The sequence below is a fragment of the Coturnix japonica genome, chromosome Z, assembly GCF_001577835.2.
Source record: "Coturnix japonica isolate 7356 chromosome Z, Coturnix japonica 2.1, whole genome shotgun sequence".
NCBI classification, from domain to species: domain Eukaryota; kingdom Metazoa; phylum Chordata; class Aves; order Galliformes; family Phasianidae; genus Coturnix; species Coturnix japonica.
The window spans coordinates 63392469-63464557 of NC_029547.1; the positions used below are offsets into that span (position 1 = coordinate 63392469).

Here is a 72089-nt window from a genome sequence, read left to right on the forward strand (position 1 = left end):
AGTCACCATAAATTAACCACAATCATACAAAGAATTTACCGTAGAAGAATTAATATCTGAAGCCCACAGACTCACAGCTTACAAGACACCACAATGCATTGTGCCTCACTGTTACATTGTTCTGCTATGCATTCCTATTTTCTGTTTCTTTTTTTTTTTCTTTCTTTATCTTCTTTTTTCTTTTCCTTCTTTTACTTCTTTTTCTTATTGTCTTTTTTCTTTTTCTTTTTTCTTTTTTTCTGCCTTCCCTTCCCCTTTCCCTTCCTTTCCCTTCCCTTCCTTCTTCCCTTCCCTTCCTTTCCCTTCCCTTCCCTTTCCCTTCCCTTCCCTTCCCTATCCCTTCCCTTCCCTTCCCTTTTCGCCTAACCTGTCAGGGTGAGGTTCATTTTTCTTCAACATTTTTGTTCCATGTGCTGTTCCTGCAGCACCTGAGTCTGATTTATCAGTGCTATGTGTCTGCTGGATTCCCCCAGCCCTCACTGGCCTGTGTGTGGCTGAGACAGCAGCTTCAACTGTCAAAAGCTTCCAGGCTCCCACAGCTCTGCATCTGCCACCCCAACACCTCACACTGCGGTGGACCCTGCTCAGTGAAGTGTTCAGTCCAGCTTCAGCTGCTGCTTTGGAAAACTAGCCTAGGAATATATAACTAAGTACGGGGGTGGCAGGACAGCAAATGACAAGAAGTCTGAAGTCAACATTTTGTTAGCTGGCCATGAAAGGCACATTTTGGTTATTTTGAGGCTGTTAGCTTTGACGAAAGCAGTCATAATCATCAGCAAGAATGTCACATGCCTTGGTGTTGGTACTTAAACTGAGTTGAACCAGAGTGGAAATTGCAGTGCTTAAATTCAATGAATGAAACTGCTTGAGCTGCTGAATAACAAAGCACACCTGCCATTTGAATATCATAGGATCACAGAATGGCTGGGGCTGGAAAGGACCTCAGAGATCCATGCAGTTCCAACACCTTTGCCATGGGCTCAGCTGCCACCTGATAGATGAAGATGCCCAGGAGCATATCCAGCCTGGCCTTGAATGCTTCTAGGGATAGGGTAGTCACAGCTTCTCTGTGCAGCTGTGCCAGCACTCAGCACGCTCTGAGTGAAGAAAATTCTTCCTAGCATCTAACCTAATCTTTCAGTTTAAACCCATTTCCCTCTGTCTTATCACTGTCTACCTGTTTGAAAAGTCAGTCTCTCTCCTACTTGTAAGCACCCTTCAAGTACTCAAGATTGCAATGAGGTCTCCCTGGAGCCTTCTCTCCAAGCTAAACAATCCATCTCTCTAAAACTTTCATCACAGGAGAGGTGCTCCAGCCCTCAATATGCTTGTTTGAAAAGTGCTGTTTTTGACAGCTTCTTTCACGACTCTCAGAAACAAAAACACTCCGTATTGAAATTCAAAGAATCCCAGAATCACAGAATGACCCGGGTTGGAAGGGACCTCAAGGATCTGTAGTTTCCCAACCCCCCTGGCCTGGCAGTGGCCACCCAAACATAACAACCGTTTACTTAGATTCAGGTTGCCAGGGCTCCCGTCCAACGTCGGGCCTTAACACCTCGCAAGGACGGGGGCATCCACAACCTCCCTTGGGGCAGGCCTGTTGCCAGGGCCTAAAACCACTTTCCCTTAGTAGTAAAGAACTTTCCCCTACCAACCCAACCTAAATCTTCCCTCTTTTAACTTAAAACCCGTGTCCTGCTGTTGTCAGCCCTTTCGAAGAGTTTACTCCCCTCCTGGGTGTAGGGGAAAGGAAATCGTATTGAAAGGCTGCAATGAGGTCACCCCGCAACTTCTCTTTTCACCAGGTTCTGAACAAACCCAACTTTCCCTCAGCCTGCTCCTCATAGGGGAGGTGCTCCAGCCCCCTGATTCTCTGGGAGACTTAAGATTCTCTGGGATTAGATTCTCTGGGAGACTTTAAGAGTCTGAGTGCTCCACTGGTAGCAGCAAGAAATAAGAGTTGCTACAGGCTTGGGGCTGAGTGTCTGGATGACTGTGAAGAGGAAAGGGACCAGGGGGTGTTGTTTTGATGCTCGGGATGAACATGAGTGGTGCCCCCAGGTGGCCAAGATGGCCGCTGTCAGCAGTGGGGAGAGACGAGACGCGACCCGACCCGTCCATAGCCAGGACCAACAGCGCCCCCTCCCGGCCGCCACCCACGCAGCATCGAGCATGGAGGACCGAAAGGCGGAGCGTCGTATCCCCGCTCCCTTGATTGGCTGAGATTTCAGCTCTCGTTCTCTCTGCTCAGCGGCGCCCCCTGGCGGCAGGAGGTGGAGGCATGGAGCGGGACAGCGGCGCCGCCGCCGGGCCGTCAGCGGGGGAGGAAGGCGAGGGCTGCGCCGGGCTGTGGGAGCTGCCGGTGGAGCGCTGCGAGAGGCGGCCGGAGTGCAGCCAATGCAGGTGAGTGGGACGGCTGGCCTGGGTTAGAGGAGGGAGCAATGCACGGTGGGCGTGCGGCCCTCCCTTGCCTTGCGTTGTAGTGCCCGGCCCCCGCCCCGCCCCTTCGGCGTGGCCTGGAGCTGAGCGCTGCTTCCGCCTGGCTGGTGTTTGATAGTATGCCGAAACAAAATAAGCCATCCCTGCACTTGGAGCTGGTACACAGCGGGTGATGCTTCCGTGTGATGCTTTGGAAGGTGTTGTTAGTGAATAGCGTGAGTTGCTAGCGGTTAATGTGTTGTGATATCTGAAGGATCAGGTAAAATGATGCGCTGCGCTAGTTCGGAGTTCTTTTAGCCTGTAGATTTCGTGCGTTTGGAGAATGCTTTTTGCATGTTCTTGGCAACACAGGAGCTCCAGGCGTTTGTTTTCACTGCTCTGAGTTTATTGCGATTTCTCACTCCCTGAAAGCATTGATTTCTTATCACTTAAATAACTAAACTTACGTATTTTCCCATGCTTCATGACTTGTAAGAAGTGCCAGCTATTCCGCAGCGTAAGGTGTTTTTGAAGTCATACCATGCATGTCCTGTTCAGTTTGTATTGAAAAAGAAAGCAAAGAAAGAAATACACAGGGGTAGGTGACAGTCTTGAACAGATTTCATTATTCCAGGTTGTTGTGTGGTATTTCTTGAAGGGCATTTGTTTTAAGTAACTATTAAAAACTCCTAAATGAGAGCAGTATACTGTGGTTTTCATGCCATGGGGTGTATACACAGAATATGCTCTGCCCTGCTTCATTCTCTTTGGGTCCTTTGGTTAGTGCTGCCCATGTACATGCTGCCCACTATTGAAGTTTAGGGTTTTTTTTATTCAGCTTGTATTAGTTTACTGTATCTGCAGGAATTCTTCACGCTGTTGTTTCTTTGGCCTGTATTAGCAGTAATGAGTTTGTGCCAGTGCTGTTGTTGAAATAAAAATGTTACTGACTTTAATGCTACTTCCTTCTGCATGGCTAGTTTCAAAGGCACTCGTTCATTTGCTCTGTAATATTCTAAACAGACTAATGAGTAGTGACCTTTTTAGGCCACTTACTTTGTGCTTGACCGACTTGGTTAACATCCATTTTGATGGGCTGGCATTTAATGAGAAAATAAAGAAAGCCAAGTGTCAGGCTGGCCATATTCTTTGTTGATATGGATGACTAAGGGCTGAGGGAGGAGCACAGTACAAAGACAGAGACCGTGCAAGCAGTGGATAATCTTGTTAATAAAGCAACTCTAGTGCCTTTGATTTCCCAATTCTCCGTAATTATATCAGCTGTGACTTTGCCTTCAGGGCGATAGATTATTGAAAGAGAAGTCAAAGATGTTTTAACAGTGATCAAATTTCTTCAACTTAATCATCAGGAATCTACAACCATAAGTGGTTCCTTACAAGAATTGGTATTGATTTTAGTATATGTAACACAAAGCAGAAATAACCTTACACATATATGTGTATATATATTTTTTTCCTTTTTATGTAGTAATGCCTATGTAAGTAGATGAGAGCTGAAAGCTGTTATCTGTGTTACTGAAGAAAAACTTGGCTTAGGCACAGCCAAGTGTGTAATTTTTCTTGCTTGTTATGGAGGAGAGTTTGCCATAGGTGAATTTCACTGGAGATAAGAAATATCTCTTGAAATAGAAAAAGGTATTTACTTTTGCAGGAAAGCAAGCTCTGGCAAATCAAGCTACTTATAGCATTCAATTGCTGCGATGTCTGAAGTCCTTTGGCTGGTGTCAAATTGAGATTTTTCTTCTGTTCCATTCAACCTTCTCCTTCCCTCCCTGGGACTTATCAACTTTCATTTTTGCAAAGCTGGGCTCTCCTGCTCAGCTTCAGATATATTTGCTTAACCTGGCACTTTACTTTCTGTTGATTAGAGATTGATATGCCTACAGTCTCTCTTTTTTTTTTTTTTCTTTTTTTTTTCGCCTGCCTGTTCACTTATACACTACACTTTTCTTCTCTTTCAGTATAAGGAAGGTGGTCGTTGCTGTCTTTTCTCCTTTCAGTTACTGTATTTCTATATTTAATTCCATCATCTGTTCTCTCCTTACAGTGCGCTTGTTTGTCACTTCCTATTCTTTAAAGTCAAATCATGTCTGCATTATATTCAGTTTTCCCTTGCCCATTTTATTGCTTTAAATGGATCATAGGTTTGCATCACAGTCTCTGCTGAAATGTTTTTTGTCATATCTGTGATGTTTTTTGCTTAGAACAAATCATCCTTCATGGACGTCAGCCCGGAACTTGGCTATGTTGTTATTGCAAGTATAACTTCCCTTTGGCTTCGACTACTTTTTCCTCTGTCTTTCTACATAACATTTCTGAAATATACTGATTATGTCTCTAATTTCTCTCAAGTTTCCTTTAAAATTATTTTCCTCAGTTTCTAAAGCTATTAAGCTTCTACGTCAGTACGAAGACCCACAGACTGTCTGTAACAGATGGTTTTGGTTCACTTGTCTTCCCATGAACATCCAGAAATAGATGGAGTCTTGTGTTCTGTGGCTTCTTTGACTCATCAGTAGTAGATTGTATATAATTTATACTCTAAAGTGTATAAAGAATGTATGCTGTAAAGTATTTTTCTTATGGTGTTACTAAAATTGTCATTTTCCCTTATGCTTCTGTTTAGTTTCAGCACTTCAACAGTTCTTCTTATTTCCAACGTCTGGGTTAGTGAAGTTGAATAATTGTGCACTGTGGGGAGAATAAATGGACCAAATTGGAATGAATGGGAAATGTTCAGAAATGATGTATTCAGGTGCTCACATAAGGAAGTGGAAAGAAAACATTCCTTATCTTAAATAAAGCACCAACAGGTTTGTTGCTTTCAGGTCTTAGAGGTTCGATGGATAATGAGAGTTATCCTCAGGTAATCTGGAGAATAGTAACACAAGTGAGACATCTCTCAACAGAGACCTATCTGGTGGAAGCTGTGGTGTTTAATACTGCAGGTATTTGCAAATAGATGTTCTCTGGATAGTGGGTATCTGCAGCTTAACAGACTGAGTTCCAATACTGTTTCTAAGAATGGCTGGATTGACACACGAGAGGGAAGGGATGCCATCTGGAGTCTGGACAGGCTTAAGAGGTGGGCCCATAACAACCTCAAGAAGTTCATAGGGCCAAGTGCAAGGTCCTGCACCTGGATGGGGGCAGTTCCAGGCTCAGATACAGGTTGGGTGGAAAATGGCTTGAGAGCGGCTCTGAGGAGAAGGATTTGGAAGTGTTGGTTGATGAAAGACTCAACATCTGGCAATCTTCAGTTTTGTAATGTGTGGAATTTTGTTTTCTTGGTGGTGAAGTACACTTAATGGGACTACTCTCAAAATGCTTAAGTTTTTCCTTAGTGTCTGTTAGAAATTGATTTAGGAGCTTGATGACTTGTCCTTACTAGGATTTCTCACTAGGTGGAGGTTTTAGTCTGTAAAATCATTACAGTTTACATGTATTTTGCTATTTTTAATGTAAATGCATGTTGATTGTATTCAGTAGTAGGGAATTTCTTCATTAAAATGCCAAAGAAATGAGCAATTAAATCCAGATGTGCTGTTTCTCTCGGAGACTTACATATAATTTCTCTTAAATGTTGAATCTAAGTATCTTAAGTTGATTTGAAAACACAGATATCTGAAGAGAATTTTAAGCATCTTCTAGAAAGTTATCTGTAAGTTGATTAAAAAAAGATGACAACAACTCACAAGCAAAAAGGAAAGGACCAAAGCTGTCAAGCACAGCTCACTTTTTTCTGTGTATGGCCCCTTCATGTGTTAGGAAACTTAATCAGAGATTCTGGATGGTATGTTTGCATTTTAAACTCAGGCAGTTTCCAAGGACCTAAATATCTATATAGGCCAGTCTGAAAGTAATGCCTTGTGCTTATATCCATGGAAACTACGACATTGACAAAGAGCACAGTATTATTGTTTGATAGAGCAAATTCTCAGCTACAAAACACTATTTTTCAACACGGTGTCACCACCATTAGGTGGTGGGAAGCTGGTGCAGATGACCTTCAGAGGTCCCTGCAGTCTGAATTACTTTGAGTCTGTTTATAGCTTTGTATGGTTATGCTCTGTGTGAGCTCATACCTGTGACCTCTCAGAATGGGCAGTGCTAATTTTCTCAGCATTAAATCATACTGCTATAGTGCAAATTGTTCCCATCAGTGTTTCCATGAGGTACCTGGCTGCTGTCAGTCTTTCTTCTTGTTAGCTTTTATGAGCACGCTTGCTAAACATGCTACGTTAATTATACAAGTTGTTTCCAAACTGTGGAAGAAAGGTTAATTTTTGTGTTGGACTTCTAACTTTTTAAATCAAAATGAAATATTACTGGATATGCTTTGATTCTGTAATCAGGTACTTAAAATCAAATGTTTAATTGGCTGTGTACATAAAAAAACAACATCTTATGGTATCCCTGAAAGCTTTAGAGTAAATTAATGATGTCTAATATAAATGAAATGCTGAGTATTCAGCAAAAACCTCACCAACTTAGTGAAATCTAATAACTGTTTACTTTTTAATAACAGGTGTATAATCTTAAAATACATTATTTGTTGTGTTACACCAGGAAACTGGCTTTTTAAAATAAAGTTTATGAAGAAGCCTGCGTCTTCAAGATTGAGGTGAAAGTATGTTAAACAGAAGTGCCTGCTGTTTTGAAAAAGGACACTAGAGTGTAGTATAGCATTTGGAGTTCTCCTGCAGCTCTGAGCTGTCAGGAAGTTCTGAGCAGGACATTCTTGTGTGCTGCCTTTTTCATGTCATGCCAGGACTCTGAGTTGTGGAGTTGTTCTCAAGCTCTCTGACGACAAACAAAGCCCAGTTTTTCTACCATTTATAACTGAAGTGAATAGTTGTACTGAAATTGAAGATTTTTTTAATTAATATTTAATCACCTACTAGAATTGGCTATAAAGCTGTTAACTGTTGTTGTTTTTCCAAGCATATATACACTTAAGGATAAATTGCAGACAATGGTGTGTTTTCTTTGTAATATGAATATTTACTGTTTAAAGAAGTAAGTTTGCTTATTAGAAGGCATCCACTTTTTTGTTTGTGTTATCTGTAGTTTGGAACAGGCTTTCTGTTATGTGTTCATGTATTTTACCCGAATAATTAACCCAAATAATTTTAATTAACTTAATTATATGTAACTTAATATATGTAACTTAATTTCATAGCTTTTTTTTTTTTTTTTTTGTTATTTGTGAGGGGAAAAAGACATAAGTAGTTTTAAGTGACGAGATATTGCATTGTGGAGTGGAAAACATAAATACTTAGCTCTTCTTTTAGCTGATGTCCAAATGATGTGTGTGTTCTGAGCCTGCTTTCACTTGAGGGCAATAGCGGAATTCACCCCTGAGGTTACTTGGTGTGAGAGTGACCTTTTCATTTAACTCTGCTTTTACATCTGCTTTGTTTCAAGCTAGGACTCAGGCATGGTTTGCTGTCTACAGACAGAGTAAATACATGCCAATAGCGTTTGTCATTAATGTCTGTCCCTAAAATATTGTATTAAATAAGGTAATGTTACATAGGTGGACCTGAATTTCAAATATGAAAAGAGCTATTACATATGTGGTGATTAAGTTATTACAGAAGTCAGTTGTGGTCATCACAGCTGATGCTTTTGGAACAAGAGAATGTTGTAGAACCACCCTTTGGAAGAAAGCTGAATATCTTTGTAAAAGATGTGGGAAAACCAGAAATATTTGCTGGAAATGTTTACTCTTGCATAGATCCTTGCAAGGTTTCACTTAATGAGAAGTTGTAATAATCTCTTTTTGATCAAAGAAGCAACCACAGAATAATAATAGGTGACACCTACAGCTCAGTCAGGGTGCTCAGAGCCTGGTCCAGCCTGACCTTGAGTGTCACCAGGGATGGAGCATCCACCACCTCTCTGGGCAATCTGTTCCACTGGTTCACTACCCTTAACATAAAAAAAAAAAACAAAAACCACAAAAAAAAAAAACCAAACAAAAAACCACAACTGTTTTCTTATATACTTTCTTCTCAGGTTGCACTGAAAGTGATGCATCCTATTTATTTCCATGGAAACTACAAGAGATTCAAAGAACACAATAACAGTATTTGATGGAGCAAATTCCCAGCTACTAAACATTATTTTTCTATGTGGTTACCACCATTAGCTCTGCATTTCCTCCCACTAGGAAGAAGAGCCAGATTCATAAGCATCTGTACCAGTAGAGATGACCCACTTGTAAAGGTGATAACAGAGGATGGTTTAAAGGTGGCTAATATAAAGATATTGACCAAGATGGTGATAAATAGTCAAAGGTTATTAGTAAAGAAAACTCACCAATGTTGATGCCTGGACCAGATAGCTGAAGCAGTCTCCACTGGGGAGCAATCTCCAAGAGATGCTGCCTCAGTGGTGGTCAGCCCTTAAATGAGGTCTCAGAGGGGGTGGAGTCGAAGTCCACCCCTTCTGGGAGCACAGCTAGATTACTCTCACCTGTGCTCCCACAGCTGACCCAACACTTGCCTCAGCTAATTAATCAATAGGCAAGGTTCAAGCTGTGTTTTCCCATACACTCCGCCCCTTCACAGCGTGAACCAATGATTGGGTGAGTTTTCCCTATTACAGAGATCCAACGCGATGCTTATACAATTTTCCCATCACCATAAATGTTGATATAATTTGAGTGATGATTTGATGGGTGTTCATAATCTTCCGTGGGCCAGTGCTTGATAGATGTCACTGGAGACAAGCCATCTTAAGGTGCAAGTCTATCTGCATTTCATCAGTCCAAACAAATCGTCCTGCGATGGTCCTAGAGGCTTAGAGTCTTAGGGAGAGTAATACAAATGTTTCAAGGGTACTAGGAGGGGAAGGTCTGCCCTCCAAGGCAAGATACAGGCCGTATTCTTATCTTGGGTCAATACTTCTGCTTGTACCGGATTATGCCCCGGCCTCCGATACCATACCCTCTGGCCAGATATCTGTGGCTGTATAACTATATCTGGCACCAGAGGAGGAGTCTTAATTTGCCATAAGGACATGATAGGTGTCCCTTTAGCAATGAAGATCGGAGTATTGACCACAATGTCAGTAGGCCATGTACCTATCACCGAGGGGGTTACTGAACCTCCCACCTCCAATAATCTCCCCCAAGGTGCAAGTAGGCCACACCACTTGGGTCCTACCTGCACCTTCCAGGGCCAATTTATCTTATGGATTCCTGGTTCTAGATTCTCAGGGGCAGGGAGCAGAAGATTATTTTCATTACCAACCTGCGGTTTTACCTGATTATCAGTACCCGTAATTTGGATCCTAAGAGGGGAGGCCCATATAGTCTGCAGCATTTTTAGGGCACTGGGTCTGCCATCTCGAGGTCTTTCATTCAGGTCCCGCAGGGTTTCATATAGTCTTTTTGTCCACCCCTGCAGGGACTGGGAGTCTGTCTTCAGGGCAGTCTTGAGGATACCATTGTAACGTTCAATAAGGCCTGCCCCTGTTGGATTATATGGTAGGTGGAATCACCATTCAATGTTGTTTTCTTCTGCCCAGCGCTGTATCATTGCACCAGTAAAATGAGTCCCTTGGTCACTCTCAATAACTTGAGGTGTCCCATAGGTAGACATCAATTTAGTAAGTGCCTTGATGGTATACGCCTGATTTGCTTTTGGCACTGGATAGGCTTGCAGCAGTCCACTTACAGTGTCGATGCAGGTCACCCCCTCAGATCGAGGGAGGGGCCCAATGTAATCAACCTGCCATCTTTGAAGAGGACTGTATCCTCTAGCAATGTGGGATGTTGTTTTGGGCAACGATCTTGGTCTCATCTTTGAGCAAGCGTCGCAATCCTGACATGCTTGGACGATATCAGATAATTGTACAGGCAGCCCTCATGCTTTAGCGGCTGCCCACATTATCTTTTGTCCAGCATGTCATAGTTTCTGGTGTAACCAACGGGCAGTATTTTCGGATTGTGAGTTCTCAATCCATCGGATTCGGGCCAGTGTGTCAGCTTCATCATTTCCTGGTGACTGCAGGGGTTGATGACCGGAGACATGGTAGACACATACTGTCCTGCGTTTGACTGCATTCCATATATCTAACCACATGTCTTTACCCCAAATTGGTCAGGCGTGGATAGTCCATTCTTGAGTAGCCCACTGCGTAATCCAAAGAGTGAGCCCCCGATACACAGCCCAACTATCTGTACAGATGTTCAGGACACCGTCACCAGGTTCTTTAGTTATAACCATCCACACAGCTCGCAATTCTGCCCATTGGCTGCTCTGACCATCCCCCTCATCAAACCAGATTGTCTCAGTAGAGGGATGGTATGCTATCGCTCGCCACTTACTCGGGTTGCCTTTGCTCGATCCATCCGTATACCAGGCATCTTCAGGAATAGGATATCTTCCTTCCTGAATGGGACTCTTCTCTGGTGGAGCAACCATCGGTTCTTTTGGTGCATCACTGTGATATGTCACTGGGCCTAGGATTTTCTGTAGTTCTTCTTTAAGTGGAGATGAAGACAGACTACTTCTCTGGCTCAGATAGGCGACCCATCGTGCTACCGTTTGTGCTTGGGCCACCCCTGTCTTAGGAAGGTGGGTCAAATCCCTTACCCACCCCTGGATTGGTAATGTAGTTTTTACTATGACTTTTGCTGTCTGCGTTATTGGCTCTACTGCTTGCAACGCCAAATAGGCAGCCAATAACTGTTTCTCAATCATGCTATATCTTTGCTCTGCTCCATGCCAAACCTGTGACCAAAACCTCATAGGGGTTCAAACAGAACTCTGGCATTGCCACAGGCCCCAGCCAAAACCATCCTGAGTAACATGAACATCTAATTCGGCTGGGAGGGTAGGATCAAATATACCCAGTGCCTGAGCTTGTTTAACTGCCAGTTTTGCCTGTTGAAAAGCATCCTGTTCTACCTTCCCCCAATCCCATGATTGACCCTTCTTAGTGAGTTTGTACAATGGCCTCAATAGCTGCGCCAAATGAGGTATAAAGGAGCGCCAATACCCCAATATACCTAAGAATTCTTGCAGCTGCTTAGATGTCGTAGGGACTGGAAATGCCTGAACCTTATCTACTACCGCACTGGGTAGTACTTTGGTTTTCCCCGACCAAACTACTCCCAGGAATTTCACAGATAACCCTGGACCTTGCACCTTCTGTGGGTTTATAGCCCACCCTCTTTTCTGCAGATAAGTTGTCAACAAATCTGCTGCTTGTCCTACTGCCTCTAATGAGTCAGATGTTAACAGGAGGTCATCAATATAATGATATAAATTGACATTATCTGGCTTTTCCCAATTAGCCAGGTCACGCGCCACTAAATTATGACAATAGGTGGGAGAATGCACGTACCCTTGCGGTAGGACCTGGAAAGTCCACTGCCTGCCCTCCCATGTAAAAGCAAACTGGTCTTGTGATTCTTCATTGATTGGAATGCTGAAGAATGCATTTGCTAAATCCAGGACACAGTGGTATGTTTTAATTTCTCTGCTTAGTGTGTCCATTAGGGAGGCAATATTGGGTACAGCCGCATGAATGGGCGGCATGACCTTATTCAGTTCTCTATAATCTACTGTCATCCTCCATGTTCCATCCGGTTTTCGCACTGGCCATATTGGGGAGTTATATGGGCTATGTGCAGGCCTTATAATACCCACTCTTTCTAATTCCTGCACCGTCTTTGTTATTTCATCCTGCCCACCCGGGAGTCTGTACTGTTTCACATTAGTAATCCGGCGTGGCTTCGGCAAACAAATAGGCTCATGTTTTGCATGGCCTCTCAATATTGTCTGGATTGCCCGGATACTAATGCATCTCTGCCGCAATCGGAACTCTCCCACTGTTGTATGGAGAGCCAGACCCCACAGGATATCAATTCCTAATATATACTCTGGAATTGGGGCAATGGATACCTTGTACTCCCGTGGTGGAAGACGCCCGACCCCCAGTTTTACCCAGGTTTGGGTGACTGGAATGGTTTGTCCCCCAGATCTGCTACTAGCGGAGCAGCTTGTTGGACTACTGCCTCTGCGGATACTACTGGATTAAGTATGGAAACCAAGGTTCCATACATATGAGAGGGTGCTTACTGTAAAATTAGGTCCCTCATTCCCGCAGAAAATTTAACCATATCAGGGCTATCGAATGTGTCTTCGTAGATAGCCTCTCTCATACCTAATTCGCGTATATAATTTTGAAGGTCTTCCATAGAAGACCACATCCCTGTGTTTACTGGCATGTCAGTTTTATTTGTCCACACCATGCGGCAAGCAGCCATTATCCATTCTACAATTGAATGGTTTTCTTCAGGGAACTGAGTCCCAGCATACAGTCTCTGCCGAAGGGCAGGATGTACTGTTATTGTGGCCAACTTAGATACTTCGGGGCCACTAACCAGTACACTATCTGCCCCTGAATCCCATAACCGTAATAACCAAGCCGGAACACTTTCCCTTGGCCTTTGCCTAAATCGTTGCACTAGGTCCATGAGTTCAGTAGGCGTATATGGACGGGCTGTTACATGTAGGTAAGACTCGGCAGGGGGCCATTGATCTGGTGGCCGGTCCTGGATCTTTTTTGTCTTTTGAGTCACCACAGGACGGACTTCTAATAAGTCCACCTTAGGTGGTTCCTCCAGATCAGCTTTGGTGACTTTATCCTGATCTGTTGTTTTAGGATCTTGTTCATCATTCATTGTAATATATCTAATTTGGGGATTTGGTGAAAAAAATGATGGATTTTTCCCCGTTAATAAACTGAGCTCACTTTCTAGCTTTTCAATTTGAGCCTTTAATAATTGATTTTCATGCTCAATATCATTTGATCTCATTTTGGCCTGATTTAAAGCAGTTAGTAAGGACCAAGCTACTATAGACGCAGCCATTTGTCTTTCTTTAGTAGTAAGTATGTTGAAAATATTCAGTTAAACAAAATGGGGACATGTTGTCCACCACCCATAAGGGACCCCATTGTTCAATAATTGTTGCTAATTGGTAATATGGGGATCCCTTGAATCCTGGTATTTGTCCAGGAAGGATCTTTCCTAAAGGAGTGGCCTTCTCCCCCTTGAACCAGCTAAACATATTCCATAGTGTGCCCCGGTGGCGCAGTGGTAGGAATGAATGCTGCTTTGCAAACACTGGGGCCCAGATTCAAATCCCCCCTGTGGCACAAGTGGGGGAAGTGCCGCTCTGCTACACAGAGGCTCAAATCCCAGGGGTTGGACTCGATGATCTCTAAGGTCCCTTCCAACCTGCAAGAGACTATTATCTATTATTATTATAAGAAGGATATTCTCATCTCCTGCCTGGCTCGCCAAATGTAAAGGTAGCTAATATAATGTTGACCAAGATAGTGATAAATAGTCAAAGGTTATTAGTAAAGAAAACTCACCAGTGTCGATCCCTGGACCAGATAGCTGAAGCAGTCTCCACTGGGGAGCAATCTCCAAGAGATGCTGCCTCAGTGGTGGTCAGCCCTTAAATGAGGTCTCAGAGGGGGTGGAGTCGAAGTCCACCCCTTCTGGGAGCACAGCTAGATTACTCTCACCTGTGCTCCCACAGCTGACCCAAAACTTGCCTCAGCTAATTAATCAGTGGTTCAAGCTGTGATTTCCCATACACCCACTGGTGCTGCACTACTGCTGAAACACACCACACACTGCCACACTGTGCTCACATCCACTGTTTGTTGTTGTTGTCTATAAATGTTCAGCAAGTGCTGATGAATGGCAGAGTTCCTTTTTTTCCACCCTGAGGAATGAGAACACCTTTGCTTCATAGGCACATCCATGTCAGATGCAAATTTATCAGACTGCCCCTCTGCTGCCATCTGTTGCATGGCAAAAAAAATGTAATGAAATATTGTCAGGAAGGTTCAACTTCTACTGCCAAACCACCAATGTTATGTTGGCCTCTGATGTGATGGGTCAACATAATAAAACAGGAGACACTATTTTTGGATCAGCCCTTGTATATGGTTAAAAATCAATATATATTGGGCTGATCCCATTAGAAACAATGCTACCAAAAAAAGAAGTGCCTGAGACTGAAAACTCTGGATGATGCATCAAACTATTTCCAAGGTAAGAAGAAAAATGCTTATTAAATAAAAGAAAAAAGAAAAAAAGATTCTCAAATAGAGTTTCTTATGGTTGCCATCTCAGACCTTTCTTTAATTTCTCTGCTCTGATTTTAATTGAAGATGCACAGACTCTGAACTTTGTACAGGCAGGATTTTACAAACTCCAACTATGGAATATTAACTACACTTCCTAAAGATGTGTACATGAAAAAGGAAGGAAGCTGTGAGCACTGAAACTGAAGCTGTTGTCTTTTCTACTTAGCTTCAACACAGCGTTATTTACTGGGCAGGTCTGCTTTAACCTGGCCATCCATTGCCTTAATTTCTTCACTAGATCTGAACATAAATAGGTGATCTTAAAGACATCTACTGCAGCAGGTCAAGAAGCCGCTAAGCTATAAAACAATACAGAGAAGCAAAGCTGGTTGTAACACAAAGTGCCTGCTGTTTGATTTCCCTGCCTGAGGACATCAGGCTGAAAAATCTAGCTTGAGTGGCACCACTACTGCCAGGCTAGACTGGCATATGATCTGAGTTCTTTTTACTTCTATGACATGTACAGCGTAAAATCTCTGTCCCTGAAGCTCCATGATGAATGTTTATATTGATTAGACTTCTCCACGTACTGATATGGCAATTGTGCTTGTGCAGTGTTATCCCTGTGATAACAGGGAAGAAATCCTAGCATTTAAAAATTGTACCTCTTTCTTCTTTTTTAGTGAGGAGTTTACCCTTATACTGCAGTAGGACCTCTGGCAGTGGAAAGTAAGACCTGGGTTAGTGTTCCATGTATCTGCCCTTGACAGAGCTATGGGAACAAACTTGTTTATGTCCCTCTTCTCATGTGCTTGTCTCTGCTTTTGAGAGTTTAACTCTCCATTTTCAGCCTCCAAAAATTTGAGGATACCCATATTAGTATCCTTTTGTTCCTAGCTGTTGTTCACAGGGTGCATTGAGGCATCTCTGCTTCCTTCATCCTGTAAATGCTTTTGCTTTCATTAGTTGGTGTTCACCAGGTTACATCCATGGATACATACATCCCTGCTGATCTTCTGTGCATTATATGTACTAAGTCAGCTCTCACCCTCATGTTTTTTTTCTTGTAGTAACTTCATCCTTAGTATTTCTTCTTATGAATTCAGAAATGATGTCCCGCTTAAACAGGCAGCATATTAAAAAATAAAGACAAAAACAAAGTACTGTAATACTCCAGATAAGAGATCTTACAGTCATTCCGCTCACAATAACCATTTTAATTGTAATTGAAGGGTTTCTTAATTGTGGAAAGCCTAATTCAAAGGTATTTTTCAGTACTGTCTTCTCAAGTTGTTATCAAGATGGCAACTACAGATACAAGTCAGCAGCATGCACAATTATCTTGATTTTTAACGTGACTATTTCGTGAATCAAGTGTAATGAACAACATGGCAGCTGAAGACCAGTTATATTTACTACTCCTCACATAAGCCTTGAAGAAGATTTTGAAGACCGTGTTGAGAACCATTGAAACATGGAGATATGAGGCACTTGGTGACGTTGATTAGTGGGCATGGTGGTAATGGGTTAAATGGTCTTAGAAGTCTTTACCAACCTTAATGATGCTGTGATTCTGCGGTATTCACTTTTAGGCTTCCTTTGCCCAGAAACTTGTAATCACAGTGTACAGTTCACTGTCTTGATTCAGTTTTGCTGGGAAAATAGACCACATTATTTTGAAGCTGAACATCATAACTGAGATGTGAAAAATGAAACGGGAGCTATGAGAGCTCAGTGCGTGATTCTCTGTTGTATATGAAGACAGAGAATAATTTTTGAGTCCTGCCAGTATGTCTGGTTGCTCTGTCATGAGTTTTTCAACTAGAAATGCTGAAAAACAGGTAGAAGGATGTTGGATAGCTTTGAGTTGTAGTGAAATTGCTTACAGGTGAATATTACCATAAAAATTATTCTCCTTCGAATTCTTCTCCCTACCCCTGGGCTTTTCCATAATATTCTCAATACTGCTGTTTTGCCTGGAGTCTGGTGCAGATTGCTTTCATTTTCAGAAATGGATGAAAACTTATAGTTGTCATTAACTGAGTCCCCTGGTGCTCTGCCCCTGCTCTTCTGTAACATCAGTGATATACATCGCACAAGACATAGCACACGTTTTCAACAGAAGAAAAACACAAAAAGCCTTTTCTTCCTAGGTGGCCTTTATGAGAGTAAAGATAGCTTTTGTGGTAGTGGAACAGGACTTCTCCTGTTCACTACTGTTTCCTAAATTATTACTAGAGTAGACTCATAATGTAAGATTTCATGTAGGGATAAAGTATGTGTTGTTTCTTTTTTCTTTTTTTTTTTTTTGTCTCAGTACAATAGCCATTACATACCACGTTGAATGTACAGAAATAAGTCTTTGTGCTCCTGCAGTGGGGTTTAAAAGTGTCCTACCCATGCAACATAATTAGGCACCTAATTGAGTACTTAGAAGTGAAGTAATGTATATACATATGTATGCCATTAAGTTATATTGGAAAGTATTCTGTTTGTAATTGTTTGTGCCTTGCTGCCTACAAATCAAATTATAGGTAGGGTTGGTTCTGTGATGATTTAAGAATGCTTGCTTTTGGGGTAATTTCCTTTACTTTTTTACAACGTTAATAATGCTAAGAAAACAACCCATGAAGAACATGAGCCAGCCACAGAAAATACAAGGAGCGTATATCAGAAAAAGGGAAACTTGGAGAACTGAAAATAAGTAAATTATATCTGGCCAACTTTGTAATAGTAAACACCCTGGGGTCAGAAACCATCAGAAACCATTTCTGCCTGCTTATAAAAGCTAGGGAACAAGGCAGTTCTTTGTATCAAAGTCACCTGTTGACTGTTTTGGTACCTTTATGTACTAGATTTTCTCATCTTAATCTCTCCTCAAAAGAAAATACAGTTGTGGGGAGAATTCTCTTGCTAATGACACCGGCCTTTCGGTGGTTTCATTTCAGTAATGGAGGAGAATCAAGGAACGATTGGATGTTGTGTTGAGAAAGCAGGCAGTTTTTTTGGATCATTATTTTGGAAGATCATATGGGAATAATTCCATTTTGTCTTTTTTTTTCTTTTGGTCATGAGCTTTTTGGTGTAAATATTTTAAAACACTTATTTTGATCAGTAGCAGTTGCTTCCCCTCCTCCCTCACTCCCGGTTCAGATTTTGGCTATTGTTAGATAGCTTTTAACTGGTTCCCCTTGGCAAGGGAAAGTAATTTCTCTATGGCAGTAGGGCTAGAAGAAGGCAGGGGTCTTAAATTAACACAAGCTGCAAGCTGTTAAAGACCAATTTATCCACTGTTATTGCCTTTTTTACTGTGTTGCCATTTACAGGTAAGAGCTAATGTTTTATTTTAAGATGGTCTGAGTAAAGAACAGTTATGCTGGCTTAGATCACTTAGCTTGCTTAATGGGGTGCTATTGCGGGCAAGCACTGCAGTGGCAGTGGGGCTGGCAATTGGCTTGGTCTGGACCTAAGAATTAACTTCAGTACATCACATCTGCTACAGTGTCTGCTTACATTGTCTCATATATGATCAACATCAAAACTGTTAATGACAAAGTAAGACGGAGGCTGCAGGTCGAGTTGTATTTGGAGCTGCTTGGATTCAGCTGAAAATCACAACTTTATTTTCTTAATCTTGGAGTGTTTGTTTTGCAGGCAAAGTGAATTGTGAGTGATGATAATCACATCAGCATTAAGGAAGTCCATTGTTTTTCTAAGTTCCTGAATAACATCCAGTAATTGCACTGTCTATGCTATAACAACTTCAGTGATTCTGAGAAGCTTTAAGCGTAATTCCTTGCTTCTGTTTATTCTTGACTATCCAGTGTATTATTTTAATGCCAAATGATACATAGGTTAATTTATGTAAATACAGTTCTCCTGGTAGTGATTTTAACAATGCATGCCATGCACCAGAAAACATCAAATTGTTGTATTAGTTTTTTCAGACGTTAATTAGAAAAGTGTGGTGGTGTTTGTTTTCATACGTCTTGTCTGCTATGCGTTTCAGAATGAATGAAATCATGGTGTTTCTTGTGAGTATACTTTAAAACGCTCTATCATAAATAGTCTCTCAACTATATTAATTATATATTCTGTTACAGCATTCCGTCACTGAAACACTAACTTGGTATAAAATGCAGTAACAGGTTTGTATAATTGGAGCATGGTTGCTCCTTCTGAAGATCATGAAAGGATTATGAAAGCGCTTTAATGCTAACCAGACCACAGGAGAGGTCTGAACAACATCTTCAAAATTCAGTTTGAATGAAAACTTCCCTTTCTTTCTATTTTGAAAGCAACAGAGATCTCAAACAGAAGTTTTTATCATGTTTCAATGTACTGTTTCATAAGGGGGAGTCCATACTGACCATTATGGGACACGTTTATGCCACTGCTGATTAATTTTATTGTTTTCCCCCCCTGTTCTGTCATGTAGCCGCCCTCAGAAGGTGTGTTTGTGTCCATTCCTGCCGATACATCCTCTAAAAATCTCCACCTGCTTGTATATAATTCAGCATCCAGCAGAGGTAAGACCATTGTAAGGGTTCAGCTACAATCTTAATGCAGTAAATGTTCTGCGAGAGGAAGCAACCATATTTTTAATGCATAGTAAGTTTTCCTTTAAAATCAGAGAGTGGAATACAAGTTAATCTGAATTTTTGTGTCTTCTGAATAACTCTGTTATAAATATGAATTAAGCAGCACATCTTGGTGGTGACTCAAAGTATTTAGCCAATGGAAATTTATGGCTTAGTTTCAAAATAGTCTGTTTCTGTGTTTCTTGTTTTTTGTTTTTTGGTTTTTTTTTTGGTCTCACTTATTGAAGAGAAGCACATGAAAGAACTACTGACGGAGCAGCTTTCTTTGCAGTTGCATTGTTTCCTGGTAAAGGTACTTTTGTTTTTCAAAGACTCTGTATGGCTTTGAAGTGTGTCCCCCATTGGACTTGACACAATGCATCCTTTTATGTTTTTGCCTATTTCATGCCTTCAAAGGTTTAACGGGCTCTTGCTTTTTTGATTTAGCTATTAGAGGCGTTTATATGGATGCTTTATTTTTCTGTTAATAATGCAGTATTTTGGTGGATCGCAAGTTTTAGAAGATGAACCACGGTTACATAGATCTGGATAGGCAGTCTTTTTACAAAATAGACTGTGGCATTCAGAACCTGTATTCATATGATCCAGCTGTACTTACAGTAGCTCAGTCTGCAGGCAGAGTCCTTGCTTGAAGGAACTTCAGCAGAATATAAATGACCAAATTATAGAAAAGCGTCTAGAGAAATAAGTGTTTAGTCCCTAAGTGGGAAAGCTATGATTTTTAACTGTCTGTTTTCTGTAAAAATACTTTTATGTGTTACTTTTTATCTTGAAAATACTTAAGTGTGTGTCACCTTAAGTCATTTGCTGGAAAAAAAAAAAGAAGTTGCAAAATGTACCGGAGAGCTTTGAACTGATGCCTAAATTGTATTGCATTTAATGTGCTGAAAAGTACTAGAAGTTTACACATTCTTTTTAGATCCCCTGATCATCCTTCTAAAATGCTATCTGCATTTTTTATTAGTTAGTTTTAATTAACAGCTTTCTGTTACAAGAGGATGCAACTTTTGCACAGGTATATGGAAACAAGTGGCAAAACACATAAACACAGGTTGATGGAAACAAGTGGCTAAAGCAGTGCTGTCCAAGTAACACAGACAGTCCATCAGTGGAAAAATTTAACTATCTTGAATGTACTTGGTTTGAGGAGACAAATCTAAACAAAAGCTGAAAAGCTAGGAATATGGCTTGATGGCCTTAGTTGATCATAGCTGATTCTTTTGACATCAGAATGGTGGAGGCATACCCGCTGAAGGGTAGGTTCCCTTTGCTGTAGATGCTTCTGATCAAAACTCAGTCAGACTTGAAGGCAGATAAGCCTTCTGAATGTACTAGCAGCATCTGATCCTTCAGGCTGCCATGTCATTAGAGAAGTACATTTCAAAAGTATCTCATTAAACTAACCAAACAGAGAATGTATTTTTCCTGCTGTGCATCTGTGATGACTTTTCATCCTCCACCTGTTTTGTTATTTATTGTTTTTTGCAGTTTGCAGTGCAGTAAGTAGCCCACCAACTGTGGAGTGATTATTGCATTGTGACTTATATTTGGGCAAGAGGGTAAGGCATGAAAGTGGGAGCAGGATTTCCTGCTCCTTCACAGTCCTTCAATCCAGAAGGCATGCTGTTGGATACATTCATACTAATGTTAGGTGCTGTGAAAGAGAATAGTCTCTTGATGCATAGCAACAAGGATTCTCTAAGATCCCGGGTTATGAATCTTAACATCCAGCATTCATCTTTGTATAATAGATCCATGAATTAATTCATATGTCATTTGTGAAGATAATTCAGCATTGCATGTCTAGGTGCAACTGTTTTCTGGATAGTGTTAGTGCATTACTTTTAATAATGAGAGTAATTAAAAATAAAGTAGGTACAAACAGAGGATCCTAACCCTATCAGCAGGAATAGCGGAACAGTGAATAATTTATTTGCCTAGCATGATTTCTAGTCTTTTCCTCTTTCCACATACATATGAATATAAATAAATACAAGTAGGTAAAATGCTTTTCTCATCTTTATTCTCTCCCCTGCCTCCATTTGCAGACTTGAAGGTTAGTGGCATAGTTAGGTGTGTACAAACCACTGTGCAGCTCTTTCTTACCACTGATTTACTGTTGATGGAGTGATCTCCAGAGGAGCATAGGTCATTCTATACTTTTTGAGCTTGGATGGTTGTTGTAACTCAGGACAGAGCCCTTAGAGCACAGCAAAAATGTCTGCCTAGGTTGTTCTGTTGCTCTGCCTTCTTTCTTTCCAGAACTGAATTTCCATTTTTCTGCACCTGTGAACAAAACCTGTATTTAATAAGCTTATATATGGGTCTAATAATATTCTTTATTGAATGGCAAGAATCAAGTACATCAAATATAGTTTGCTAATTGTTTTACAAGTTCAGGAGAAAATGAAGTAATGTGTATTTACTGGCTCAAATAAATGTTTTTATTAGTTAGAACTTGCTGTTCATGGTAGAACAACCCTTCAGTGTTACCAAAAGTATGATGAATTCCCATAAAAGGAAAAAAAACCCATTCTTAAAGCAACTTCTCCAAACCTATTTGTATATATATATATACTTCAGTGGTTAAAAAATGATTAAGCAAAGAACTGTGCATGACGGTTATGATGCCAAGAAGAACAAGGAGAGAACGACTATTCTCTATCAAAGCAGGAAATGGAAATAGTTGATATGCCAACAGGCTGTGTGTGAAATAGCTAAATGCAGACATTTTTGTGAAGAAAATTCTAAACAAATGGAACCTATTTTAGAGGAACTTTTGCCTAGATGTTCTTGAGCTCCTTTTCTCAAATTTTTTATTGTTATCTTCCTATAAACATAGATTGGAAAACTGCAACTTTTTTGCTGTTGTTGGAGAATGTATTTATTTGGTAAAAGGTAATTCAGAAATAACATGACATTGAAGAGAACAATTGAATGACTTTCCTATAACTGATAAGCTTTTTAAATTATTTCTTATTAGTGACAAATAATCAGTTTTCTTCCAGTTCCCTTATTGCTGCTTTTCCCGTTTGTATGAATTGGGGTGTTTTTTTGATGATGATGAAATCAACACAAATGATCTTATACTGCCAATGATGACTTATTCAGCTTTGTCAAACTGATGGAGTTTGAAGGATATTTCTCCCTCACTTTTCTTGGACTTCATTCACCAAATACTTTGATCTTCATCTATCCCTAGGACACATCACACTGCTACTGCAGTGTTGCATATAGCAGGACAACTTATTCCTTTAACTCTGTGATGTTTTATTTATACTTCACAGAATGAGTAAGTATGGAGCAGAAAAAGCAAAATTAGTGAAGGTCTTAGGCAACAGTGATGAAAAGATTCACTGAATTAATTTAAGAGCAGTCTGATGATATAAGTGCTATAGGTGGATTCACATTGATACTTGTGGAGAGTAAGAGCCACAGAAATCATGGAGCTGAGCTAGTCAGGGCATTACTTGTTACTGAAACTTTATTTTCATCTCTCTGGTTTTTTCCATTAAATTCAAGATATACCTTTGCTCCTTCTTCTTTGCCTGGAAACAGAAATCGACACTTTCTCTCTAATGTTACTTTTACTGAAAATGTCCTAAATATCGTTGTTCAGTTTGCAATACTTCTTGTCCAGATGTTGAGTTACATTGCACATAGAAACAATTTTCTCTGTTAAGTATGTAGATGGTTTGCTGCTCCTGTCATTTCTTCCCTCTTCCTCTGTCTTGTGAAGCAGGCATTCTCTGGTCCAGCACAGCACCCTTGCATGCTCTTTGAGATCTGGAGAGCCCCTCTTCCCCTCCCAGCCATGGCAATCTTATCCTTAACTGCAACAGATGCCTTCTCTGCACTGCCCAATTGGCAGGAGATAGAGCACTCACAGCAGCTTCAGTGTTGTGCTATTGTGCTTTTTCAAAGTGATAACAGAGTGGAGGTATTTATGTTTTACTCTGTTTGACACACCTTGTGCTCATATTTTTATTGCTTGTCTGGGGAAACCAAGCCCTCCTCTTATTTTCCAGGATAGAGAAATCAATGCTCCAACCTGTTACGTTAATGGTAGTGCTGTTTTTGTTTACATTTTGTTGTTATTTTATATATCATTACTGATAATGTAGCTCAAACTCTTGCTAATGGTCGTAGTTTAGGACAAGATTAAATCTCTTACGCTTGGTAAAAATAATATATATGTATGAAACTGATTTTTTGGTGTGTGTACAGTGAAAGAACTTGAAACTAGATGGAAATATTAACAATTCATAGAAGCCCTACTTGATTTTACTCAAAAGATACTTCTCCTTTTTACAGGAAAGTCGGGTATTGAGGACAGTGCCTTTGTTAGCAGCTTGTCTCCCTCCAGACAAATGTAAAATTTTGGTTGGTCGGCGTTTTAGTGAAGACAGGTGAGCAGGATTGCTTATACATCTTTTCTGTGTTGCTGTAAATTATAAAGATATTTCTTTGGGTATCTTTATTATTAGCAAGCAGTGTTCTTCATTTTTGTTTCTAGCGTGTACATTCACCTTTGGTGCCTTTGATTTCCATCAAAGCGTGGTATGATGGTCTGAAACATTTAATATATCTTCCTCTACTTTGTAGCTTTTACTGTATCAGTATTTATCATGATTCTGTAGTGCAATATGTTATCTCTCATACTTTCTACTTTCCTTACTTTTTCAGTTTTCTCTTTATTTGAACCATGTCACCAGTATTTCAAACAGTAAGATGGTATGTTCTTTCCTTGCTCTTTCAGTAAATTACAATGCATTCAGATTGTCAAGTTACTTCCTTCAGCTGTGGTGCTCTGGGTGGGGGGGGCTCAAGCCTTCACTCTGCTACTTTTAGAAAGCTTTTTGCAATTCATTTCTGACTTGTTACTCAGTTTATCTTCCGTGTTTCTTTCCATATTTGCTTTGTTTGACAAACCACTTGATGCTATTCAAATAGAATTAACATTTTGTACTTACGTGTGCGAAACTGTACTTAAGAAGTCAGCCCAGAGGTAAAAGATTCTTAGAGAATGTATTTTCTTCAGATGCTCTTTTTTTTTTTTTCCTCTTATAATTAATTGTGTGAAGTTATACCTCTCAGATCCACTTTTTGAATTTTTATTTATTCATTTATTTATTTATTTACTTATACTCTGAGATTTTGGACAATATTGGTCTCCTAGGTAATTCTTTCATCTTCGTTAGATGGAGCTAAGTCTTAGGAACCAGTTCTTGGAACAAATGCTAATGACATTTAGTACGTACATTTTTAATAAGTGCAAACAAAAATCATGAATAATGATGAAGGAAATTAATTCTAAAATTGATTTTAATCTTTGGAGAAAACTGGTAGAGTTCGCTGAGCAAAAACATCAGAAGGTGATTCAGAGTGCTGCTCCCACGCCTTTGTGCTGCCCGTATAGTGAGTAAAGCACATTAGAAATATATTACCTTTCTATTAGTCTTCTATGATAATAACAATAGTAATTATCTGAGAAGTTCCAGGCCACAGGGAAATCGTTCTCTCTTCCCATTAAACCTGAAAATGAAGCAGCTTTTCATTCTGTTGTGCGCAGAGTGGAATACCATCAATGCAGTCTTGTTTCCAGTGAATATCCTTGGAAATTTTTTTTAGAAGTGATGATTACAGTTTTAAAGCTTCTTCAGGTTTGAATATAGAGATTTCTCTAACATCAGGGATCCTGTTTAGGTCAGAATCAGTTGTGAACATCTCAACCCCCAAATAGTTTAAAGACATTCAGAATCACATTGTTCCTATGAGAAGAATGCTTTCTGCCACAAAACATTATGAAGATGCTGATTGAAATAAAGTTTTCTTGAGATTAATTTGGATTTTGCTGACTTAATTTACTGTGCTTCAAGGCTAAAAGCAATTAGGAAGAATCTGCAGTCTGCCTGCTTTGTGAATGTGAGACTGCACAGATGTGGAATGCTCAGTCATTGAGCTCATTGAATCACAGGATTAGTTACGTTGGAAGGGACCATTAAAGATCATCTAGTCTAACTCCTCTGCAATGAGGAGGGGCACCAACAGCTCAGGTACTCGAGGTACCATCCAGACTGACTTTGAGTGTCTCCAAAGATGGGGCATCTACCACCTCTCTGGGCAACCTGTGCCAGTGATTCACCATATTTATTGGAAATATCTTCTTTAAATCCAATCTAAATCTCCCCTCAATGCAGCTTTTCATTGTTTGTTTGTTTGTTTGTTTTCCCATGTTCCTTACTTTTAAGCAGCACTAGTTGCTGGAATATCTGGTAGAAGTATTGTATCAATGTAGTTTTGTCCTTTTTAGCATCCTGTCAGGCTTTGTTCCCTGCTGAGGTGTGTTCTAGGAGGAAGCATATGCAGACATGGGAAGAAACTTTGCAGTGTTTACAGTGAATGAGGAGCACAGTTTTGATTCCTGCTTTCTCTTAGGGTGAAATTTGCTGCTAACAGGACTCTTAAAAAATCAAAATATGAGCTGAACTGCTGCAATCTATGGCATATTAAGCTAAACAGTCTTTATTTCCTCTACTTAACAGCCATGCTGTTTGTAAGTAACTTGTTAGCTGCTATATAAGCTCCTTAATCAACCTTGCCCCATGTGGATGTACACTTTGTTATTTTGAGTGAGGAAAAATATCATCAATGTGTGCCTACTGATGCATTTTACATGTTATTGTTTTGAAGCACATTAAAGCCTTACGTTTGCTGCTTTTGATGTTCTGCTTTGATGCTTACATTCTCTGCTGCTTCCAACAGAAATACGTAGGTTGGAAGGGAACAGAAACAATTTTATTCTGAATTCACACTTGCACTGGTCTTGCATGTAAACATGTGCCTACAGATAGATATAATGTGGTGTACGCATTCTTCTGCATTGATATAGAAGCAGTATCATGCAGTAAGTATGGGAAATCATGCGGTAAATATGGGAAAGTTCTATCTGTGGTGGTTTTCCATACATTTATAAAGTACCAGAATAAAATGGTAGTGTACATATTTATATTATCACAGGATCTAGCAGCTCTTGGCAATAGCTCTGAAAATTAATCTGATTAACCTTGTGTGCAGCAGCATACAAACCAGTAAACGAATGATTGCTAATCTGTAGCTGTCTGCCTTCTGCGAGGACAAGCAAACCAGGTAAGCTGTGTAGCTCTTTCAGTCTTAGTGCCCTCGTCTTGAAGGGGAAAAGAAGCCTATTATTCACATGTATGTAGGTTATTTTTCCTGTTTTGCCCTAAGTGTATGAAATTTTACGTTTCCTATTCTTTGTAACCGGCATCCAAAACTGATGAGGAACACAGAGGATTTTGTAGGAAACTTCATATAAAATTGGATACATTAGGGTAACCGGAATGACCTGAAAGCTCAACATTTTGGCTTCTGAATTTTATGACAATAAAATAAAAAAATAAGATTTTTTTTTTAATTTTAATTTTTATGTTTTTAAATTCTTATGTTTTTATGTGCATATGGGTTGGCGGGGAGAGGGAGAGATTCACAGAATCACATAATGGCCTGGGCTGGAAGGGACCTCAAGGACCATCAAGCTCCAACCCTCCTGCCACAGGCAGGGCCACCAGCCTCAACATCTCATACCAGACCAGGCTGCTCATGGTCCCATCCAACCTGGGCCTTGAACACCTCCAGGGACGGGGCATCCACAGCCTCTCTGTGGATGTGCAGCATCCAGCACATCACCACACTCATAGTAAAGAACTTCCCCTGATATCCAACCTAAATCTTCCGTTCTTCAACTCAAAACCATTTCCAATTGTCCAGTTGTTCTGCAAAAGTTATTTGTTCTGCTCCTTCCTTTTTTTTTTTTTTTTCCTAGCTATAGTATATCACAGAGTAGAACTGTAGCTTCTGATTTATTTTTTTGCCCTGAACTCATCTTTTCTTTTACCCTTTCTTCAAATGTTTATTTTCATTTTAGAATATCTTATTTGTTTTTTTATTTTTGCACTATTTAATTTCCATTCCTGTATTACCTCACTGGCTTCTCAATGCTGTTCTCTGCTTTGGTTTCCTCTATTGATTTCACAGGTGGCTTTCTCTTTTCTCTGTATCTGATTTTCTCTGATTATCTATAGTTGTATCTTACCCAAATACGGAAAACTTACAAATATCTATTGGAATAGAATGAGAGGTCATAATTTTTTTACATGTTCTGTTTTTCTGACGTGTTCTGGTTTGACTGCTAAGCTTGAGATTAAAATTCTTGTCTTGACTTTCATGTGCTGCAGATACTATTGCAAGCTTTTCTTTGACCTTGACAAATATAAATCTTTTCCCATGAAAACCTATTGAAAATCCTACAGACCAACAGTTTTCACAGCTTATTGAACTACTTGGTTCTGATTGTTTGACAAGTCAGGATGCCATCTCCTGTTGTCAGACTGAAAATTAACTTGTTGCTTTTACAGTTTTTCTTTGTCTGATGTCCTGTCATCCCCTGCACTCTTGAAATGTGTCCTCACGCCTCCTTTTACCCAAAGACATCTGTTTCTTTTTGATTATTTCTCAGATTTTTTCCATAAATCTATTCAGACTTGTTTTAATTTTCCTGGAAACAATTGCAGAGTTAATTAGCCTCTGCTTCATCCATCCTGAAAAATCAATTTGCCATAAATTTTATATGTGCATACAGAATTAAGTCAGGCTCCTGATAAAGTATTCAGTGTTTCTGATCTCTATTATTATTATATGTTTCTTTCTTCTTTCCTTAATCCATTTTGCATCAGGTTTGTTAATCCTTTGATAGGGGATTAGCTCACTTCAGTTTTGTTTTTACAGTTTTTCTGAGGTCTAATCTCAAATGGTAAGAGTTTTCATTGCTTGAATATTGTAAATTATTGCTTAAGAATTTATACCTGCAGCTTGTAAATGCAGTTGTACTGTGTGTGTATTTGCTATGCTAGTTTACAAGGTAGATTTTTTAGTGTATCTTGTGTGAGGTTTTCTAAGTATGCTACTTGGAAATATTTTTTTTGCTGATTTTTTTGAAAAATGGCCTATAAGAAAGGGCATAGGCTGTTTCTCCAATGTCCCAACATTCTGACTTGGGAACTACTAGCAGTAAGATGAAATGTATGTAAACATCTTTTGGTGAAGCCCATTTCTTGTGAGTTATGTTTGGTCTGAGAGGACTCCAGAAAGGAAAGACTATCAGACTGCAAGTGGATTGGTAAGGTTGTGTGATAGCAATGATTAAGGAGATAAAATGAATCCATTCTACCTGTTTGTTCAAAATGCTGGCACACTTGAAGGAAAGACCAAATCCTAAAGTATCCTCTCTGAATATGTTCAGTAATAAGTTAGCAGATCTAAATTTCAGACATTTTATATGCTGTAATGAATGATTGCTAACAGGAAAACCAATTCAAATATCTCTGCCTCTACCACCGTGTTGTTTATGAGAAAGAGCAATTGCATGTTTATTTACACTGCTCTCAGAAATCAAGCTGCAGTAATATCCAGTATGTTCTGTACTGTATAGGTGCTTGCTTTGCTACAGTGCAGTAATTCTGGCCAGAAATGAATTGGGCCTCTTCAAGCAGCGTTCAAGTGATAAAAAGCGACTTATTTCTGTCAGTTTTATAAAGCTGTTTCTGTTAATTACGTGCTGTAGATGTGGTAATTTTTCATGCTTGTTGACCATAAAAATACTCTTCCAGAATCAAATAATGAAGACCTACCACTTATCAAATAATTAAAAGCTATTTATAAGACACGTTTCTTTTTTCATTCAAGTAGACTTTCTTATTAGGCTTTTTTCACGTGCTTCAATGTATCTACTAAACTAGATTTTCTGCTTCTCTTCTTAATCTCAGTCATCAAGTAGATGCTGTTAGAGATTTCAATTTATTGCCTCTTTACTTCTGAAACTGTACTTGACCGTATCAAATTTTAGATTCCTCAGTCTAGTTTGGATAAAAATTTTTCTAGCTTCTTTGCCTTGAATGCTGCAAGCCTTCAGCTTGGCAGTCAGTGCACAGCTGCTCTGCTCTGCTGCTCCTTCCCCTTCACCCTCTTCCCCTACTCTACCACAGGCTCTCCGTGGGCTGCAAGACACGATCATAATGACCAATGCCCATGTCTCTCTTGCTTTGTAATAATGATGTAACTGTCCTTGTTAACCTTCACAGAATGATTCCTTTGGGCCTATCCCAACAAAAAACTTTGTGAATTAGGGATGAAATTTGAACTGAACTTTATTTTTGCACAATGGATGAAAAGCAGAAGTTATCTAGCATTAGTAATGTTTCATTTGGAAAATCATTTGTCATGGACTCTTCTTATGAATAGTGAAGTAAGTTGCATTAACCCAGGCTACAGAGGAGAAACAGGTGCATTAACTTCATGCAAAACTTGCAATCTTTGTAGAGAAACATTTGTAAGTGCCATTTGTTTAAAGGAATGTGGCACTTCTAACTGTGTTAATTCTGGCTGCCATTTAAAATACGTGCTTTTCTTCCTGAGCTTTAGTTCCAGATTTGTTTGGATATTTTTTGCTGTATTGAGAAGCCATGCTGTGAATACTTTGTTCAGTTTTCTGCTTTGTTTACTGGTCGTATACTGGGCTAGGATTTGATAAAGTGAGGGCTTTTAAAGTATATATGCTTAACATGCTAAAATATTGCTCACAAGCAATACAGATGTCAAAGAAAAATACTTAACAGAAGTTTTATAGCCTTGTGGAGGAGGGTTGGGTGAGAAACCCTGTTACGGAAATTAAGGTATTTCAAAATGCTCATGGGTGGCTGGATTGTGTTATATAAAAGGCATATGAGACCGCACAACACCTGGAAAAGGCTGCTAGCATTACTGCAGTTTCTCTGGCTGCCTTTCTGACCAATTCCCACGTACTGCTTGACAGAGGATTAGACTTTAGTCTGTATGTGTTTGTTGTGCAGAAGGAAATTGATTTGGTTTATGGCTACAGTGTCTAGTAATATCAGGTACTGGTCTGTGTGATACAAACCCCCCCCCCCCCCCAAGCAGAGCCAAGGTGATGGCTCTGCTTTCTACTTCTTGTCAGGATGTTACCTTTGGCTGCCATTCCATTTGTTGTCAAAAGTAATCTGCCAACATTAGCATACGGGACAGCAGAGGTGACAATTAATAGCATATTCTCACAGTTTACATGTTGTGGGTACTGTTAGGTCTGGGGGATTGAGTCTAAATATTCACCTCTGTTATAATGCAAAGAGCATTGCATCAATTAAAGGCATTGCTTGTACAAAAACTCAGCTGTCATTTTGGTCCAGTGAAGGGAGGAAGGAAATAATTTCTTCTCATTAGGCTTCTATCCTCTATATTGGTATGTTTTTCTTTTCAGTGTTTGAATAGATATACTTCAAGTAACTGAATAAGTATCAAGAATAGAAAATAAGGTTTTTAGTGGATGTGTTGATTTTCTATTCTTGCAGTGTTTATAGTGTATATGGGTAGTGAATACCATGATGGTGCAAACACTGAGATAAGTGCATTTTAATTAAAAATGAAAGCTAAACTCATGTTTTAGTAATTATCTTCATACCTTCCATACTGCTTCTGTGTAATGCAGCAAGAGCTGAAAACATTTCAGAAATAAGGGAAACCGTAAATAGAAAAGTATCTTTTTAAGGTGAGAGAAGTAGATAACACTAGTTAGAAAACCAATTTGATGATTTGATTGACGGCATGAACAAGTCCAGATTATATTAGCAACTAAACACCACTTACCCTTCAAAAAAATTAGCATATAATTTACGAAAACATCAATTTTCTATTTTTCTCTTATTCTTCAGTATTGATTCTGAAGGACAGTGTCTTAGTGTAGAGACTATAGAGACCTTATTGTTATTGATTTAACCTCCTTATGTGAATTACTGTTGATCAGTATTCCTGCAGTCTTCCAAATGCAGGAACACGGAAATGAATAAAGTCCCTTATTTGAGACCAAATTACGAGAAAAAACAGAAGTTTCTATTATCTTGATGGTTCTCAACTGACAGTATATTAGCGTATGTTCTATGATATGGCTTTTGTATGCAGCTAATGGCTGTGTTGGATTTTTGTTTATTTGTTTCATCTGTAATGCTTGCCTTTGGCATTGGCAGTGTTTAATACAGCCCCTTGAATTACAACTACCTACAGATATTACAATTCAAAAAAATTGAGTATAGAAGTGTAATAAAGACGTTTATGATAGTAATACTAGATTATTACAAGTTAAAAGTGTTTAATTTAAACATCTCAAGACCGTGCATCCCAGGAATAATGAAACATTATTTATCTCAAGTATGGTCATGAGAATATATAAATCTCTTATGACAGAGTGGTTGGATACACTTCAAATACAAGTGAAATATCTGAATGTTTCTGCTTAGCAGAGATTTTTGTCACAGCCCGCAATGCATGTTGCATACTAAAAGTAAGGCTGAGTGGTGGTTTCCATGAAAAGCAAGTGCTGCAAATGTTTCTCTTAAAAAGTTAAAGACCATAGTATTACCTTAAACACCCTTTTTTTTCAACATCACATCATCTTAATGAACTTTACGTTAGCAGTTTAACATGGAACGACAAAGAAAATTTAAGACAAAGAAAATTAGATATATTTTTAGGAAGGGATGATCTTTAGGTTGGTTTACTTTTTAATTATTATAGAAATATGTTGACAGGAATGAATTGGAACGCCATAACTTTAAATAATAAAAAAAAAATACTCATGAATTTCAGCATATTCAAAACTTCACAAACTGCTGATGAAGTCTCAAAAGCTAGTAACACACAGAAATACAAAAAGCACAGCAGTGAATTTATGGAGTGTCATCAAGCATACGTACAAGATATTCCTCCAGCATAGTTTCATTACTTAAAACCACTATATTTAGGAATAAATCAAATGAAAGACCCAATACTGGAACTGGATATTTATGATATATAGCTGTAAAGTTGTCAAAACAGGGCTGGAAAGATGCTGAGAATGCTGCTGTTCCACATGTGTGGAATGAAAGCTGCTGTTTATAGGTATGCAGACGAATGCGTTATTTTTTTTCTCTACTTTAAATTAACTTGCTTATTTTTAACCTGAATTTGATGTTACCTGTTTAGACTTACGCTGTACTATTGTAACCATTCTTACCTGAGTAAGTGTTCTCTGTCTCTTAATTCATATTTATTTATGCTTCTTGTGCTTCATACAGATTTGACATGAGTAGTTGTGTACTCACTGTGTTTCTTTTTCATCCCTTGCCTTTCATCCTCTTAGTTTGTGTTTCTTTGTTCTGTGGGAATAGTAACTCTTTATTTTATCCTGCCTTCAAGCTTTGTGTCAGTCTTGTTCACCAGTTCCGTGAATACCTCTTTTTTTAATTTGACATTGTTTTGCTTTCATTTTGTTGTTCTTCATTTGGAAAATGTGTTGGAGAGTGCCTAGTAGATTTAGCAATGCAGAAATGATTAGAAAAGGAAAACCTTCAGACAACTTGGAATTCAAGATGCTTTTTATGCTCTTATTCTTTTCCCAAGTTAATAAACTAGTTATCATTTTCATTCTGCTAGGAGTTACTACATTCTTTTGCAGGCTTTTAAAATGCTTGGGAGGAACAGCTGTTGAATATATATATATATATATTTTCATTTATAACAACATTTCTTTTTTCCCTTCTGATTGATAGAGTTTTAAATTCCTTAAAAAAATCAGCCTCTGATCTGTAGGAAGAGAAATGCTTCTTGTTTAGAAATTCAGCTTTCTAGTCTTCTCTAATCTAGTCTTCTCTAGATTTGGTAGCTGCAAAGCATCTGCCATCAGCCTGTTAACTCTTCTGATTGAAGTGGAAGATACAATTTAAGTCCCCATTAATTCTCTGAAGTTAGCTACACTTCACATTAAGAAAGGATTGTATAGAAGTACTACAGATATGTCCAGGATAAAAGGTGTTGGAATATGATGTAGCTTTGTCTGTCACACTGGCCAGCAGCCCCATTGCACTGTACTCCTTTCTTCCTCTACCATTCTAACCTCCTGGGCTAATTGTGGAGGACCCTACCATGCCTAGCCTTATCGTTGTCTTATGAATGTCTGCTGGTTGTAGGCTATCATCATGTCCAAGTACTGGAAGTGTTGATGTCCTGAACCAGGGTGGAAAGTGATAATTATAGGAGGAAATTATCTTGCTGAATTGCTCCAGAAATAATAAGCTATTATTTGTGGAGATGCTTAAAGAAGGCTTTGCTGTCAAGCACATGGGCCCTCTCACTCATGTCTGTAACTGCACAAACATTCCTGTTCTTCATCTATGCTGCCAAAGCTCTGTGACTTCATGGCAGACATAAAGTCGTGGTAAAAGCTGTTAAGTTCTGTATACCAAAAGACATCAAGGAAGGCAAGAAGACCCAATTTCTGTCTGTAAGCAGCTGCTGTGTGATATTCTTCCTTCCTAAACTCAGCTATTTCCTCAAAAGCTTGAGCTAGTTTATCTTGGAAACACAGCTCATCATTTTCCTGACTTTCCCCATGCTCCCATTTTATCTCTGTGTTTCCTTTGGGTTTTATTCCCCCACATTTACAAAGTAGCTATGAACCTGCTAAGTCTTTAGTGAGTGTTACCCAACTCCTTGTAGCTTTTGCCAGTTTCAAACTCTTGAAATCAGGCACGTGTCTTCCTAAGAATTTGCAAAAATGCATTTCCATTTGTAGCATAGCGCTGACCTACTTCTGTTGTGGCTCTGAGGAGACTTTCAAAGCTGGCAGATATCCTTTATTATCTCTTGAGATCCTTCAGTATTTTTAGAGTCGTCGTGAATAGAAACATCAACATTTAATGAAGTTATCTCTTATGTTTTTAATAAGCTGTAGTATTTGTCTCAAATCAGTGTTAAACATCGGAATAAATGAATAGCATTCAAAATGAAATCAGCATGAAGTCAGTATTTTAGAGTAGGACTATATGCAGGTTTTTTTGGATACAAAGCTCTGTGAAGATTAGACCTAATTCCTGGACTTTTACTTCATGTTTTTGTAAATCTAAGCATGCAAGACAAAGCTCATGTAGAAAAAAGAAGTTTATGCCTTGTGTGTGGATAAGGTTTTCAAAAGAACTCATTAAGCAAAAGCTCTATTTCAGCATTACAGTGAAATTGCTAATTTTTTGCAATTATTTCCTGTAAGATTCCTTTGCAAACATTTGACACTAGTAGAGAAAATCTCACCACAATGTATAGCAGCACTTCATGAATACTGTGTAATTAATTAGACTGTACTGCGGTGTTTACCAAAGCAAACACATCAGGAGCATATTATTGTGCAGAGGCTGTGAAAACTGATATTGGTGATATATGTGAGAGCTGCTCTGAAAGTAATGCCTCTTCTTTTATTATGTTGGCAAAGTGTCAGACAGATGTTGGTGGTACAGAAGTAGAGGTTGACCTTCCCACCAGTATTCTGTTACATTTTGTTGCTGTGTGACAGATGGCAGCAGGTACTGTTTGTGTGAACTGTAACCTGTAAAAGGTTGCATATATTTCTGAGAAGCTGTTAATATAAAATCTAAATAGCTGTAAATAGCTCTCTGTATGTGCTGATTGTCATTCTAGCATGAAATCAGTTGATCATTGAAGTCAGTGATAGCTTTTTGAAGGTACCAGTGCATCAACAGCTGTTGTTTCCCTGTGAATTGTATTACAAAGACTCAGACTTGAGATATAATGTTTGCTTTTCCTCTTGTTGTTTTCTTAAGGAGCTTTTTACTGGGTGTTCATTTTTGCTTCTGGGAATCGTAGAGTCGTAGAATTCTTAAGAGTTGAAAGTGACCTTTAAATGTTACCTAGCCTAACTCTCCTGCAGTGAACAGAGACACCTACAGCTAGATCAGGTTGCCCAGAGCCCTGTCCAGCCTCACTTTGAAAGTCTCCAGGGATGGGGCATCCACCAGTCTTAGGCAGCCTGTTCTGATGTCTCACCATCCTCACTGTAAAATATTTTTTCTTTATATCATACCTAAATCTCCCCATTTTAAGTTTTAAACAATTTCCCTTGTTCTCACCAGCCTCACCAGCATGGAGCAGAGGGGCAGGATCAGCTCCCTCACCCTGCTAGCCACATCTCTTTTGGTGCAGCCCAAGATATAGTTGGCTTTCTAGGCTGCAAAAGTGCACTGCTTTCTTTTGTTCAGCTTCCCACCCACCAGTATACTCAGGTGCCTTTTCAGCAGAGCTTTGCTCAGTTCTTTTCATCCCCCAGGTTGTATTGGTAATGGAATTGCAAGACCTTGTACTTGGCTTTGTTCAACCTCCTGAGGTTTTCCTGGGCCTACTGCTCAGCCTGTCTAGGTCTGTCTGGATGACATCCTGTCCCTTAGGCATGCTGACTGCACCCCACAGCTTGGGGTGTCATCTACAAACTTGCTGAGGGTGCACTCAACCCCACTGTGGATGACATTAATGAAGATATTAAACAGTATTGGTTATGGTTTTATATTAGTATTAAGAGAATTTTCTCCTGCTTTCAAGGCTAAACACCCATTTCAAAGTTGCTTTTTTTACTACCTAAGAGTTGTTAACTATTGGAAAGCTCTCCCAACCCTCAATTAAGGCACTTAGCACTTCTGAAGGTTTGGGCTTGCAGAACAAACATCTTAAATTAGTGAATAATTCTGTAGATTTAAACCTTCAGTACAATGTAGCCCGTAATGAGATACCCCTTGGCTGTGATTTTGTGTATGTTTCCTTAAACTGAAGTGATAATGGAAGATAGGTGAAAAAAATGATGGGCAGGTAAATTTCCACATCATTCTATTTGCCACAGACTTATCTTGTGTATTTCCTGTCGCTGTTTACACTGTTTATTTTGTAAGTAAATATTGCTACTCTTTTTATAGTGAATATTTTTTTCAGTAATTAACTATGTATTACGAAATTGTTTGCTTGGGAACTGAGTGGTCAAATATTGGTGTACTGGCTCTGAACCTATTGGTACACTGAATTCATTTCCTCTTTCATTTTTGATCTTAAGCTCTGAATCTCAGTGTCCTAGACAGAGCGATTGCATTGGAACCAAATACTGATAAAACTCTGTTTTCATATATGTCCCCAGAGATTGATAATTGGTTGCACAGGTCAGAAGTGCACCTACTATATATTGACTCAAAAATCGTTATTATACATTGCTTTTTTCCCTATCTTTAAGACAAGTAAAATACAGTCTTACTTACTAGCTTTTTCTCAGATTCTCCTTTGCTGTCTGTAGGTGTTTGTTTAAGATGTCCAATGTGATACTTAAATAATAATGCTTCTCATAGATTTTATAAACTAACTTACAGTAGTGTCTTGTAAAAACTGAAGGAATTTCTGTGTATATTAACACTTAATGGAAAATAGATTAGAATTTTTTTTCTTGAAGTGTTGGAAAGAGAGATTAGTAACTGAGTGATAGACTTTAGAAGAGACTAATAGGGTTTAGTAATATAGAATATCTGGATGTACATGTTTGTCATGGACACTTGCAGTAATTATTGTTTCCTTCTGTGTGTGCACTGAAGGTATCCTGAGCTAGCAGCTGTATGCAGAAATCCCAGTACTCTTATTTTGTATCCTGGAGCTGAAGCAACCAATTTGGAAGAAGTCACTGTGATGTCTTCTAGCCCACCGGTTATGATCATAATTGATGGAACATGGAGCCAGGCTAAAGATATATTTTACAAAAATTCTCTCTTCCGATTTCCCAAGCAGGTAAGTTATAATATGTAAATTAAAGATGTGTGTATAATAGACGTTTACATTCTGACCATCTCAGAAGTAGTATTTTAGTTAAGGAAATTAATGAAAATCTTTTCCTTTTCAGTTGGAGCCAGCTGATAAAGAGAACGCTGAAAAAAAGTGTCAGCTTATGAGAAAGTTGAATTGACTTTGAGTATTTTTCATTGCGCTGGCAGAAAAGGTGAAAGTCGAAGTTTATAGTCTTATGAAAGCCTCACAGTCGTATTCACAAACTTGCTTTCCACTGCATTAAAAGCTATTGATGTTGTATGCTGTGTTTTTGCAATTATTGCAGCTCTCCCTGCCTACATGAAAATACCATTGATATTAGTGTAATAACATTAATGGGCATGTGTTCTTTTTGATGCATTCATAAAAGTTATAGAACTTGTTTTATAGGAGATATCTGAGTGTGGCTTTAACACAGCAGTCCTGAATGTAAGTTTTGAAAGTAAAACTTAGATCTTGTCTAACTGAGTCATTGACATTGGGGATTGAATTTCTCCTATTATTAGACTGAACTCATTTATATTCATGCTATGTGAACACAGTAGGTGGCACTTCATTTTGTATAACAGTGATTCCTCTGGGTTAAACACCTGAATTTAGGAATAGATTTTAGAATTTTAGAAATGGATTTTCTACAAAAAGATCCCATTATGCTTGTTTGTAGTTTTTGTATGCTGCACATCATTCATAATAAGGAACTTCTAAATCTGGAAGCTTGAAAATTTTAGTCATTTGATTGATTGTAAGTTTTTGAAAGGAAACATGACTTTTATTTTTATTTTTTATTGAGTTTTGTCATGTGCTTGTCAATGGAGCATGCTGAAACTGGTCAAACTTTGTTTCTGCTGTGATTGCATCTTCTCTGTAATACCATAGGTTTTAATTTGTTTGGAATTCAGATTGATGCCTGAAGGTCAGTGGTACCATTGCTTTAGGATTCCTTTTCTGTTCATTCAAGACCTACAAGGTGTTCATACAAGATACTTGATTTTGTTCCTTACCAGCTACCTCACATTCGTACTGAAACAGAAATAGTGAGATGGAGCACCTATACCCTGGAGAGTTTAATGGCCTTTGGCCCTCTGTAATGAAAAGATGCACAGCAGCTTGAGCTGTCAAAGGCAATGCACAAAGCCCTTGTGTAAGACTTGTCTCAGTCTTTGTTCTAGTTCATAGCTTGGGTGCAGCTTCTTGTTTATTGCCCTTTTTTGAAACTTCTGTGTAGTGCAGGATTTTCATCTGAATTCTTGTGTGAGTGCTTTGAAGTATTTGATTCATCAGCTAGCTCAATTTGGATATCTGAAGTCACATGTAGGAGTGGTTTTTCTACAGATCGAAACAGGAGGCAGTGTTTTGTCCTTATCTTGGTTTCTTGTAGATAGTATAGTGTCTGCAAGATGTTTCTTCCTGTAAATCATTATAATAGTGCCGCTAGAGGAATGTATATTGTATACTCGAATATTGCACACTGGGTTAAATTGTGTTTTTCCTTTTTATGTACTTCCATTAGAACAGGACTATTTGTCCAATTGAGCCTTTTTCCTCTCTTTCTTTCAGGAATGTTATTAAAAGTATATTGTGAAAAAGGGTTAATATTGACATTTTTACTAACAGAAAACATTTCATTGTTGGATCACCTTTTCATCAGTGCAAATGTAACTAACTCTTCTGGGGCAAGAGAGGCAATATGAAAAGTTATAAAAATCCAAGCCCCTGTTGACTCTAATGTTTGAATAGATTAATGGAATACTGTTTTTCAGCATGCTGCTAATTAAAAAAAAAGAAAAACCTAGTACTGTAACTACTTAAGTTATAAATAATTTACTTTAGGTGATGAAATCTGTTTGTTATCAAATAAGGGAATTGCTTTTAAGCTCTTAGCAATCAAGCTATATTAGTGTAAGTGAAATGGAAGAGTAGGTTCTTGGTCTTAGTCCAATTGTTTTGGCTTTCAGAAGAAGATGGAATCTGGAGCTAGGAACTTATGGGATTCATTTCAATGTATTTCAATTTAACTGCAGCTCTATGAATAGATTTTATGGAATTTATTTCACTGCAATTCATTTCAAATTCTGCAGATCATTTGTCTTACGCTGGCATACCTGATCACTGATACGTGACTTGCCTTTAAGTTCAGAAATGTTTTCGTGCATAATTCCTGTAGCTGGAAGCTACCAAATTTGCCAGAGGAGTCAGACATCAATAATCATAATGCTCTAAAGTGGCTGTTTAACAGTTCAAAAAGTATTCCTGAAAATACACGTTTCACAGCCTATTTATGTCACTAATTATTCCTGTGCTGTTGCTTTTCATTTTTCATTTTTTTCAGATGGGAGAAATGCTATTCAGGGTGACCTAGACAGGCTTGAGCAGTGGGCCAAAAGGAACAGCCTGAAGTTCAACAAAGCTGAGTGCAAAGTCTTGCACCTGGGTTGCAGGAGCCCCCACGGTCAATATATTCTGCTGGAGGAATAGATAGAGCACAGCCAAAATGGACTTTGGGGTCCTGGTGGATGGCAGGCTGAGCATGAGCCAGCAATGTGTCCTCATAGCCCAGAAAGCCAGCTGAATTCTGAGCTGCATCAAAAAGCAGCATGTTCAGCAGGGTGAGGGAGCTGATCCTGCCCTTCTGCTCTGTGCTGGTGAGGCCTCACCTGGAGCACTGCATCCAGATGTGGAGTCCTCAGTGCAGCAGAGATGTGGATCTATTGGAGTGCATCCAGAGGAGGATTCCAGGGATATAGTGTTTTCCCTATGAGGACAGGCTGGGTTGAGATTATTCAGCTTGGAGAAGAGAAGACCGGGGAGGCCTGATAGCGCTCTTTCAGTATCTAAAAGGAGGGTATAAGAAAGAAAGGGACAGACTCTTCAGCAGGTTCTGTTGTGACAGGACAAGGAGAAATCCCCTAAAAAGGGGGAGATTTAAAATGGGTATAGGAAAGGTTTTTTTACAGGAAGGGTAGTGAAGCAGTGAAACACGTTGTACAGAGGGCTGGGAGATGCTGTGAGTCTGGACACATTCAAGGTCAGGCTGAACCAAGCTCTGAGAACCTTGATCTAGCTGTTCTTTGTAGTGGAATTGGATTAGATGACCTTTAATGTTTCCTTCCAACCCAAGAGAGTATATGCTTCTATGAGTCTCTGAAATAGATTAATATCTTGAAAAGTAAGATCTGATGGTTACAGTTGAACTATAATTCAAGCCCAGTATTCCACAATAAATCTTTCATATTAATTTGTAGTGTCCCTTACTTGTCGGTATAGCTTGGATGTTTAAGGTAGCCTTCCTTTTCACTTCCATTCTCTTATGTCCTTGTTGCTGGCAGAACTTCCAATCAATGGCTGTATGTGAGAGAGGCAGTAGAAGTGTATCACACATTTTCTTAAGTGTTGATTTATTCACTCAGTCATTTTAGAACTGGCTTTTCTTCTGTTCTGTCATTCAGCTTTCTTGGAAGGTCTATGATTTGTGTTTGTATATGCCTATATATATATGTGTGTGCCCCTATAATAGATATTGTTTTAGGTGGTATTTTTGTTGTTGTTGTTGTTTGGTTGTTTTTTTTTCTTTTAATAGAAATTGGAAGGGATCACTCAAGTTCATCTAGTCCAACTCCTCTGCTAAAGCAGGTTCTCTACAGTTTATCCTTGCTGCATCTCTGCATGCCCTGAAAGTTCCTGTATTCATATCAAGTGCCCATGCTCGTTTTCTGTGTTCAGTAAACTTTCTTCTCACATTTGAATTTTTGCATGAGTTCCTTGCTCTTTCATGCAGGACTCCTGTCACCCTTGCCTGATTTCTTCCTCTTAGGGATGCACCCATCTTGAGGTTGGAGAAAATGGTGTTTGGATGTTAACCAACTCTCTTGGGCACCATTATCTCCTAGTGCTCTAACTCATGGTATACCACCAAGTCTGTCCTTGTAGAGATCAAAGTTGGCTCACCAGAAGTCCAGGATTGTTATCCTACTTACTGCCTTGCATGAGATTCTGAGCTCCACTGTCTCATGGTCACTGGTCCCAAGGCTGCTCCCAGCCTTCACATCCCTGTGTCCATTCCTTGTTACTGAGAACAAGGTCAAGCAGCACCCCTATACCTTGTCAGCTCCACCACCACTTGTATCATAAAGTTATCTTCTGTAGACTGCAGGAACTTGCTGGACTTTATCTGCCTGGTTGTATTGCTTTGCCAGCAAATATGAATGTGGTTAAAGTCCCCCATGTGTTTGGTATCATAAGACTGCTTCCAGATGAAGGCTTTATCAGCTTCCTCCTCCTGATTGGGCAGCCTGTAGTAAACACCCACAATGTAACCCACACTGGCCTGCCATTAAGCTCTCCACTCATTCATGGAGCTCAATACATTCCAGCTGTTCTCTCACATAAAGAGCACTTCACTGCCTTGCCACGCTGGCCTGCCTTTCCTATATATTATACAGCCACCCAAGACAGTGTTCCAGTCATGTGAGCTGTTTCACCATGTAACTTCTAGCTCTGCCTGTCCATAGTCAGTGATTTTGGCAGATCATTTATGTTAAGAGTGGAGTGTGTAGATTTTCTGTTTTGTCAACTATTTCTTCTGCTTGATATCCTTGTTGTTTCTCTTTCATCGTATTGGTGAGTGTGGCTTCTGAGTTATTTCTTACTGGACTACAGGTTACTCCTGTTTCACAATACTTCTGAGTTTCTGTTTCTGAGATGTGTGACATGAGGAAGCTGTCTGATGGTCTTGTTTTTAAGTTCCTGTTCTTTAGCATTTTAAACTTTACTGTGTAAGGGCATAAGACTATGTTGTATTTCCACGATTGAAAGGTATTGGAAATAAAGTATTTTTCAAACACTTTCCTTAAACAGCTTCATGCTGCAGTACAGGGAATTTTTTTCCCTGTGCTAAGATTCCAGCTTTATTGTATGAATATAAAGAAAGTAGTCAGACACGCATAAACCAGCAGAATTCATTGAGCACTAAAAATCAGAAGGATTGCAGCCAAACCACTTTTTCATAAAGGTTAAAAAAAAGTTCTTTAAGCACAAAATCGAAATCTCCAACAGAGCAAAAAATGTGATAGACGCGTAATGTAAATGCAGTGGCTTGAAAAAGGATCTGTGTTATGTATAAAACTGAAGTATTTGGCTTAAACTGGCAATCATAGCACTGGGTAAATACAGTATCTGTGTAAATTCTGCTCTTTCTTAACCTTTATCTTATCCTACTGGGGTACCATAGCAACTTTTGTTTTACTTTAAATTCTTTTGAAAACGAAGAGCACGATGACTCTTCAAATATTATGAATTAATGTATGGATTAAGGCTGTTTTGAAACAGATGGTTAGTTCGGTTGTTATGAAATACCAGAACTAAAACCATTATTTGGTCTTATTTTTTTCATTATGGTCCAGTTGATACTTGCAGTTACATAGATGACTTTCAGCTGTCCATAGCCTTTAGTGATGATGTTAGAAACTGAACTGCATGAGCAGCTTCCTTCAGGAAAAAAAGCCGTGCACTGTTGAAGTGTCACCTAATTGACTTCCATCTCTTTATCAAAGCCTAAAGGTTATGTTTAGCAGTTTGAATGTTTTTTTCTTCTTTGCTTGCACAGTTCTAGTTTTTACAGTATTAAGTCCAAACTTGGGCTGTGATGCAGGGTTGTGGATTGATACCTGCTGACTCCTATTCTGAGCATGTGGTTCCTCCTGCTTTCAGACTGTGATAGTTTGCTGTACCTTCAGTTAAAGAAATATGCTGGAATTGGGTGGAAAGAAGAAGTGTCACACATGGGCAAACGTACACTTTAATTTGTGCCTAAATGTTCTGTGAATGATTCTCTGCTGAGTATGTTTTGTTTTATGTTTTGCAAGTCCAGGTTTGTGATGCAGTTTTGCAAGACCACAGTGATGAGAATGTCATTGGATCTGGAAATTTGGAGGTTTGTTATTGTAGAATGAGAGTGAGGTAGATCTGAAGATGTTAAAGTGATTTGATTCCTATGGGGGTTACCTTTAAATGAAATACAGACTGTTAAAGCAGAAGAAAAGGCTTTTTTTGATAGTGAGATGATCACAATTTCTTAACTGCAAGACAGACAAGAAAAAGACATTAAATTGTAGGCAATAGATGACCACATTTAATTGTGTTCCTTCACAGGTTCACTGATATTGTGTAATATGAGCTGCTATATTGAATGATTTTAAAGATGGTGTAGTATGTTTTATTGAATTGTTGATCTTTTAAATTGGTATTAAAAGTTAAAAAGTTATTTAGTCAGAAGTGTTGGGTTCTTTTTTGTTTTGTTTTTTGAAAGGAATGTCTGAAGAAATTTGGACACTACTCTCCCAGAGCACCTAGAGGAAACAGCTATAACATATTACCTTTATAAGAAATATCTACATTTATGCCTTGCTGCAGAATCATTCTTTTTGTCTGGTATTTTTTAATGAAAAATAGTGAGCTTGGAAAAACTTCGTAACAGGAACTTGAGACATATGGTGTAAGGTGACTTCTGTGGCTTATATATGATTGTAATGATTGTGTCTCTTATGTCATCAGTTGGCACCCTTTAGAGAAGCACATTAGCCCAGGATGTTCTGCATAGTCACCACTGAGAGTCCAGAAGCATTAGGTTATGCACTGTAGGCTTTCTTGCAACAGCTGCTGTGGTTTGCAAAGCTTATGCAGAAAAAAGTATTGCATTAGCTTGGGCCAGTGGATGCAATTAGTTCAGGGGGATGAATGAGCTGGTTTGCACAGCCAGCATGTTTGGCTCAATTAGACTGCTGGTATATTGTATGAAGCAGTCATAGAACACGGTGGGTGAAGCTGCTTCTGTTAATGAGGAGATAAGCAGAGCATAGTGGGAGCAGATGGCTAAAAAGAGTATTTGACCTTCTACTACTTAATCACCAAAAAAGGCTGCAAAAAAAAAAAAAAACCTGTTCACCTACATGAACAGAGTATTTCTGTCACCTGCTATCTTGTTTTTCTGTTTTTCAAACAGCCAGTGAAGAAAATTATGTTTATATTGAATGCTTGTATAAAGAAAGAAAGAATCATTTCTTAAGAATGCTGAACTATGAAAGTGCTGCATAGCTGGTTTTAAGAACTGGGATGAAGGAGGAATTTATGTCTTGCTGGTTGTGGCTTAAGCAGTAAGCAGCTGAACACTGCACAGCTTTTCACTTACTCTGGAGTGAGAAAAACTGGAGAAAGTAGAATGGTATGTTGAAATAAAACTGTTTACCAGGACAGAAAGGGAAGAGAGGAATAACAATAATGACAATTTATATTTATATGTATGTGTATATATATGTGTGTGTGTGTGTGTAAAACAAGAGATAATTTTATATGTGTATATATAAAAGTATATACATATATAAAACAAGTGATGCACAATGCAAATATTCCTCGATTCAGTGCCAAAAAAAACAATAATGAAAAATTGGATTTCTGTCTTTCATGCTCACTATCTCTCTCAGCCACACAGCACTTCAATGAAAAAAAAAAAAAAAAAAAAAAAGCCAAAAAGAAATGGGAGCATGTTGAAGAGGTTCAAGAAAAGCCAACGAGTGATTGAAGTATGCGGTGTGTGATGCTAATAAGGAGGGGCAAAGCAAGCCGCATGACTTTTTAGCTGTAAGGACAACTGGCAGAGTTTTGTGAATGCATGAGTGGAGCAAAATGGGCAAATATGCACCAACCGGTGACCATCTCTGCTAATACCTGAACTAAAAGTCACCAGAAGCAATAGGAACTTAAAAATTCTGATGAAGAAATGGTAATTCTTCACACATTTTCAAATATATGGAATTCTTTGCTGTTATTTTGTATGAGTTGGAAGATCAGAATGCAGCTGGACATAATAGTGGAAGAAAAAGCCATCAAGTGTTAAATAGTTGAATGCTAAGAAATTGCACAAGCCTATGAAATCTGTGAGTTGCTGAAAGCTAGGAAAACATTCAGGTTAATTGCAAATTAATTTATTGTCATTTAGCACACTTCTAATTTCTGACTCAAGTATTAGTAAGAAGTCAAACCAAGACTTAGGGCAGTGTCCACAGTTTTCTCCCGTGCGCTACACCCTTCATTTCAACTAAGCACTTAGAGGGGTTGAGCAGAGCCAGGGTTGGCTATAAACTGCTGCAGTTGGTCCAGAGTGCTGTGTGCTTGACCGATATACTTAGCAGTAGGTCCACTGCAGGTCCATCTGGGGCTGATATGTATGACTTACCTCCTTTATCATCATCACAACTTTAATAGACATGTAAATTCTGCCCTCCCAATGGGTAACAGTGGGCTTGGTAGCAGTGTGTACATGCATTCAGTGAAGCTCCACCTCTTGCTTCTGTGCGACACCAAACCTGAAAGGATTATAATAGCTTTGACATCTACCTGCTGACTTCCTTTTGCACTGAGCTCTCACTGGTACTTCAGCAATGTCTGCTGGCTACACTTCCCAGATTGTCCCAGTTGTTGTTGTCCCGGTCTGCTGGTAGTGATGGTCATGGTCACCATGCCATGGCCTCAAAGCAGGACCTGTGGAGCTGTCTGTAAACAGCTGTGCCCAGCACAAGGTCTGCCCTGCAGTCCCAGATGCGCAGGTTCTAGGTCTTAGTCTGATCCATAACCTTAACTTGCGGGGATACCCACAAGTTCAGAAATGCATGGGAAGCATCATACTGCCTCTTCCCCATGAGTAAAATGGGACAGCGCCTTCCTGAGTTTATGTCACTGTTCCAGACAACCAGGGTGACAATGGACCTGAGGAGACAAGTGTAAGAGGTGACAAGCCACATGGCATGATATTTTCCCTTTAAGGTAGGTTGTTCCATATCATCAGTGCTCTGTACACAAAGCAGTCAGCAGGTTTCTCTCAAGGAAGACCAAGTTTCTGGCTCTATTTTTATGTCTGGAAAGAAGATGAGTTTAGGGATGCTCCATTGCTGGAGATGCTGTTTTGCTTAAGTGCTTTCAACTCATTTAAACAACACCAAAAAAAAAACCCCAACAACCCGAGGTTCTTATGATGTCTTTCAATACGTTATGGTCTGTTAGTTCAAGCACCCTAGCTGAATTCTTCCAGAGAAATTAAACTTTCTCATCAACTCAATTTCACTAATTTTTCCAGCTGAATTAAGTGTTCATTGTTACACAACTTTATGGTCTTGAAATGAACTATAAAATGAAGTAGAAAGAACTGACCTAAAACTGACCTACCAATAGTTAATTTATTTATTTTATTTTAATACTTTTATTTCCAGGTGCAAATATTTATACAGAACCCTGGGAATCATGTGGTAGGAGGTGCTTTATAAATTTGTAGCCCTAAAACTATTAACATTTACAAAAAGCTGTGGTTTTTTGGTTTTTTTTCTTCCAGACAAACAGTTGTTTTAAATGAAGACCTTCAGGGCAGTTTGTTCTCTTTGCCCTTTTTTTATAGCACTTACTCCATGCATAAGATGGGCAGTGTCCACAAAATATGCTTCAGTTTCTAAATAATATCATCTGCTTGTTATTTCTACTACCACAGTACTTCAGAAAACTTAATTGTCTTCAAAAGAAAGGAAAATATTACCTGAGGTGTTCCTTATGGCAGAAAGTGATGATCTTTGACCTCATAAATTGGTGAATTAGAGGCACTGATGCCACTTCACTGTTCAGATATTGCCTGTTAAAATGGCCCATGGGGTTTGAATCATCAAAATGAGCTAGCTGTCTTAAACTGCAGTCAGTGAAACAGAACTACGATTTAAAAAAGGAAACTCCTTATTTTAGCGTACTGTACTACTTACTGTTGTGATAGGACAGTGGGGAATGGTTTTAAACTGAGATGGGAGGTTTAGGTTGGATACTGGGAGGAAGTTTTTCACCCAGAGGGTGGTGATGCACTGGAACAGGTTGCCCAAGGAGGCTGTGGATGCCCCATCCCTGCAGGGATTCAAGGCCAGGCTGGATGTGGCTCTGGGCAGCCTGGTCTGCTGGTTGGCAAACCTGCACATAGCAGGGGGTTGGAACTGGATGAGCATTGTGGTCCTTTACAACCCAGGCCATTCTGTGATTCTTATTCTCAGCTTTGGGGAAACATGGCCATTTTTTACAGTTTGGAAAACTGTGATAAAGTATTTACACAGCGTTTGAGCATTCCTGTTTCTTCCCCATTAACTACTGATGAACTTTTAATTGCTTGTTCAGTTGTGCACACAAAATGCTGCCTAAGTTTACAGAGTTTTGACTTTCAAAATGTCTCTCACGTCATGATCAGCTGTAAGAATTTATAGGAAATTTACCTTGTTTCCCACATTAAACCTTCAATCTGTCCATAGTGAACTGCACTTGCTAGTTGAAATAGCAAGGCAAGAAATTTTCCATCTAACATTCTGGCACAAAACACTTAATCTTTTGAAAAAGAAAGGAAGGAAGGAAAGAAGGAAATGAAGGAAGGAAGGGAGGAAGATAGGAAGAACAGCAGAAAGAAAGGAAGGAAGGAAGAAAACCAGTTCTTTTGGGCATTATTCTGCAGCTGTTCATTTAGCAGTAGCTGCTGGAGTTGCTTGCTTGGAGAAGCTGATAGGAATGCAAAGATAATAAATGCTAGATGTAAAAAAAATAAAAAGCCATCTGGCTTAATGTAAAGTGTAGAGTAGGTAGGATAAAATGTCAGCTGGTGTAGAGCATGGAATCTTAGGGGGCTTTGGCCAGCACTTCTGTTTGCAGCAGTGTGGTAATCATCAGTGCAAAACTGGCACCGTACGTAGTTGAGAAGCAACTGAACTTTATTCTGTTCATCTGTAATGATGGGTATAGCCTTGAAAAAGCTGGCTGATGAACTGCAATGGCTAAAGGTGTGCACTTTTTGATGATAACTTTGAATGACTTCAGTGATAAAGAAATCTGTTACATATTCTGATATGTTTGAATGTTGATATGTTTTAGTTAGTATCTCATCAGAACTTAAATGTTAAATGAATATCTTGGCTTCTAAGGAAGAAAGTGTTCTATGCAGGAATGAACTGAAACTGCTTTCTGATAAAACTGAGGTCAGTGAGCAAGGATGGAGAATTACCTCAGCGAAAGACTTTATGCAGGTGGAGATATGAGTAATCAACAGGAGCCTGTCTGTCTGACATTTAGGTTAATTTGAATTACATTTGTCCTCTTTGACATTTTTCTGTTCATAAGTATGTATTTGTTGCCTCAATATGGTGACATTTCCTTTATGACTGAAAGGTCTCAGTAATTTGCCAGACGTCAGTCATGTATGCCACTGTCACTCTTGAATTGTGGGCAGAAGCTTTACTTTTAATTTATTTCTCTGCCATTTCTTTCGTAACTGTGGTTAAACTTTTTGCTTGTATTTCATGTCTACAAATGCGAATATTCTGTTGCTGGAAAACTCAGAAGCGATTGCAAGCTTTGCACCACTCTGGGACATGAGCACTTTCTGGAAAAGAAGTGATTTTGGTTTTGATTGAGCTTTCATTCAAAAACAAGAAAGAAAAAACAGCTTGATTTTCTTCTCTCAGTCTTTCTTCACACACTCCCTTCTGCACCACTAAAGTTCTGACAGGCTTCTTGCACTTATTTTTCTGCTTGCATGGAAGGACTATTTAAATTTAATAGGAAAAAAAGAAACCAGAAAAAGCAGAAGCAATTAGTAGATTCCAAAGAACAGTGCCATTGCATTAATGCTACTTTATGACACTGAGGTATTTAATTTCCCTTTTCAATTTTCTGATATTTACAGGTAATTAAAGTTAAATGGCTGTGACAATTTATGTAATTAAATTTTCTTTCTTCATTTCATGACCCCATTCTCTAGATCGGTTCTCTGCTCACAGGCTAAATTTACTTGCAGCGCTTTCTTGTTGTATTAATTATTAAAAGAATAGTGCTGCATAAAACATAGATCTGTTGCCTGACATCAGTTTTTGAAATGTAAGCAGAGCAAGAGAGATATTACCAAAAATAATTTCTGTATCTTTCCTTGCTCTAAGTGCAAATCTGCAGTGAATGGAAACTAACTAAAAATGCAGAGGTACTTGATGAAGTGCCCTGTGAAACTCACATTAAAATATAATTATTTTAGCATAATAATTGCATCATTTCTTAGGTTTAGCTAAAAACAGCAGTTTCAGAAGATGAGACTAAAACCAAATGATATTTCAATTATCTGTAGAAAGTATAGTCTAAATACTGCTAGGTTCATCCTGTCTTTTACTTTGTCTGAGCTGTCTTTTCTTCTCTTGTGTAACTGGTGATAGGACCAGAGGGAATGGCTTCAATCTGCACCAGGGGAAATTTATTCTGGATGTTAGGAAATACTACTCTGAGTGAGTGGTCAGGCAGTAGAATGGCTACCCAGGGAGGTGGTGGAGTTGCCGTTCCTGGCAGCATTCAAGAGGCATCTGGATGAGGAGCTACGAGATGTGATTTAGTGGCTTGTGGTGGTCATGTAGGTCCTTTCCAGCCTGTGATTCTATAATTCTGTGGTTGGACTGGATGATCTTGTAGGTCTCTTCAATCCTTAGTGATTCTGTGATTCTGTATTTCATTATAAGAATATCTTTTTCTTTATTATTTTAGTGCTTTCAAATATTCACACTTTTATCTATTTATACAAGAAATACAGGGAAGAGAATAAAGGGAACCTTGTTTTCTTTTATCCCCTTGTATAAGATTAAAATAATTACTTCTTACTTTTTTTCTCTTTGCTATCATCATAGGTTTTTAAGCAACACGGCATGCACATACACATCGATGCCTTCAAAGGGGGAGGTTCTACTCATCTTCAGTAGCAGCACTTGCTGTTATGCTTTTGTCTTCCGATCCTCCACCATCCCTTCTCTCTTTTCTTATTGATCAAGAACTTGGTGGCCAGAAAGGAAGGCGACCTGCCTAAATAGGCACTGTGGTTTGATGAGCTAAGGGTATTCCCTGACATCTAGCCAAAGGTCTGTTCTATATCAGAGAAGCAGGATACATGTACACAGACTTTGGTGATACTTCCCAACTACTAAAGTTTGCAGGCATCTCTGTTACTCGGAAGAGGAGTCAGTTTTATTTGATATGTCTAATATGCGACAAATGCTAAACTGTGAATTTCTCTTAGGTTTTCCGAGAAGGTGCTCAAAATTTTTTGTGAAAGAAGAACCATTTGTAATTAGTTTTACAAAGCAGATTAGGGCAGTAAAACCTGTTCTGCAATATTTATTTATTTATTTATTTATTTATTTATTTATTTATAGCTCTTTTGCTTTGTACTGCATGAAGAGAATTATTTACAATAAGGAACTGGTAGTTGTTGGACTTACTCAAAACAGTCTGCAGGTGTGGTACTAAATATCTTGAATTACCTTTTCCTTCTGCAAGAAGGTTGTGTTTTATAATGCCTAAAATTTATATGGAATAATATGCCAAAACGTGATAAGAATAATTATGAATTAAATTTCACATAAATTTGAAACACTCTTATATCTACTTCAATGGCTCTTTTTTTTTTAACTTATGAAGGTATTTAACACACAAACCTTTACAATGTGAATTGTGTGATGTTGTCTTTCAGGGTCATAAGAACTTTGAATTTATTCTGATTTCCCCTTACAGGCAGTGTTTCTTTGTAGATTCGTTGCTTCCCTGTCCAGGTCTTGGATGTTGACTTGCAAATGGGGGTGAAGTGCTGCAGGAGCACATCAGTTTTGAGGGGATGGTGTGGAGGCAGATGATAAATACAATTGTGGGGCTTTTTTTTTTTTTTGGAAAATTTCCATTTATTTTTGCTTCAGAATTTTCTGTAGTGATGTAACGCAAGAATATCTGTAAAGGGCGTGTTCCTCTTGCAGCTTAACTTCCTTTCTTCATGTCAGCTTTATCTAAAAGTGAAAGCAAGACACACTGAAGAGGTATTCTGTACAACTTCATTTTCCTCATTAAAACATAGGGAACAAAGGGGCATCTTTCTAGGGTTATATGCAGATGATGAGTATTAGGTGCTGCTGTTACACAGTTTCTTTTTATAGGGGTGTAAGAAAGTTTCTTGTTTGACCTGTGGAAGACTGAATTGGGATTGCAGTTCACGAAGGAAGTAGTTTGTGTTGTTCTACAGAAGCTGTTCTGCTTCTCTGTCAAAGAGGGAATATTACCTTTATCACATTTCTAGACACAGTAGCAGTGAGATATCCATAGCCTTGTAGTGGCAAAGCCATAAATTACCGAGAGGAAGGTTTGTGGGGTACACAGAAAGTGATTTTGGGTGGTCATTGTGAAGTATCCAAGAAAACATAGTAAATACCTTGTTGTCTCATAGAAATGGAACAAACAAAACTTCTTAAGGTTTACCTGAAAGTCACAGTACGATTTGTGATTTGCTGCAGCAAATGGTACATACAACAAACATAGCAGTGCCACAGATACACCTAAGTATTCAATTAAAAACATGCAATGTGGGCAGAGTTTTGTTGTGACATCCATTTACTTTTTCAGGCTATCCATTTGTGACAGTTTCATGGCAGTTGTTCCCTGCAGTACTTGAAAACAGTGCTCTTAAGATGTCACTTTAAATTAAAGTCAAGGTTTTGAATGAAATAACTTATTTATATTCCTGATCTAAATTTCAGTGGCATGCTGAGGCTGACTTTGCTCAGGCTATTTTCTTTGTCACGAACGTGACTTCATTTAACTGCGTGAGTTTTCTTTGCTTTAATATATAGAACACAGTTTATATTGGCTTGAAGGCAAAAGGAACTTGCCAACAGGATGCCAAGGGAGGGATCTTTCCCATGCTTCTTTCTGTTTCCTGTTGGGGTTTATTTGTGAAGTAGCAAACAGATAGCGCTCTTCCTTTTCAGTGTCTTAAAAGTGATTTTTCTTAGTTTCTGGAATACAGACCAAAATGGCTTTTCTGTTATTTTGTGCTTTTGAGTTCTTTTTTTTTTTTCTTTTTTTTTCTTTTTTTTTTATTGTGATTTTTTTTTTTTCCTGTAAGATAATTGGAGTCACAGGGTATGTGAGTTGTAACCACTACCTAACTTAAGAAGTATGACTGATGGCCCTTTCCTTGATCCTTCTCTTAGAGCTGAACAAATCAGTTCTGAAACAGAAACCTAAATTTTAGACTTTCTGTCAACAGAACTAAAGGAGGATGGGCCTTTAAAACATGTACCTGGGTTTGCATTGAGGTTGCAGAAGGATATTTTTTTTCAGCATTTTTAATGAAATAATTGTAAAATACTACAATTCTCCTTCTGAAATGTGCTTAAACATATTGCTTGTGTACACCCATTCTGGGATTTTGAACTGAAGTACTGGGGTAGGCAATCTGATTTCATTTACACCTTTTCCTTAAGTGAGAATTAAATTTGTTCAGCTGGATTTGAGGTATACACATAACAGACAAATAAGTAATCTGTTTAAGTACTAGAAAACTTCCTGAACGGACCTTGGAGACCATTAATTTAGCTCTTCAAATGGCCAGGAAAGAGTTAGGCCTGCTGGCATAATCATCCCGCTCCCAGCCACATCTGAGGAAGGTAACCACTTGTTTCCATCCTCTCATTATCCCCAAGAAAGGAGAAGGAATTTGGTTCCTCTTGCTCTTAGAAATACAAATTTGCCCTTTTGTACAATGTCAGCTGTTTGAATTCTGTCCTTTATAGACACTGGGACTTCAGAGTGTAAGGCAGTGCGAAGGCAGCGTTTCTTCCCTAAAAGTTGTTTTGCAGTCATGAATAATTTTCCTCTCTCTGGAATACTTATGACTATAAAGTTATTCTGCGCGACCCTTAAGCAATGAAATATAGAAACTAGCAGATAGACATTTTTTTCCAGCTCCTACAAAGAAAAGAATAAAAGAAGCCTTCAGGCACTCTTGTCCGTGTCTGAGGAGGGGGAAGCCAGTGGGCCTTCAGGTGGGCAATGAAGTCTCTGTGGAGATACTCAGTGGAGAATGATTGTCTGATGGTGAGAAAACGGGGGTAGTTGTCTGCTATGATGCTCAGGCTAGTCCTGGGGCAGCAGCATTTGTGTTGCAGTTACACTGTGCTTTTGCAGGAAGTAATTGATAAAGGCGAGTATGCACCTCTGAAAGTGACCTCTCCAAACTAAACATTCCATACTAGAGACTTCAAAAACATTCTGACACATGCATCATTTTTGCCCTTCAGTATTGTCCTGTCCAGTAAGAAGAAAGGTACTTAAAAAAAACATGACAAGGTAGTTGCCTTTGACAAAAAAAGTCAGGACCTTTTGTCTCAAAATTACATTTTTCTCTTTTCTTCTTTTTTTGGAGTATATTAAGCTTTTATAGCTGGCTTATTTTGCCTTTTCATAATGGCTTTGCTGTTGTATTATTATTATTATTATTATTATTTACTGGGTCCTATTGAATTGAGGTCGGGGAAAGTATTAGAATTTGGTCTAGTTCGCTCTAGCTTGGAGGTTTCCTTTTATAAATGAAAGATCTCGAACTTTTTAGATCAGTTAATTACATGTGACAGAGATGAAGGAAAATGACACACTGCAAATAAAAAGAAGAGGGATAAGTCTGAATAAAGGAAGTGATAGTGGAAAACCTCTCACATGGAAAATGGGAGCAATATTGTGATAGCCAAGGAAGAAAGTAATGCTTTTTCTATAGACGATGGAAAAATAAACAGTGGCTTATTAGATATTCAGGAATGAAAAATGAATGTATTTGAACTTTAATAGTAAGTCTTTAGGGTTTGTGGCACCATGCTATATTTTATTTAAAAAAAATAAAACTCAAAAATTTATGGCTGTTTAGAAATGCAGTAAAAGCTTTTGTAGCTAAAGAAACAGACAGTTGGGTGAATTAAGTTTCTTTTTCTGATATACCTTTAAATTATGAGGTCGTATAAAGTAGTTATTGCTTGATGCAGAGCCAATAAATCAATTTCAAGCAGGATACAAATAAGCAAATTGCTCTAATCAGTGATCTAATGAATTGTATGAATAAATGTATTACTTAAGTCTTTCAGAAAATGACAATTTTTAACCAGGGGAAATAGTGTCAGTGATTACACAGTTAATTTATAGTGTGATGTGTGTGCACTGGGTACTGTAAAGAATCATTTTTATGTTAGAGTGTGCAATAAACAAATGTGTGAATAATGTTGTTTATTTTTGTTACGGAATGTGCTTGGCAAGTGAAATTTGTTGCTAAAATGAAATTTGTTTTCTGGGTTTATGCTTGTGAAGAGCACAGAAGAAAAACAACTTAAGCACGTAGTACGACCTCTGTTTCATTCAGTCTGTCTCTGACATGCACTTGTGTTTTCTTTACATGTTTGTACAATAATGAATGTGCAGTCCTTGTCTCAGATGGTGACTTGTAGGTTGGATGCTTAACAGATTATAAGGTCATCAGCTATTGGGAGACAAAACTGCAGAAGGATAAGAAATATGTTTGATATGCAGACCAGTTCATTTCAGTAGAGTTTGCTGTTTTCCAGGTGCAGTTAAAAACCAACATTTCGAGTCAATATGTAATTCGTACGCAGCCAACAAACAACTGTCTCTCTACACTTGAGTGTGCAGCTGTTGCTCTCACTATCATGGAAAAAAATAAGAGTATACAAGAGGTATGTAACTGATGTCAAATACTTGAGTTTTTCTGTTGTGAATAATAGAATGGCAGCAAAATTACTTCGCTATTACTACAACATTTGACTATGCAAATCATAAGAGATTGCATTGGGCAGTTTTGTTACACGGCAAAGTAAAAATGGACTACCAGTATAAACTGTTTTTCTTCAGACATTTGTTAATTTTCTTGTAGCTTTTACATATTTTTAACTCAGCAATCTCAGTTTTGTCCGGTTTGTTCTTTTTTTCTGTCTCATTTTTCTTAAACACTGGAATAGGCTCCCCAGGGAGGTGCTCGAGTCACCATCCCTGGATGTGTTTAAGAGCCATTTGGATGTGGTGCTCAGAGATAGTATTTAGCAGAGTGTTGTTAGAGTTTAGGGTACTATTGTTAGGCTGTGGTTGAACCTGATGATCTTCAAGGTCTTCTCCAACCTGGGTAATTATAATTTGCACAAATGTAATGTTATATTGATTTCTTTTTTTTATAACAGATTTTTTGGGGGGCTATTTCTTAACTCTTTTGCATTTAGATGTACTTTATGTGCAGCGTTAGCTTAGAGTATGCTTTGTTGTAATATGTGTATATTACTACATTACTGCTACAAAACTCAACGTATATTTCCTCCATAATATGATTAGCATTTTTTGGTAGGAGCAACTGTTAGTAAACTTGGGAAAGCTTATAACCTATAATCACATTGATCTTTAATTTTGTTGAAGTCAAAAAAGCCTGTTGGTTATTTAATTGATTAGTGATTCATTGGTATTGAATGGCATGGAAAAAAACATTTAGAGTTTTTCACCTGGATCTAGAAGGTTTTGTGCCTTTGACTTTATTCTGCTTCTTTTGAAGTAGATAAATTTAAGTGAAGTCAGGACTGGTTATTTATCTTATATCATACATCCTATAAGATATTTTATGTGTGTTTGTATGTGTATGCATACATTTAGAAGTTTATTCACATCATTTGAGATCGAATGCAAATTTGTCACTTTCAGTTTTCACATCTGATTTCCCATTCAGATATTTCCATCAGTCTCTACACAGTCTGACAGTGGGGAGCGCTGTTATTTCAGATACTGTCAGTTGGAAGCTCTTGAGAATTATTGAAGTATATTTTAATATAGTTTTCAAAAAAGAGGAAAATGATTTCCAAGATATGAGAAACTTAGGAAAATTTGCAAATTGGCTTCAATAAGTTTCTGTTCTTCTTAATTAGAATATTCAAGTACTTAACTACTGTTAATCTCGCAGTTAGCTTGTTCTGTTAAGATCTGAGTTTAAGATTATTGAGCTGATAAAAGTCTTTGAGAGTTGATGGCGGTAGACTCTAAGTAGTTTAGGCTAGTAGTAGTTGGACTCGAAATACTTACTGAAGTCCAATAATTATGATCTTTTTAAATAGGTAAATGTGATCTTCTGAAGTCAAAGAGCAGCACAGTGATCTGTAACTCCCCCCAAAAACCCCACAACAACAACAAAAATCCCAATAGCTGATCAGGTTTGAGGTAGACAATTAAGTATTTTAGTTCGTGGGTAACTGTAAGTTTTCTTTTGCAAAAGCTAGGCCGTTGGACTACAGATATTACAGCTACCTTGGAGAGAAATGCTTTTGTAAGCCTATCCTACTGACCTTCTGCACTTCTGCAGGCATGGAATGCAACCCACTGGCTTGTGTTTTCCTGCTCATAACATTTACTTAGGTGTCATTTGAGGAATTTGGGTCATAAGAGTGCTTTGGTTAAAGTTTATCCTAGGTCAAAGGAAGCTAATTGGACATCAACCTTTTCCTTGCAAGTTTCAGCCACACTATTCTGTAATGAAAGAGATAATGTCTCCTTTGGCTGACATTAATAGTATCAATTTAATAAGCCTTTTGAGACAGACCTAATAGTAGTTAGGAACATAGACCCAGACAATCATAAAATGAAGAACAGACAGTTAGTAACCATTTGATTTAAATTGGCTTTAAGTTGCTTCATTAATCCTGCATAGTATTGCTAAACAGAAGCAGGGATGAAGTCTGTGTGTAGAAGGAAGGAGTATGGACCCATAGCAGGTAGGTGGTTATGTGGCTTTTCTTACCCCTCATTCACAGATGCTCTCTGTTGCAGTTCCAGCAAGGTCGTAGTTTATCTTTTTTTTTTTTTAAGTAACACTTAAATGTAAAATCTTGAATAAATGATATCTCCAAGACAGCTTACTGGAAGATGGAAAAGATTGTTTTTTTTCATCTGTTCCTTCTCCCTCTCTTACATTTCTTCTGCAGACTATACTACGTCCTCTTCAAGCTTTGTGCTCTTTCCAGCTTCAGCATGGAGCCCAGATCCATCACAGCAAGGAGCATCTTCTCAAAAATGGCTTATATGACAAGCCAATGCCAAAGAATAAGCGCAAACTTAGAAGAATGGAACTTTTGTTAAATAATGTAAAAATATAGGAAAACTGTATCTGCCATACAGAGGGATTTATTTGCAGCTAGCCAATGAATATGGATCTGAATTTAATCCAAGGAGTTGTGCGTACTGTAACAAAGCAACTTTGAGCTCCTTTGTAGTAAAGAGTTTACCTCCAATAAGATGAACAATAATGGACAAGCTTTTGTATTCCTTTGTTCAGATGATTGAAGATCACCCTCATTTCCTTTAGAAATAAAAAGATCAAAATTCGGAGCTTGGTTTAGAGTTATGTTATCTCTTGGATGAATAATATGATCCTCGATGGCACTGGTTACATTTCTTTTGGAGATGTTTGATCACGAAATGGAATGTCATTGCAATGAACTGGGAAATCTTCAGAATTTAGGAGTATATGGAATTTTGATTACTTTAATTTCAGAATCTAATTTTTGAAGGTTTTCAAACATTCATTCCTCATGTTATTTAGGACACTGAGCGTAAGTCATGTTTTTTGGATAGTTCTTTTCAATGATGAGATTTATATTTTGTCCCTTTTAAAAATGTATGTGTATTTTACAAGGCTGTCAGGTTTGGTTTGTCTCTTCAACTTAGTAGTTTAAATTAAGTCCATATGTTTTTATCTAAACCTGAACTTTTCTAACAACAACAGCAAACAAAACAGTGTACATCCTAATGAGACTTGCTAGAAGCAGAAGAATTGAGTATTTTTACAAGATTTGTGAATTAATGTTTTATGATCTGGAGAAATTTAAAAAAAAAAAAAAAAAAAGTGAAATAAAGATTTTAAAGTTCCATTCTTCATAAATGCCTCCATCATGAAACAGGTGAAATTGCTTACTGTTTGTCTTTGCTGTCTATTCCACTCAAGATAACAACATGGAGATAACTATATACTAATTAGTTTTTGACAAGGAAAATATATTTTGCGTCTAATTTTTCAAAAGCCAGTGAAAAAAAACTATGAAAGTGGGAGATATAAACACAGCTCGCCAGTTCATTAGCTGAAAATACTTCTACAGTTAACAACAGAGGTCAAAAGCAGGTCAGAGATAAGCTAAGAAGTTCTGGTTAACCCTAAAATAACATTGACATTTTGTGTAGCCATGGATTAACAGTTTAATTTGTCTGGCAATGCTAGTGAAATTTGTATAACCTTGCCCTCTTCTGTTCTATGTAAGTGCTCTGGTTGCTTCTACTATCAGTAAACCTGAATTCGTTTTGACACGTCTGAACCAAAACAGTTGCAAGTGATGAATGATCCTGCGGATGAACTCTTGGGGCAGAGGAAGGGTGTGTTTATTCCTGCAGGAGAAGCACAGTGCAGAAATCTCCCTGGTAGTGTGGAATCAGAACTTGTACAAAGTGTGTGTGACGCTGCCTCTAGTTCTGGGCTGACATAGCTGGGAATTCCTTTCCACCATGCTATTGGCTCTGAGCGTTTATAAAGGAAGCAAGATTAGCAGTTAGGATTTGTTGTTAATGCCATATTCTTGTATAAGTAAGATATTCATATTTAACACTGTATATGTTAGTTTGGTTCCCCTTCTTCTAAGCTTGTTTGGAACAGTCTTTTGACCTACATTGCACAGACTGTTTTCATACAGAGAAGTCTGTAGCTTTCAACAAAATTGGAGCTTATGTTATAGAGAACAGAGAGACACTTGTTTTACACCCTGGGTTTCACAGACATCTGCAAAATGCCTTAAAATTGCAAGATCAGAGAAACAGTTGTCTTAACTGAGTTATAATCCTGCATTATGCATACAGTCTCCGAATTCAGATTTTTAATGTTTTTCAGCAAAGGGCATGTTCTACACAACTTGCTTTTCAGTTTTGCTGATTCCTTGTTAGCAGGATTTGTAGATCTAATGCAAGACTCATGGAAGCCTTTATTGCTAGTTTCCCTTGTTGCACTGTGGTGGATCAATCACTGTGCAACACTTGCTGAAGAAATGAAAAATGATTCACTGCAAACATCCAGACATTTTATTTAAGATTTCTGTGTGTCTTGTCACAGCTATAGTGTAGTGATCATTTAGATACAACACAAGTTTTAATATAAAGTTCAATTTCAGATTTGCTTGAATCTATAGGGCACAACGGGCCATACTTTGCTTGCTTTCTTTTTATTTTTCTGGTGGAACTTCTCTGGCCTTAAAAACATATGCAGTAGAAAAAATAAGGGTAGCAGGAGGTTAGGAAGTTTCTTTTCAGGTGTTTTTGGATTCAGAGTACACCTCTGAACACATTACTTTAAAGAAATGGGTATCTGTAGTCCAAACTTGATGAAAGTTGTGCTTGATGAAGCAGCACACTTTCTAAGCAATTTCATTAGAATGAGTTTAATTTGAGGTTTTATTTTTTGCTGTAATGGTCAATCTTTTTCATTTTTCCACTTAACCAAAAGATTAATGAATCAAAACCAGTAGTCTAATAAGATATCGATTAAGAAGAAAGAAATGCATCTACTTGCAATGTTTGTTTCTTTGTTCTCACCCACTTTTATACTTCTGAATACTGCTACCAAAATGAAATCTGCCTTCTCTTCGTTTCTTATGTAGTGCTTTGGGGAACCTGCAACATGGATAGGAGCTGCAAAGGTGGATGTTATTAAATCTGCATATTTTCATTGCCTGTACGTCAGAGATTATTAAAATAATAGGTAAAGCTAGAAATCTTTCAAATCAAGAACAGAAGAAAACCCTTCTGTTTACAAAGCTTTCAAATTAACAGTTAAGAGGTGTGCAGGACAAGCATTAATGTTCTGGAAGATGTTGTTTCCGGATTACAAAGAAATTATTTGTTGATTATTTTTTGTTCAGATAAATGCAAAACTTTTCAACTGGCTCCAAAACTGAGAAAAAAACTATTTTTAGGCCATGCATTTCCTCCTCAGCTGCAGTTTTAGATAAAAGACTGTTCATGATGCAATGTTTTCCACAACCTTCCTGCTTGTTTTGAAATGTAATTAAATGCTGAACTTTGAGAAAAGGGTAGCAGTTCATGCTTTTCTCTTGAGGTTTGTGTTTATTATGCCTATATACTCAAACGTACATAAATTATGTATTTGTTTCTGCTTCAAAGCTATAAAAGATCTAATTTGCTGTGGTCATGTGCTACTGTTTCTCTACAGAATTGAATTTGTTTGCATATTCTAGTATCACAAGGATGTAAACCAAACCTTATGTTGTGCCTTTTTAGAACCTTTCATTCAGTTGATGAATAGATGTGGCTTTTTCTGTGCCATTTAAAGAAAAGGGTTCCATTTTTTTTTTTTCCATTAAAATCTGCATCAAGACTGATTTCTAACGTGGTGTCTTTCAAGCTTTTCAGTTCCAGAGCTCTCCTGTCTTTCTGCAGAAGTGGCTGACTCCTGTTTGCTACCCCAAATCATGCACATATTCCCATACTCGGTCATGGAGTCATAGAATCATAGAATAGCCTGGGTTGCATAGGACCACATTCTGTGTGTTCATCCTGTTTCAACCCCCTGCTATGTGCAGGGTCACCAGCCACCAGACCAGGCTGCCTAGAGCCACATCCAGCCTGGCCTTGAATGCCTGCAGGGATGGGGCATCCACAACCTCCTCAGGCAACCTGTTCCAGTGAACATCATCCCAGGTGGCAGGGATTTAAAATGTGCAGAGAGAAGGGACTGTGCTTTAAGGAGTTGGTTAAGCGGCTTAGATTAATGTTGCTTGTAATTCAAAGTATAGCTGATACAGAGCTTGATGCGCATCACTATGGCTTGATGTTATCCCTACAGTTTGGCTTGTTTGCAGAGTATATCCCAGGGTGACAGCTTTGTTTTACTGTTCTAAGATGCACAGAAGTTTTCTTTAGACCTACTTGGTGCCAGTCACTTTCCTGTGTGAGAAGGTTGTGCATGCAGCACAATTACAATTACAGCTGAGGGTATACTTCCCACTTGATCTGGGTCCATGTTTGCCTGCATATTGCACATCTTCTGTCATGGCTGTAAGAGGCAGCAGACACTCAGCTGGAAGTAGCTTTGAAATGCTCTCTTTGCCCGTGTAAGCAATAATTAAAAACCTCAGTAGTTGTAACAAACCATATGCCACGCTGTGTCTGTAAGGACAGGTAACATGTTTAAGCTCATACATCTGAGCTCAAACTAGAAATTTACCTGCTATATTAATACTGCGACCAAGTTGTCTGGGCTTGAATATAAGACTAACCCACAGTAAAGATGTGTATAAGAGAGCTTATAAAAATGATTTAAAGTGCATTAAGACAAGTCTTTTCCCTTGTGTGTTAGTGGAATAGAGCAACTTAAAATATTTGGCAAATTAATAATACATTAATCATTTTATTTGCATAAGTAAGTGCATGTATGTGAATACAGATAATCTGTTTTCAATATGAATGCATAAGTAGTTATAAATAATCACCAGCTTTTAAATTGCTTTTGAAAGAAAGAATAACTTTCTATTAAAGAAAGGTCAGTATTTCTAGCTCCTTGTCTTCTCTTCGCTATAGATGTTTGCATGAGCATTTGAAAGTACAACAGATGGTTGGAACAGATCAATGAGATTTTTTTCTTCAATGGAAATGTAGAGAAATTGGTTATGTGCATGTTATAATTCAGCACTTGCAGAGCTGAAATCTGAGTTTGAAACTTTTCCATAAGTAGTCATTGAGAAAAAGTGATGTTGTGGAAAATTAATTTATCAATTATGGTACTTCATTATACTTGAAACGAACCTCTGTGAAACTTGAATTTTACTCAAAATCAAATTCCCTGTGTTTTTTGGTTTTTGGTTTTTTTTTGTTTTGTTTTTTTTCAGTGCTGGAATTCAGTAGGATGTTTTAAGTCACTGCTAGATGTGATGATATATGCCAAATGTAGATTAAACGTTGGGAAGAATACTACATTTAGATGGATGCACATCCTCTTCCCATGACAACTGTCACTTAAAGCTCTGTTAATCAGCTCAACCAGCTTCCCAGAACATTCTTGACTTTCTGGTCAGTGGCATCCCATCATACATAAAGGCTCCCAGTCATTCAAATGTATGGCTAAAGTCAAAGTATCCAAAGCTCTGAGTGGAGCACTGCTCACACAGCCATTCATTCAACTGATCTGTTCTCCTTCTACCTAAGGCCTAGTCACTAACCACTCGCGGTTTTCTTTTGATGGAAGGTAGTGATAGTCAGATATTAGAAAAAAATATTCAGCACATTTTTAGCCCTTTCTTTGTTTAAAGTAATTTTCTCTCTTTCTGAGCATGCATTTTTTAGTAGAGAAAGTGTGTGTTTCAGCTGAATTTGAAACAATTGCCAGCTTGTTGTTCAGTTTTGCTTTATTCATCCGCCTCCCTCCAACAAACAACTGCTCTTTCCTCTGGGATTCATATTGATAGCCTCCCTGTGATCAGTTAGAGCTTCGCATTCTTCAGCAGGGCAGAATGAACTTACACCTCTTCCTGCAAAACTGAATCATCCCTGCCTCTGTCTTCAGACAGCAGTCACGGTTCCTTTTCAACCCCATTAGCACTATAGAGTCACAGATGACATTTTGCAGAGCTGTTCTGTCGCTGTTGAGGCGTTATGTGTTGTTGATGGGAGGTAGAAGAACAGAGTTTGAATGTAAATATCTGTTGCAGTTACTAGTCTCTAGGGGTTTATTTCAGATGAAAAAAATTAAAAACAAGTATTTGTCAAAAGATAAAGTATTAAAGCGAGCTTTTAAGGACCAGATTTTGTGTCTTGCCTATGAACAAGTAATGGGAGCTCTGCATTTATGTGCCCTTCAGAAGATGCAAGGAAAGTCACAGCCCTTGTGCTGCACAGAGTGGAGAACAATTCCAGTTGTACATCTCTGGGGGAACGCTTCTCTTCAGAAGGGGAGGGAAGGGGCATGACTGCTGTACAACGTCAGTTGTAACACTTTACCTATATAAACACTGTACGAGCAAAAGAATGGATATCTACAGCCTCCTTTGGGGTGCTTTCCTTTAAGTTTGCAAGGACTTTGCAGCAAAAGGAAGTTAAATGTTCTTGAAAAGGAATCCAGAGAAACATGCCCTCACTGATAACAGTGTTTACCATAGATGTAAACTGGTCTGACTTAGTGTTGTGTTCAAAGCACGTGTGTGAGAAAATGATACCTAATTTAAAGTGATAATAAAGTCCAGAGAGAGGAAGTTGTGCATTTCAAGTTTTGTCTGTTTGCTTTTTAAGGTAGCTGCAAATGAACATAGGAACAGAAAAGGAATTGCTGAAGGAAGGTTTGAATGTAGAGGCAGATGTATTGCAGAATCTGAGACCGCATGATCTGTATCTTCTCTGACTTTCTGCCACTTTCAGGTCAGAAGAAATAAAGTGTGAAAGATTAAAACTTTCAGAAAGCCGGGGTCAGTCTCTGCCTTAATGTTCTGCTGCAATCCTAAAACAAGGTCCTTTGCTGCACCTTGCAGTGGTATGAACTTTGCCTTTGCAAAGCTTTGGGTGAAAGTCTAATTTAGATTGAATTAACAGTAAGTTTTACAGCCGTCTTTGATTTCTTCGCTTACAAAAGATGAAGAACATTCTTCTGCCTCCAGATCACTGTGTCTATTCAACTGCAATGACAGAGTTTCTTCCCTTTTAGAGGTTTGTCTAGAGTTAATATCATATTAATTCCTTTATTTTGAGGTAGAGGTACGTATTTGGTGGATATTTACCTATTTAAATAAATAAATAAATATTTGTATCAGTCAATGGGTTTTTGCTCACTAACTTTTAGGAATTTTGTCTTCTGCAGAACAGATGTCACAATTTTTAACCCAAGATGCTGTCTCTGATGTGTGGCAGGTAATAGGTTTCCAATAATTAAGTGCTTCACACAATATTTCTTTTGTTTTGGGTTGGGGGTGAGGGGCACGGAATGCAGTTCTTTTGGTTAACATTGGAACTTAATAAAGGAGAAAAAATAAAATATGACAAGGTTGTTCTGCTGACTGATTCTTTCAGCCAAGTTGATGATTTCTACTGGGGAATGCCTCATGAATTATTCAGATAAGACAGAAGCAAGTGCCTCACTGTCCAATGACTCAATGAAGAAATCATGTTGGAGCCAAAGCATCCCATGTAAAATGTATGATCCTCTTAATGCTGATGTTTAAGAATTAATAAGTTTTGTCCTGTAAGGTAGCCAGAGGTGCAGGAGGGTTGAATCTGAAACAGCATCCCTTCTGAAGCTGTCACAAATGGTTTCTTATAAAATACAGCTATGTGGATGGTCACTGTTGCCTGCAGTTACACCAGGCTTCTTCAATGCTCAGGCAAGTTGAACTGGCTTTCAAAAGAGCATAAGCTGTCAAAAATTTATGTGTAGATCTGGAAAAACTGCAGGGAAGGAGCAGGTACTCCATTTTATGTTGCTTTGCCTCATGAAGAGTTAAACTGTGTGCATATGTGTGCATGTGTATTAAATACTGTGAATCGGAACAGGCAAAAACTGACAGAAATTCAGTTGACAGTTCTTGAGTTGAATGCTGCAGTCTTATTTTTCTGTTTCATTATGGCTGGCTAGAAAGGCTAGAATTGGTCTTCTGAAGTGTCTGTGCCTGACTACTCCTTTAGCTTTTGCCATACTCTCATTGTGCCTTTTTACACTGGAATAAGGACTTCAGTGTGTAAAATTTGTTCCAGCATCCCAGAGCAAAAAAATGTGTTCCAGAATGCAACGGCATTCAAAAGCTCAATATAATGCCTGGAGAGCTTATGCAGAGACAAGACCTTGAATCTTTTGATGTAGCTGCAAAGAGAAAGGGAAAGTGACTTACATCTACATTATACAGCAGCTCTGAAATAGCTTTCTTCCAACTACAGTACAACATGAAATAAATGTGGCACAAATCTGGAATGTGACTATCTGGAATGTAAAAAAAACACTTCAACAATCATATATCTAATTAGTAATGTTGAGGAAATTATTAGTGAAATATTTTATGAATTCTTTTTTGTTTTAAGTCTTAATGTTTTTAATGTAAGATATATTCAACAATACATCTAAGGTAACTCACTGAAATAATGCTTTACACTATTTTCCCATTTCTCCAAGTCTCAACAGCCAGCTGATTTTGATCTAGCAGGTAATTTCTATTTGGCAACTTCAACAATAGCAGTACTGCATGTAGCATTTGCATGCTACCTTTGTCCTTAACAATGCACTTTATTGCTGTGTAGTGCAATAGAACAGATTTTAATTAAACCTACTCAGTTTGACAAAAAATATTTCACTGATTCTATGTAATCATTCAATCATAGAACCACAGAATGATAGAGTTGCAGAATGTTTTGGTTGGAAGAGACCCTTAATACCATGTAGTTCCAACCCCCTGCTATAGGCAGGGACACCTCCTATTAGACCAGGTTGCTCACAGACCCATCCAGCCTGGCCTTGAGTGCTTTCAGGGAAGGGGCATTCATAACCTTTCTAGGCAACCTCTGCAAGTGTCTCACCACTCTCACAGTAAAGAATTTCTTCCTAATATCTATTCTAAATCTACCTTCTTCCAGTTTAAAGCCATTTCCCCTCATCCTGCCACTGCCTGCCCTTATGAAAAGTCCCTCCCCAGCTTTTCTGTACGCTCCCTTCAGGTCAGTACCTGCTGTAGGCTGCTGTAAGGTCCCCTTGGAACCTTCTCTTCTCCAGGTGGAAGAGCCTCAGCTCCCTTGGTCTGTCCCCATAAGGGAGGTGCTCCAAACCTCTGATAATCTTTGTGGCCCTCCTTTGGACCTGCTGCAACCTTTCCATGTCATTCTTATGTTGAGTGCTCCAGAACTGGATGGAGTACTCCAGGTTGGGTCTTAAGAGAGTTAAATAGAGAGGAATAATCACCACCCTAGACCTGCTGGTCACACTACTCTTAATGCAGCCCAGGATACTGTCAGCCTTCTGGGCTGCAAGTGTACACTGCCAGCTCATGTTGAGTTTTTCATCAACCAACATCCCCAAATCCTTCTCCTCAGGGCTGCTCTCAAGCCATTCTCCACCCAACCTGTGTCTGTACTCAGGATTTCTCCACCCATGTGCAGGACCTTGCACTTGGCCTTGTGGAACTTAATGAGGTTGACATGGTTCCATGTCTCAAGCTTGCCGAGGTCTCTCTGGATGGTATCCCTTACCCCATGCATTTCAACTCCACCACTCAACTTGATGTTGTCTGCTAACTTGCTGAGAGTGCACTAGGTCGTACTGTCTGTGTTGCCTGCAGATATGTTAAATAATTCTGGTCCCAGTACTGGTTGCTGAGGTCTTCACTTGGACATTGAGCTGTTGACTGCAACTCTCTGAGTGTGACCATCCAGACAATTCTTTACCCAGCCAGTGGCCCATCTATCAAATCAATTTTTCTCCATTTTGGTGACCAGGACTTTACACAGGGCAGCTTCAAATGCTTTGCATCGGTCCAGGTAGATGATGTCACTTGTTTCTCCTTTATCCACTGATGCTGTAACCCTGTTGTAAAAGACCGCCAGGTTTGTCAGGCATGACTTGTCCTTAGTGAAGACATGAGTTTGGGAATGCCAAAAGTTTTACATTTAATAGTACTTTTAGAGAACACTGACACAGGGAACTGTTTTGGCATGTTAATATTTCAGTGTTCCTTGGATCAAAAGTCTGTTCAGATAAAAAATGGCACAGTGTTTATGGTGATGTTAGGCCTAGGTCGTCAGTTCTTAAGGCTGCATGGAACAATATGGCACGATTCCAGGAAAGTACATGTAATCCCAGCAAAATGTCATGACAGTTTTAGCAGGAATTTGGACTCAAAATTGCTTTTGATTTCTTCTAAAGGCATCTATATGTATATGGTAGAGCATGATTTTTGGGTACTGAGGCAAACAAAAAAGATTTCAGGTAACATTGTGGACCAGTTCTGTTCCTTAATAGGTGAGAAGTATTAACTGGCCAAATGTGTCTTTCATTCAAGCCGAAATGCAAAACGGGTGACTTAAAACATCGTTATGACGGCAGCATCTCGTGATCACATTTTGCAAGTCAGTGAGTTATCTGGTTAGCTGCAAATATTCGCAGCTGTGTGGATCACACTAGGCTTTGAGCTTGTCCCTCCGAATTTTCTTTGGGAAGAGAAAGGAAAAACCACAAAGCTAATTTCAGCATAAAGACATGCAAATTTCACTAGAGCCTTTTTCTGTTCTCTTAGGAGATTTCTATCTGTCTGTGAAACAGAGAAATCAGGTTTGCAGTCTCACTAGGGGTTTCTCATTCTGGCTACAGTTTATTCATATGAGAACATTAATCCTCATAAAATGCAAATATAGTTCATGTTTTAAAATAGCATGAGATACTGCAGATACCTCTTCAGGAATGCTTGTGTTTCTTCATCCTTTCAATTTTTTCTCCTGCCTTTTCCTTGATTTTCAACATTTCATTTAAGCTAGGAATTATATCATAACCTCCTTAACTTCTCTCTTGACATGCCCCATTCCCAAATTAGGGCATACGCTGACCCATCTCTCAGAAAGACTGTGTTTAAATATCTACACTTTGGCTTTTGTCTGACAAGCTGCTAAAAAACAGATTACCCTGTTTTCCAATGAATAAATGATCAGATTCTTTCTCTTGGATATCTACTTGTTGATTGGACAAACTTAAGTTATAAAGTAATTCTGAGAGCCCATGAGTTTAACTGCATTTGAATTATTTCATTTGCTTTGCTGTGCTAACTACTGTCTATTAACATTGCCTTTAAACACATTAACAATGTATTCCATTTTTTTTCTTGTATTCCAGTGTGAGACTACAACATAAAGAATGCTTCAAAAGGCTGTATATTGAACTAAAAATGAAACATATAATTTTGTGCTGCCTTTGCTTTGGTTTTCTTTTTTTTTTTTTTTTTTTCCCCCCTAATTTTCCTATTGTGTACCTCTTTGTCTTTCATGTATGAGCTGACATTTTATCAAATCTATAGAGCACTTATTGTGTAATACATTATTAGAGTCAGTTCAAGATTTGTTAATCACACAGAATCACAGAATTGTAGGGGTTGGAAGGGACCTCTAGAGATCATTGAGTCCAACCCCCTAATCAAGTGACGTAGATGTGCATGGTTGTGTCTGTAAGGTCGTGTTGCTGCCCTTCTGTCTTCTCACTTGACCCCTGTCCATCAATCATCCATATGTGGGTACACTTTAGCCTGTGGTTTTGGTGTGTGCTGAACAAAACCAGTCCTTCCTTTAGCCCTTGGAGACACAGATGGTGCGGTATGCACTGTAGTGGAGATGAAAGGGGTAAGCACAGAGTGCAGTGAATTTAGTCACAGAGTTATTGATATTAATCAAAGTATCTGAGAAGTAGATTATGTGTCTGTACAGTGAAGATACTGAGAGCCTTGGTCCTTTGTATGCCTGCTCCACAAGCAGCAGGTATCCAGCATAGCAGGAAGTACCTGGTTCTGTCAACGTGCACAATATGTGCAAGAGGAACCAGGTACAACAAGACATGGATCTGTAAGAACAGTTGTTTCTCCTCCTCTATTTACTCACCCCTTCTGTCTTTCTCATGCCTCTTTAAACAATGATCCAAAGACTCTGATGTCCAAAGAAATGTGTCTTCAGATATTCTAAGTAATTTCATTTGACCAGTGTTATTACATTTGAAGTGACTAGACTATCACAAAAACCACATTATTTCTCCCTTGGGAAAGAGATTAAGTACAGCTAATGTTTAGTAATTAAAAGAGCTGTAGCTTTTTTAACCTTTACAAATTTTGCTTCAGTATTTGTTAGCATGTCTTTCTAGAGAGAAATTAATGTCATCATCCATTAAAAAAAAATTTGTTGTCATTTCTATGGGAAATCCCATGGACTCATAAAATTTATTTATACAAGTCATTGCTTTTAAAAACTGGATGATGGAGACAAAGACTTCTGATTTTTACTCAGTTTTTCTTGAAGTTAGTGTATGAAAAACTTTTCATTGGGATGGAAATCACAGAATTGCAGAACTGTGATGTGAAAATGTTTCTGTCAAGGTTGAATACACAAGGCAGTGGTGGTAAAATGTTTTCGTACCGGGGCCTATTGTGAGATTCCTTAGAACTTTATAAGAGTTGAACAGAAGCTGAAAAATTTGTAAAAGATTTCTGGGATATGTCAGTGTCAAGTGGAAACATACACAGTGTAGTAGATGTGGTCAGTGGGAGTCTCAGACTCCACTTACTTCTCATTGTTTTGTATCTACTAATAAAATGCTTGTATTTGTGACAGATCATGTGAGTGACTAAAATAATTCCACCTTCCTTGGCTTTTTATTGTGGATCTAGATAGCTTTCCATGGCAACATGAAATATTGTTTTAATATTTTTTTGGAAACAGTAGATTCTCACATCAAAACTTCAGTGTGGGCGAAGAAGCTGTTGTTGAACTTCAGTTCTGTGGTGTGCAATTGAAGTGTGCTGTTTTCGAGAGTGTTGAAAATAAATAAATAAATAAATAATTTTTTTCCAACTAAGTAGTCCTTTGGTAAAAGAAGAGAGTAATAGCAAATAAATGGATGTGCCTCTTAGGGGATGAATCTTCTTTGGTGATAGAATGCATTGCTTCGTCCGGAAATAGCAGTGTAACACCAGGGAACACAGGGTTGGTTGAGAAGAAATGTAAGTTCCATGGAAATACGCTAGCAAGGCATTTTTAACTGTGCAGCTGGGAGAAAAGGAGAATAGCTAGGAAATTTCCCAGCCTAAAGATAGAAACTGTTAGAAAATGTGGCTTGAGGTTTAGTGGAACACAGAACGTACTAATGCAACAACTGGAAACTCAATGGATATGGTAGGTGCTTTTTCAACGTGCATATTTATCTATGTGTATAAGTATAAATATACACACAAAAATAATGTGATTAGGGAGAGAAGAGGGTGTGTATACTTTGTCACCAAACAGTACATAAATGTTGGCTATAATTTTGTTTTAAAGAATGTGCTTTTCAAGCTGTTTTTCTGTAGTTTCTGATTTCAGAAGGAGTCCCTTGGTGGGACTATACTTTCTGGTGCATTATTATGACCTTAATGTATTTTGAAGCAAAATTAATTAATGGCAGCACTAGGCTTAGGATTTACTTATCCTAATGAGAAATTATACGCTGTTGTTTTGAGTACATATTCAGTTTTTGTTCTTTCTCAATATATCAGACTTTCCATACTGCAGATCATATAGCAGTAGAGTTTTACAGCTGCTTTCAAATTTCCAACATCAGTGAGCATCAATTCAGAGGAAGAGTGACATAGAAACTTGAGTAAGAGTAAACTCAGTGGATCTTCCATATCCAACTGCTTTTTAAAATCAGATACATGGCTGTAAAATAATTTGTGTTGAGATTTCATTAACCTTGCAATAAGATTTGTGTGTCCTTGGTTTCCTTTAAAATTCAAGTGCCAGATAGTACTCGAGGCCATTGTCCAATGCTTAATTACAGGTAAAACTCAGCAACTAGGAGGGTTTGTTGATCTGCCAGAGGGAAGAAGGGCACTACAGAGGGACCTGGATAGACTGGATCAATGGGCCAAGGTTAACAGCATGAGTTTCAGTAGGGCCAAGTGTTGGGTCCTGTGTTTTGGTCACAACGGCCCCAGGCCTGGGGAGGGGTGGCTGGAAAGCTGCCTAATGGAAAGGGACCTTAGTGTACTGATGGACAGTCGGCTGAATATGAGCCAGCAGTGTGCCCAGGTGGCCAAGAAGGCCAATGACATCCTGTCTTGTATCAGGAATGGTGTGGTGAGCAGGACTAGGGAAGTCATCCTGCCCCTGTACTCGGCATTGGTGAGGCCTCACCTTGAGTACTGTGTTCAGTTTTGGGCACCTCAATACAAAAAGATGTGGAGGTACTGGAGCAGGTCCAGAGAAGGGCAACGAGGCTTGTGAAGGGCTTGGAAAATCAACCCAGTGAGGAGAGGCTGAGGGAGCTGGGGCTGTTTAGTCTGGGGAAAAGGAGGCTGAGGGGAGAACTTATTGCTCTCTTCCAGTATCTGAAGGGTGCCTATAGTGAGAGTGGGGCAAGTCTCTTCTTGCCTTTGACAAGTTACAGGGCAAGCGGAAATGGCCTCAAGTTGTGCCACGGCAAGTTTAGGTTGGATGTTAGGAAACACTTCTTTACAGAAAGGGTAGTTATGTACTGGAATGGGCTCCCCAGGGAGGTGGTTGAGTTTTAGAGCCGTTTGGATGTGGTGCTCAGGGGACTTAGCAGAGGGCTGTTAGAGTTAGGGTACTATAGTTAGGCTGCGGTTGGACTTGATGATCATTGAGGTCTTTTCCAACCTGAGTAATTCTATGATTCGATGATTGTACTACAATACTACTTGTAGTATTGAAGCTCAAGTATGTTTACAAATTCCTTGATGAGATGTAAAGCAGCAGCTCTTTTAAGCTGCAAGAGCAGTTCTAGCTACTTATTGCTAGGGAGTAAGCTTTGTGGCCATTTGTAACCCGTTTTAAGTTAAGCTCAAAATCTGTGGGAAATGTAGGGGGAAAAAATTACAACAACACCAAAAAAAACCCCACTAGGAAATCTTGAAATTGTTATGTAGCTTTCTAAAGGACTCAACCTGTAGGTCTCATGGAGCGGGAGGGGAAAATACAATTAGAGCTACTTGGGATTTTAGGCGATCTATTCTGAGCAACGAATCAAGAATATTACCACCCCTTGTTACTTCGAGGAAATGAACTTCATGATTTTCATCAACTTTCTGCTAAAAGAATATATCCCACCTGAGAAAAGTTCTTTTCCCCTTTGTAATTCAATCTTTACTCTTCACACAAGAGTTATTTTGCTATGGCAACTCTAGTAGCACCCAGTAGAGTTCATATAGAGCTTGTAAACAACTTTTTTAAAATTTTTTATTTTGTTCACACCTTCAAAGCAAAGACTTTGTCATGGTTGGATGGACCAGTACATTGCAGAAACAGCCATTAGACACTACAACAGACTAATTAGATGTCTGCCTTTTGCTAAATGATATTAGGGCTTAAATTCTAGCACACCTAAAGTTCATGCAATTCCAGGCATCAGTCAATTAGACAAAGGAAAAACAGGTCAATTTTATTACACTCTGTGACTCAGGCAGTTGATTATACTGAGAAAACACAGAACTTGGTGCCTTAGGA

General features: G+C 38.6%; 1 protein-coding gene across 1 annotated transcript; it reads left to right on the top strand.

The window, feature by feature from the left end:
* The first annotated feature begins 2259 nt into the window (after positions 1-2259).
* DTWD2 (DTW domain containing 2) lies at positions 2260-60256 on the top strand. The gene is made up of 6 exons (XM_015850002.2): positions 2260-2406; positions 19007-19097; positions 23484-23578; positions 36707-36896; positions 54398-54526; positions 56804-60256. The coding sequence occupies exons 1-6, from the start codon at positions 2285-2287 to the stop codon at positions 56972-56974; spliced, it is 798 nt and encodes a 265-aa protein (XP_015705488.1). The 5' UTR covers positions 2260-2284; the 3' UTR covers positions 56975-60256.
* Positions 60257-72089: the final 11833 nt, after the last annotated feature.

Bases quoted from the DNA above. Each gene is read 5' to 3' on its own strand.
- DTWD2 (XM_015850002.2), top strand. From the start codon at position 2,285: ATGGAGCGGGACAGCGGCGCCGCCGCCGGGCCGTCAGCGGGGGAGGAA. The intron at 23,579-36,706 runs GTGAGCAGGATT...TGTGCACTGAAG, and splicing joins CGGCGTTTTAGTGAAGACAG to GTATCCTGAGCTAGCAGCTG. The intron at 54,527-56,803 runs GTATGTAACTGA...TTTCTTCTGCAG, and splicing joins AAAATAAGAGTATACAAGAG to ACTATACTACGTCCTCTTCA.